Genomic DNA, 72,089 nt, shown 5'->3' with positions numbered 1-72,089 from the left:
AGGATACTTCAAGGTAATGGCCAAAACTCCTTCATTTTGTTTCAGAGGCCCGTCTGTTCTGGCCCCTACTTACCTGATTAACATTTCTTTTATCTCTCCCTTTTTTAGATTCTACCCTCCAGCCAAACTAAACTCTTGTTATTTGCTAAACAACAAACTGCTTCTTGCTTTCCAGCCTTTGAATATATGTTTCCTCCATCAAAAACCCTTTGTGGCTGACTCCCACTCAAGAAGCCAGTCCTAACTCCTGCTAGAGAAGGAGTTCTCCCTGTGGTCATCCACACCAGCCTGTGCATTGCCTGTTAGAGCACCTGTGTTCTAGATTGCCACTGTCTGCTCGTCTATCATTTCCACTAGACTGAAAGCCCTGGAGGGTAGGGATCATATCTTATTCATCTCTATAGACTCAGTGCATGGCACACACCTATTAAGTATAACTACTTAAACATTTTTTTCTTTATTGATTTTAGAGAGAGGAAGGGAGAGAGAGGGGGGGGAGAGAGAGAGAGAGAAAGGGAGAGGGAGAGAGAGAGAGAGGAAGGGAGAGGGAGAGAGAGATAGAAACATCAATGAGGGAGAGCATTGATTGGCTGCCTCCTGCATGCCCCCCACTGGGGATTTGGCCCACAACCTGGTCATGTACCCTGACCAGGAATCGAACCAGCGACCTCTTGGTGCATGGGTTGACATTCAACCACTCAGTCACACCAGCCAGGCAGTATAGCTATTTTTTGAATAATTTGTTGGGTTAGATAGGAAAGCTGTCATTATTTCTATCTTATAGTTAAGTAAATTAAAGCTCAAAAAGGGTAAAAGATCTTGCCGCTGGAGACATACCTAGAAAGCAAGGAATAGATACAGAACACAAATAACTGTGGGTATCATAATAAGAAGAAGAAGAAAAAAAAACTTATTCTTTAAGTACCGTGTGTGAGGGCTATGCACATGTTGGCCCATTTAATCCTCAGACCAACTGTTTAATATAGATTCTCTTACTATCCCTTTTTATCAGTGAGGGATTTGCATTTCAGAGAGGTTCATTACCTTAGTCAATGTCACACAGCTTGATGGAGATCTTTGATTCTTGTGCTTGTCTTCCATTTATTCTTTTTCTTCCTCTTAGGGATCTTGGTTAAACATTTAGGTTCTCTTCCACTGTGCTACATCAAACAGCAACCAATTATAGAGAGAAAAAGATAGCAAATCAATTGGTTGTTTTGCCTGCAAGTTGTCAAATATTGGTTTGAATGATGGATTTCCCTGAATTGATACATCAAGTTCATATTAATCTTATCTAGAGTACTATTGATTCTGTAGACTTAATTATATCCTTTTTATCACTGTATTCTAGAACCCAAGTAACTTAGCTGAATTTTATTTTGCAGACACAGAATATAAGGGCCCTAGAATGTATGGGGAATAGTCCCAAACTTTCATGCCGGCACCAAGCAAGTAATGGTGTGTTTTTTCCCCTACATTCCCTAGTACAAATCACTATCAGATGCAAGACATTGATCTGGGTGGTCCTGGTCTGACCTAGGTTGGCAGTTTATTTAGTTGTGATGGATTTCTGTCCTGATGAGTTGTGTACAGAATCAGAATTGACAGACCCCCCCTCCCCCTCTGGCCTCCCCTGGCACTTGGCCACATCACTCCCAGAGCCCTAATCAAACAGTGGGTGTAGCCTCTGCTCTTTCCTCAAAAGACTAGGGCTCCTTACGGACAGGGAACGCATAAAATTCATCACCGTGTCCCAAGCGTGAGACCATTTTTTTGAGCTCAGTGTATGTGTGTGGAATAAGTGAGTTGATCTGGCATTGGCAGGACAAGTCAGCGTGGGAAGCCCCTTCCACGGCATTTCCCATTTCTACTCCCATAGTGTGGAACAGGCAGGGTTTGCAAGTGTTCTTTCTCCAGCCTGAAGCACCATACCTCGTTCGGATGGTAGCATTTCTTGTTATGGTATCCTTAGATGGTATTATAAGACTGTAGCTACTATGAACTCAGAATCCTGCCTTTAAAGGATGGAGTGGCATTTCTTGAGGATGTCCCAACTGCTTTATGAAATCACCAGCAGGTGAGCATGACAGCTTCTTATTGCTCATATTACCAGGTGCCTTGTATTCTGTATAAGCTGGTTTTTTAAAACAGCGTTGTTGACATATAATTAACATACAATAAACTGCACTTATATAAAGTTACAATTTGGTAAGTTTTTAATTATGTATAAAGCTGTGAAACTAGCAGCACAATCAAAACAGTCTACAGATCTCTCACCCTGAAAGCTTCCTTATGACCTTTCTAATCTCTACCTTTCAACTTTCCCTGCCCCCATTCCCCATCACCAGGCAACCATAGATGACTTCCTGTCACAAAATTATTATGCATTATTTTTTTTCACTTTAGATAAATGGAATCACAAAAGATGTATTTCTCTTTGCCTGGCTTCTATCACTCAACATATTTATTTTGAGATTTGTCTCTGTAATTGTGTGGACCAATAATCCACTTTGATTGTCGAGTACTAACTATGCTGTTGTACGGATATACCACCATTTGTGTATTCATTCATTTTTTGATGGACATTTGGTTTGTTCCCAGTTTTTGACTATTATAAATAAAGTTGCTGTAAACATATAGATATATGTTTGCATTGCTTTTGAGAAAATACCTAGAAATGAAATGGCTGAATCCTATGGTAGGCATAAGGGGTTGAAATTTGTTCCCCGCAAAAGATACGTTGGTGTTTTGACTCTCAGTACCTCAGAATGTGAGCTCATTGGAGATAACCAAGGTAGAATGAGGTCAGTAGGGAGACCCTCTTCCAATATAACTGGTGTCCTTAGAACAAGGAGGACATCTGGACACAGAGACATGCACACAGGATGGCCGCCATGTGGAGATGGCGGCAGACACGGACGGGGTGATGCTTCTCTAAGCGGGAATGCCAAAGATGGCCAGCACCCACCAGAAGCTGGGGGAGGGGCCCGGCAAAGAGGCTCCCTCCCACTCCCCAGGGAGCTGACCTGCCTTCACCTGGACCTCAGACTTCTAGCTCAGAGTGTGAGCCAGTACACTTCGTTGCTTAAGATCCTGAGGTTGTGGAACTTCGTTATGGCAGCCCTAGCAAACTAACAGTGTAAGAATGCATTTACCTTTTGAACAAGCTGCCCAACTGTTTTCCAAAGGGATTACACCATTTCATACTCCCAGCGGCCCAGGCTCACCATCACTTGGTATGGTGAGTGTTTCTCAGTTTAGCCATTCTAAATAGAATTGAAGTATTTCAGTGTGGTTTTAACTTGTTTTCTTAAGGACCAATGATAATGAGACTCTTTCCATATGTTTTTTTTCCATTCATGTTTTCTTTGATGAAGTAGCTGTTCAAATCTTCCACTAATTTTAATTGTAATTTCTTATTATTGCCTTTAATAGTTCTTTTTATTTTCTACATGTAAGTCCTTTATCAGATATCTGATTTCAAAATTTTCTCCCAGTCTGTGTCTTACATTTTTATGACAGTTCATGTTGAGAAACAGAGGTTTTTAATTTTGGTTACATTCAATTCTCAATTTATTTTTTAATAGATCTCAATCTTAGTGCCGTTAACTAAAAAATTATTGCCTAACGGAAGGTCACAAACACTTTCATCAGTATTTTCTTCAAGAAGTTTTCTAGAATCTGAGGTTTTAAATTATATTTAAGTATATAATTAATTTTGAATTAATTCTTATATATGGTGTGATGTATGAACTGAGTTTCTTTTACTTTTTTTTCTTTATCTATTGATATTTAATTGTTCCAATGCCATTTGTTGAACAGATGGTCTTTTCTCCATTGAATTGGTTTTGAAGCTTTGTCAAAAAACAATTGATCACCCTGGCCAGTGTTTCTCAATGGTTAGAACATCAGCCTGCACATCGAGGGATTGTGGGTTCAATTCCCAGTCCAGGGCATGTACCTGGGTTGCAGGCTAGATCCCCAGCCCTGGTTGGGGCACATGCGGGAGGCAACCAACTGATGTGTTTCTCTCACATTGATGTTTCTCTTTCTCCCTCTCTGTCCCTCCCTTCCATTTTCTCTAAAAATCAATGGAAAAAGATATTCTCAGCCTGGCTGGTGCGGCTCAGTGGTTGAGCATCAACCCATGCACCAAGAGGTTGCCAGTTCAATTCCTGGTCAGGGCACATGCCCAGGTTGTGGGCCAAATCCCCAGTGGGGGTCATGCAGGAGGTGGCCAGTTGATGTTTCTCTCATCAATGTTTCTCTCGTTCTCTCTCTCTCCCTCTCTCTTTCTGTCTCTCAAATCAATAAAGAAAAAAAATTTTTTTAATCTCAAATGAGGATTAACAATAATAAAATCAATAGATCATTTGTCTATCTATACCAGTACCTCACTATCCTGATTATCATAGCTCAGTGGCTCTTAATTGGGGGCAATTTTATTTCCCCGGGTAATTTGACAATATCTGAAAATACTTTTGTTTGTCAGAACCAAGAGAGGGGTACTAATCATATAATTAGTGTAAGTCTTCCAACTTTGTTCTTATTTTTCAAAGTTGTTTTGGCTGCTCTGGGTCCTTTGCATCTCAAGATAAATTTTAGAATTAGCTTGTCAGTATCCCCCCAAATCCTGTGAGATTTTGTTTGACACTATTAAATCTTTATATCTAGATGAGAAGAATTAATATCGTAATAAGTTTGAGTGTTCCCATCCACAAATACTGTATGTCTCTCCATTTACTTCTCCATTTATTTAGGTCTCTTAGCAAGGTTTTATAGTTTTTCAATGTACAGGTTGTTATATATTTTATTAAATTTATCTCTAAGTAGTTTATTTTTGTTGCTATTGTAAATGGTATTGTTTTAAATGAGTGAAGTTTAAAAGAAGAAACATCTATGTTTTTCATGAGCATAGATTCTAGTTAGCACATAATCTATTCTACTGGGTTTTGTAATCTCAGGCTACAGTACTGGGATTCATGGGATTCAAGTGAGAGACCCAAGTTCCTTTCCATTAAGGGAAAGCTGATACCTCACTGAATCAAAGGAAGAGCTGATGACCAGGGGCTGGAGCTCGGGACCTGATCCCATTTAGGTTCACTTTCCCTTTGCATCTCAAATTCTCTCCAAGGCATCCGCTTCATTTCCCCATGGCCTTCCATGCTGAGGGACACGGCGGTGTGCATTTGCAGGGCCACATCCTCACAGCTTCATGAACAGAGCAAAAAAGAGATTCTTCTCAGTCGGCCCCTTTAGATGATGCCTGGAAAACGCCCTGATATTTGCTGGGGTCACAAATCTAGCCCTGGACCAAATACCATGGCCGCACAGTGGTCGGCTTGCTCAGGATTATGCTCCACGTGTGTGGTGAGAGTTTCAGGGCCTCTTGCTAGAGCAAGGTGGTACGAGGGAGACTGAACCACAGGTTCTGGGCCAAGACAGCCACTGTTGTAACGGAAAACAATCTCCCCAGGTGTAAGTATGCTGAAGAATTAAAACGGAAAGCCAACGATGTGCCCTCGTTCTCTCTTAGAAGCGGTGTGCTTCACTAACAGGTGTTCATGTCGACATTGTCAGTGTTGCCATGTGTGTGGTTTCTGCTTTCACGGGGCAGGGGCCTGTTTGGAAAGCATGTCTGCATTTCTCTTTCCCTTCCTCCATCCAAACCATCCCCATTTTGTTTTACCCCCTTGCCATCCAAACTCAGAACAATTAAAAATGAGGTTAGGAGGATCACAGCCAAAAAGGATAAAGATGAGTTATTGTGAGGAGGCAGCCATTAGAATAGGCAGAAGTGGCCCTGGCCAGTTTGGCTCAGCGGTTAGAGCGTCGGCCTGCGGTCCGGAGAGACCCGGGTTCGGTTCCCGCTAAGGGCACGTACCTCGGTTGCAGTTTGTCCCCGGCCCTGGTTGGTCGTGCGGGTGGCAGCCACTCGATGTGTCCCTTCACGTCGATGTTTCTCTCTCTCTCTCCCTTCCTCTCTCTCCCTCCTGCTCTATCTGTACAAAAAATGGAAAAAATATCCTCGGGTGAGGATTAAAAAAAAAAAAAAGAATAGGCAGAAGTGTCCAGGGAGCCATCTTTTGGTTTATCACAATCCCCAGTCCTGAAAAGTATGTTTTATTTCTCTAAGCCTTAGGTTCTCTGCTGCCATTTGGGAATAATGTATATTTTTTGGCAATTTTTCTCTGGAGGCGTCTGCCTTTATTAGGTTTCAAGTTGAAACGAGGACTAAATTCTGGCGATGACATTAGATGTCACCTCCCCTTTTCTTCCCCCCGTCCCTCCTCCCTCCTCCCCCAGTGGCAGCAAAGTAACTTCAGGTTAGAAGGGTCTCTCGGGATGGATCAAAGAGGAGTTTTCTGACAAGCCCAGCTTTTGCAGCCTTGAGTGAGCATGGGAGGGCTAGTGTGTGGGAGATTTGCTTGTTTTCCTTGTGGGAATAACTATTTCTACACTTACGTAAGGGATTCAGACTGCCATTTGGCGTGTCCTAAGCTATAGAATTGTTCCTAGACTGGTGATGATGATGCATTAAAAAAATCTCTTGGAGAGGAAAGAGCAAGTGTCTTATTCTGTAACCTTTTCCCATCATTTACTCTCTCAGACCCTCTCCTGGTCCTAATCATAGCAAAGGTGAAGGAGAGAAAGAAAGTTCCAGGACAGTCATCCCCACTGCCAAATGTTAAGCACCTGGCACGTGCCAGACCTATTCTGAGGATTTCACCTTGTTGCTTCACTTAAGCCTCCTAGTAAATATGCGATGTGGTATAGTCTTTATTTTCCAGATGAGGAAATCTAAGGTTTATTGTTCTTTTTTAAAGAATTTATTTATTTATTTATTTATTTATTTATTTATTTATTTATGTATTTATGTATTTATTTATGTATTTATGTATTTATGTATTTATTTATTTTGGGAGGAGAGAGAGACATTGATTTGTTGTTCCACTTATTTATGCATTAATTGATTGGTGCTTCTATGTGCCACGACAGGGGATCGAACCTACAACCTTGGGACAATACTCTAACCAACTGAGCAAGCTGGCCAGGGCCAGGAAACCTAAGGTTTACAGAGAGTAAATAACTTGTCATGGTTACACAGCTGGTTATTACCGGAGCTGCTATTTGAACCTAGGCCTGGTTCACCCCAAAGCCTTTCAGCCCCATGACATCCTGCCTCTCACTGAGTCTCTGTGAAGCAAGGGCTTTTAGGGGTCATGTGATGACAGACTGTGTGGTTTACCTTTAGTTGAATAAAATCCATTTTTCTGGTGAGACAATTAAAGCAAAACTGCCTAGGAAATACGTGAAAAAGTAAGGATTCCTGAGTTTCACCCCTGGAGATTTAGATTCTGAAAGTCCTAGGGTCGGTGGAGGAGTTGAGCACATAGCAATCTGGACATGTGTTTAGTCTTTGGTGCTCTTGATACAGACACGGGTGTTTCTTAGACGACACCTTGAGAAAAGCTGGTTAGTCTTTTCAAGTTATGATGTCATAGTTCTGGATTTATTCTCTGTAGGGCCCAATTTGCATTTGTTTTGCCCTAAAAGTGTGGTGTGTGTGTGTGTGTGTGTGTGTGTGTGTGTGTGTGTGTAAGGTGAAGGGATGGAAAGAGAAGGAAGACCGTGGGAATGTCTTGCTGGGGTGGACCGAGTAACCAGCCATCTATTTCTCCTTTAGCCGAAGGCCTGTATTCAACATGCAGCCTAGGTGTTCCTACCTCTTGCCTCAGAGGGTCTCAAAGGTGCTGCCAACACTGGTCATTTCTGGGCCATAGCGTGCAGCTCAGCTTTAACCAGCCCTCTCAGAGCATTGCTCTGAACACCAGGGAGATGAAATAATGGAGCCACACAAAGCCATTACCACTCTAGCTAAAAAGCAGCACAAAATGTCTTCCTAAGGGGCGCAGGAGTACTGCCCTGTGGCACAGTAGCCTCTTCGTCCCTCCTGCAGAAACCATGCAGCAGCTGCCTGGCCCCCTCCAACAATCTGCACAGACAATCGAAGCGATCATTTTGCAAACGCGGAACAAAGACAACCTTTTTGTGTTAGAGTCCTATCTAGAATGTAAGCTCCAGGAAGACAGGGATTTTGTTTGTTTATTATACTGACGTACTCTCTGTGCCTAGAATAGTGCCCAATACATGATAGATATTCAATAAACCCGGTGGATGTTGACTGACAGAATGAGTGGATGAAAACTCCCCAGTGGCTTTTGTCACACTAAAAATAAAATACAGATTTCTTAAGATGGCCTTCAAGGCCCTTCCTACCCTTTATCTTCAGCTTTCTCTGCCTTCCTTACTACAATCTAGCCTTCTTTCGGTCCTCGGAACCCATCAATAGCCTTCCTGCCTCTGGGCTTCTCTGCTGCTGTTCCTTCTGTGTGGAATACCCTGCTCTTCACTCTTACCTGAAAGGTACCGTCTCCTCATTCAGGTCTCAGCATCATTCTCTCTTCTTCAGGGAGGCCTTCCTTGCCTTCTTCCTTCCATCTAAACTAGGTTCCCCTTTCTTCCCTCAGAACATTTTTTTCTTCTCCCTTTTGGGCCCTGAACACAATTTATATTTATTTGCTTGTTCACTAGGGAAGTGTCCATCTTTCCTATTGCAAAATTGGCTCCATGAGGGCAGGGCCTTTTCTGTTGAACTCTCTTCTGTGTGCTCAGTACCTAGCAGAGGGCCAGGCGCAGAGAAGACCCTGAATAAATATGTATTGAGCAAACAGACTCATTTTAGTTGCAGAATAATTCAACTAAATAATTTAAGGTACAGGTAGGAATACTGGGTATCCTGCATTCATGAAAATGAAGCCAAACACTGGCTAACCCAGATTTGCTAAAAGGAGAAGGGCAAGCTGTCACTGCTAGGGGATGTCAGAAATGATGGAGTTGGTGCAGACATGACAGCTGACCTGTCCTGCTGGTAATTAGTAGCCTGAGGCTAAGCTAGTAGCAAGAGTGGGTGGGAAACAACACTTAACCACCCAATTAAAGGCAGTGTGAGCTCAAATTTAGAAGCTGTCTGTGGCCCTGCTATAGAAACCACACTGAGAAGGCAGTCGTTTGCACAGTTCTTGCTCTGCGGTCCATCCTTGCATGTCAGAGAGATAATTAAAAGCATGTGACTCTGCACATTTGGAAATGACGTTCATTGGCTCTCTTGTCCTGAGCAGAGAAGAACACAGAGTTAGGGTCTGGGCCACTGTGTAGGTGATTCCAGGTCAGAAAGTACTCAAACCCCGCCTGTTTGAAAGAGAAGAAGGCATTTAATTTAATTTTTTTTTACTGATCATCCTTTATTTAAAAATGTGTTACTTTGCTCATCATGGATGATTTGCATTACTTTAGATGTATTCAAATATCACACCAAAGGATCATTTATCTATTTTTTAATTTATTGGAATAACATTGGTTAATAACATTATATAAGTTTCTAGAGTATAATTCTGTAATATGTCATGGTATTCCATTGTATGCTCACCATCTAAAGTCTAGTCTCCTTCCATCACCATATATTTGAACCCCTTTACCCTCTTCATCCGACCCCACTCCCCTTCCCCTCTGATAACTGCCAATACTGTTGTCTGTGGAAGGCATTTTTATCGATGCCAACAGGTAAGAGGCATGGGGTATAGTAGAACCCACACTGAATTGGGAATTGGGGAATCTGTGTTCATGAACCCACTCATCCATGAAAAGATTTCACGACCTTGGGCAAGACCCTCAGTTCTTTGGGAATCTTTCTGACATTGAGAGAGGTAGTATTCTTTTGGTTGGAAAGGACAAAAAAAAGGGACTGTTTTTTAGACAAAAAGTGTTAATTGTCTCCTATAACTGAGAAGTACTGATGGCAGAATGGCTTCCAGCCGGGCTGGAGCCAGGAGCATAAACAATTCACCGGGACTCAGTTTCTCCGTCCTGTGTCTTTTTGCTTTCTTGGCCCAATTGCTCTTTTGGTTCTATTCTCATACCCGCTTCCCTAGTGACAACATGGCTGTGGCATCTCTCGCTTATATCTTTTCGAATAATTTCTTCTCCGTGAGTCCTGTATATATCCTGAAATTTACTCTAATCGAAACAATGGTCTCTGAGACTGGTCTCCATTCATGTCAGCAGGAAAGTCCTCTACTCATCCCTAGGGGATGCTGAGGTCACTTGGCTTTTGGCCCCTGGATCTTCATAGCCCTGAAAGCATGCCCCAGGAGGTCAGCCGCCCTGGCATACCTGAAACTCCCTAGCTAAGATCCAAGAAAAAGGGGACAAGCAGTTGAATAGGGTATATTCGAATGAGGTCCTTTGCATTTGTTTCCTCTCAGAATTTACTGAGTTCCAACAGAAGGTGTTCTTGCAGATTTTCTACTATGTCATACTGGATGAAATTCACATGGCATTGTGATGGAGTGGTTCAGAGAGAAAACCCTGGACTTGGGCAGACCCAGGTTCAAATGGTGGGTCCCCCACTTAGTAGCAGTAGAACCCTGGACAAATTATTATGTCTCCCAGCTCTGCGTTCCTTCCGATCCGGTAAAGGAAAATAAATAATACTATACGAATTTGAAAAAACGATGATAGAGTGAAGCTGCGAAAGTCGTGTGAAGTGTTGAGGGATGATTGTATATAAATAAAGAATCCTATTTCATTTATTGCGGTAGAGTCTGGAACTGATTAACTGCAATAAACAAGGGCCGACTGTACACTTAAATGTGTTATGCGGCTTAATAAGACATAATTTGGAAAAATGTTTTACATACAGAGCAAACACATAAAATAACAATGAAAAAACACAAATGTTTTTAAATTCATGTGTGTGTGTGTGTGTGTGTGTGTGTACATGTGTACCACCTAGAATTTTGCAAAACTTTCAGTCAGGGAGTTGCTATATGTCTGCATCTTTTTCTTGTATTCAAGAAAACCTATGACAGCAAAGTTGAAACCAGGAAAATGACCCTCAGTTCCAGCTGTCCGCTGCCATGAAAGCCAAACGCGTGAGACAGGTTCTGGTTGAGAAGGAAAGGGGTTCATTCAGGAGTCAACAATCTGAGAAGATGACTGGCTCATGCCTTCAAAACCATCTCAGCATTTCAGGTGTCCTGGCCAGGTTATATAGGGGAGCTGTGTGAAGAGGGGAGCTGTGTGAAGAGGGGAACTGAAGAATTTCTGGCAATGTGCAGTTTCTCAGCTCTGCTCTCAGGTGGTTTCAGTGTTATCTCCTGCTCTGGGGACAGGACATGCAGGCAGCAGTTCTGCTGGTTCTGATATGAATTGCTGATACTCGCCTATTTCTTGTACTTGGGTCATTTCTTGGTCAAGTGGGAACTGCAACTGCTGATGTCTATAAATACTCATAAGGAAACTTTTAATACATGAACTTTATATGAGTTTGTTAGTACAGCCTTTTCTAATTCCATTTTATGGTAAGTCAGAGTAGTATAAGGTTTTTATTCCTTGTTACAGAGTTACATGGATAACCTTAAATCTGTTGCCTTTAAGAAATTTTATCTCTTTGTATTAGTGACAGTTTTGTGGTGGTATATCCCTAAATGGATTATTTCATGACATCACTTTTATTTAATGTTTATTCCATAGTGTGATATCATCATTTGTACCAGATTATAAGCTGTGTTGAAGACCAGACCCATACTTTTTCATCTACCAGTGAGTATCCAGTGTCTTGCATTGATTAGTAAATTCATAATTAAACTCGGAGTAGATTAAAACTTCCCTAAAATCAAGTAATAAAATATTTCTTAGTTATCCTCAGAAACCCTAATTCAGTGAAAGAGTTATTGCCTATTGGGACAAAGTAAATACTCACTAAATCATTGTGTAAATTATATCTTTATTCTAGTGTTTCAGTCAATTCTCTATTCTATTAATGTTTTTAGAAGCTCAGATACAAATGTGGGATGGCTATGGCTCCTCTACTTGTCACATTAGTTTCAGAATAATACACTCAGAGCCCTAACCTGTATACCTTCTGTGAGTACCCCCCTAGCAGAGGAAAGGGAATGTGGACCCAAGGGGTTGTGGGTTTTCTTAGCCACTGCATGAACCACTCCATACTCCTTTCCATGTGTTACTCCAAATAATATGTTATATGATAATAGAGAAGAAAAGGATCTTAAATGTTTGATTGCAATATTGGTTTTATGTACATTGTATCTTTTCTCAAGATTTCTTGAAAGGTTTTTGTCTTGGTGTATAAGAGAGGCTCTTTCTTTGGTGAGTCTAATGTCTGATTAGATTATATCATTCATCATGTAGCAAGAAACAGTCCAGTTAATAGCATTTACTTCATTTTCTAAGCAAGTCATGGAGTAATTTAGGGGCAAGAGCTAAAGACATTTATAAATAGCTTGGGTGGTTATTCTGCTTTTTAAAAATAAAAGTATGGAAATCTTTATTTCTAGGGGACTTAGCTACAGGATATGTTTATTTCATCTCGTTCCCTCTCCCTTCCACATAGTGAGAAGTAATCTCTCTCCTTCTCTCTCGACTCATCATAAGTCTTGTATCACACTTTATATTATAAAAATGTATCACTTTTGTAGTTAGAAAAATCCCCATAAGTAAACATACATGTTTGCTGACACTTTCATGGGTGGGGGCATGTTGCTTCTGCCTGTCCGGCATTCCTCCCTGTAGAGAACTACTTTTCCCGTGACTCCTTGCCGTTCTGCTGAGGCTGCTGAATGTAGTCCCAGCCCCTGGCCCAGGTAGGGGTGGGTAGTGGGCAGGTAATGAGCTAACACTGGTCACTCAGGTTCTCTCTCCTGGGATTGGAAACTCTGAGCAGCCCTGATGCCACTGCTCTTCAATTCCTGGTTAACTGGCTTGTCCTTCAAGTCTGTGAGTTACCGCAGAGCCTCTGGTTACATTCCACCTTGTCCCTTAAATTAGGGTTAATTCCTGTTGGTGGTACACAAATAACTCTTAATTATTAAAATTGGTCCTGTGAAATCTATGCTGAAGTGTGACAGCTGGTGCTTCCCTACTTCTCCAGAATTATCTATTTTGAATCGAATACCTTTCAAAATGGCCATGTTTTTGGTGGCAAGAGAGAAACCATTTCTAATTGGAGTTGTTATTGAGGAACTTTGGTTCAATCATAATATTCAGCTGATTGCAGTCTAGACTGATCCTGGGAGGAGCAAGGACTTGTGGCCAATAAATGATTAGGGTGCCAGAGATGGCCAATCCCTTGGTCTCTGTATTATTGTTGTTGTTGTTGTTCATCTTCGCCCGAGGATATTTTTCCCATTGATTTTTAGAGAGACGGGGAAGGAGAAAGGGAGGGGAGAGAGAGAGGCAGACAGAGAGAGAGAGAGAGAGAGAGAGAGTTATGTAAGAGAGACACACTGATCGTGCCTCCCGCATGCGCTCCGACCAGAGCTGGGGACTGAACCTGCAATCCAGGTATATGCCCTTGACCAGGAATCAAACCTGTGACTCTTTGTTGCACAGGGGCTGACACTCGATCCCATGAACCATAGCAGCCAGGGCAGTGTGTATATTTTGAGGCCATGTCTGTGGTTACATCACTGCTGAGGCTATATCTGTGGAAACATTTTTTTTTAATTAAAAAGGAAATGAGCTTTTCCCTCCCCTGGGAGTATGAGAAGTCAGGCTATCTCAGAGACAGATGTATGGTTCATGTGATGTCCTTAGATACTGTGAATGACTCCAGGTAAGAAAGTTCAATTATGAGAATCACCCAGCAGTAGACACAATGTTTAAGGTGCCAGGAGAGAAAAAGTGTTTTCTAAACATATATTGTGTGTTGCTGGAAACCAGAAATGGAGCCGTTATCCTCTGGCATTCCGTGTGTGGTGCCCTGCGGTGCCAGCTGCCTCCCTAAACGGGCTCAGGGGCGCTCTGTGCTTGACTTTAAGCTGGCCTTTGAGTTCAGCAACTTTGAATGAATGAATGGTCAGGAACACCAGTTAAAGCAGATTTTTGGCTATGCTGGCATGCCAGCCTGCCATATTTTCATAGACACCCAAATTAAGAGTTTATTTATGTCCTCGATTTGCTATAAATGGAATTAACAACAGGCCCACTGGGGACCTGGAGACCCAGAGATGCCAACAGACGCAGTCACATCGTTCATAGTTTACGTGTATTGGAGTCACTGAGCGTGGGGACTGATCAAGAGGACACTGTAGGTTGGTTTTCCATCATCGTCATTGTTGCTCCTCTAATTGCTATTCACCAGCGTTGGGAAGATGTCAAACAGTGCCTCTGAGATGTGGTCCTCCTCCAAAGTGCAGTGGCCTCCTCTCTAAGGAACAGATTTGGAAACCCAGGCTCACTTCTGAGTAAAAATAAATCACATTTTAAAGGTCCTCTCAAGAAAAGGACATACTGTTCCTTTTGGAATGAATGGCTTTTAAGTCTTTCCCACTGGGTAAACCACATTCAAATAAGTGGCCTCCAGTGTCTTTAGTCACAAGGTACGTAAGCTGGGAATAGTTATAGGTAATGGGGGGTATTTATAACGAACACAAATGAATGTTTCACATCACTGTGTTATTGAGAACTGTCCTGGAACCTTTTTTTTTTTTTTTTTTTTAAATTATTGCTTTTGTTGCTGAAAAGTGGTCTGAAACTCCCCTTTGAAGCTTGTTGAGCAGTCAGAAGGCTCGACTCTGAGTGGCACCTGCTCTGATCACTGACCTCTTCCTTGCACGCGGGACCAGGCACCCTTCTCTGCCTCTGATGTTTTCCTCCTCACACATGGAGACTTAGTCGTTCCCGAGAGGCCTTTTAACTTGAGAATTCTGATTCTACTAATTGCTTTCCGAGTTGGTCTAAAGGCACAGAGAGAACGGGCTGAGATGGTGAGAGCAGCGATGCAGTCCATTTATACCAGCAGTTTGCAGACTCGAGTACGCTTGACCCCATTCGAGGTGCTTGGGAAAAAAGACCTCCTCCCTAGGGATCCCAATTTGGTCTGCTTATGGCCAAAATCTTCTCTTAAACAGACCCTCTGGGGGTCTGTGGTATGTGTGCTTGTGTTTCAAATGAGGGGAAGCAGGAGAAACCATGAGACCTTGATAAGGGTAAGCACAACCGGAAAAATCTCTCCTTTCCATAATGGTTTTTCTTTATTCTTTTTTTTTTATTAATTAATTTTTGTTACAGATGTTTCTCCTTTTCCCCCCACTATTCACCCCTCCCCTGCCCTCCCTGCCCTGTCCCCAGTTTGTTGTCCATGTCCACTGTTCATGCATACATGCATATAAGTTCTGTGGTTTATCTCTTCCCCACCACCCCCTCTTCTGGGGATTGTCAGTCTGTACCCCACTTCCACATCTCTGGGACTACCCCATTCCTCAGATTGTTATGTTCATTATATTCCACAAATAAGTGAGATCATATGAAACTTGTCTTTCTCTGTTTGGCTTGTTTCACTTAGGATGATACTTTCCAGGTCCCTCCGTGTCGTCTCAAAGGATAAGAGATCTTTCTTTCTTACAGCTGCATAGTACTCCATTGTGTATAAGTACCACTGTTTTTTTATCCATTCATCTACTGATGGACACTTGGGCTGTTTCCAGATCTTAGCTATTGTAAATAGTGCTACTACAAACATGGGGGTACATATAGTCTTTCTGATTGGTGTTTCAGGCTTCTTAGGGTATGTTACTAGAAGTGGGATCACTGGGTCAAATGGAAGTTCAATTTTTAATTTTTTTGAGGTAACACCATATTGTTTTCCCTAGTGGCTGCACCAGTCTGCATTCCCACCAGCAGTGTACTAGAGTCCCCTTTTCTCCACACCCTCGCCAACACTTGTTGTTTGATGATTTGTTGATGGAGGCTATTCTGACAGGTCTGAGGTGATACCTCATTGTTGTTTTAATTTTCATCTCTCTGATGATTAGTGATGATGAGCATTTCTTCATAGGTCTCTTAGCCATTTGTATGTCCTGTTTGGAGAGGTGTCTATTTAGTTCCTCTGCCCATTTTTTAATTGGGTTCTTTGTCTTCCTTTTGTGGAGTTGTATGAGCACTCTATATATATTGGAAATTAACCCCTTATCTGATATATATTGGCAATTATGCTCTCCCCTACAGTAGATAGCCTTTCTGTTTTGATGATTGTATCTTTCGCTTTGCAGAAGCTTTTGAGTTTGATGTAGACCCATGTGTTCATTTTCTCCTTTGTTTCTGTTGCCTTAGGTGATGTGTCAGTGAAAATTCTGCTGTGTATGATGTCTGAAATTTTGTTGCCTACAGTTTCTTCTAGGATTTTTATGGATTTATGAGTCACATTTAAGTCTTTTATCCATTTTGATTTTATTCTTGTGTAGGGTGTAAGATGATGGTCCAGTTTCATTTTTCTGAATGTAGCTGTCCAATTTTCCCAGCACCATTTATTAAAGAGGCTGTCCTTACTCCATTGTATGCTCTTGCCACCTTTGTCAAATATTAAGTGAGTGTATTGCCTTGGGTCCATTTCTGGGTTCTCTGTTCTGTTCCACTGGTCTATATGCCTGTTCTTGTGCCAGTACAGGGCTGTTTTCATTACAGTGGCTTTGTAGTATAACCTGAAATTTGGTAATGTGATCCACCTTTGTGAAGTATATCATTGGTATTTTGATGGGGATTGTGTTGAATCTATAGATTGCTTTGGGTAATATGGACATTTTAATGATGTTAATTCTCCCAATCCATGAACAGGGTATGTGCTTCCACTTTTTTATATCTTCCTCTATTTCTTTTTTCAATGTCCTGTAGTTTTCTGCGAATAGGTCCTTTATTTCTTTGGTTTATTCCTAGGTATCTTAATTTTTTTTGGCGCAATGGTAAATGGGATTGTTTTCTTAGTTTCTTTTTCTGTGAGTTCATCATTAGTGTATAGGAATTCATTGATTTCTTGATGTTAATTTTGTATCCTGCTACTTTGTCAAATTCATTTATTAAGTCTAGTAAACTTTTGATGGAGTCTTTGGGGTTTTCTACATATAGTATCATGTCATCTGCAAATAATGACAGTTTCACTTCCTCTTTTCCAATTTGGATCCCTTTTATTTTTTCTTCCTGTCTGATTGCTGTGGCTAAGACTTCCAGTACTATGTTAAATAAGAGTGGCGGAAGTGGGCATCCTTGTCTTGTTCCTGTTCTTCAGGGAAATGCTTTTCATTTTTGCCCATTGAGTATGATGTGTGCTGTAGGTCTTTCATATATGGCCTTTATGTCTAGATATGATCCCTCTATTCCCACATTGCTGAGTGTTTTTATCAGAAATGGATGCTGGATTTTGTTGAAGGCTTTTTCGGCATCTATTGATATGATCATGTGGTTTTTATTCTTCATTTTAATTATGTGGTGTATCATGTTTATTGATTTGCGCATAATGTACTAGCCTTGTATTCCTGGGATGAATCCCACTTGGTCATGGTGAATAGTTTTTTTGGTGTATTGCTGGATCCGATTTGCTAGTATTTTGTTAAGGATTTTGGCACTATGTTCATCAGGGATATTGGCTGTAGTTTTCTTTCTTTGTTGTGTCTTTTTCTTGTTTTGGAATTAGAATTATGCTGGCTTCATAAAACGAGTTTGGAAGTCTTCCTTCTTCTTGAATTTTTTGAAATAGTTTGAGGAGAATGGGTATTAGTTCTTCTTTGAATGTTCGGTAAAACTTCCCCGTGAAGCCATCCAGGCCTGGGCTTTTGTTTGCTGGGAGAGTCTTGATTACATCTTCAATTTCCTTAGCTGTTATTGGTCTGTTCAAGTTTTCTATCTCTTCCCGATCCAGTTTTGGGAGACTATGTGTTTCTATAAATCTGTCCATTTTGTTTAGATTGTCGAATTTGTTGCCATATAATTGTTCATAGTAGTTGTTAACGATCTTTTGTATTTCTGTGGTGTCAGTTGTTACCTCTCCTCTTTCATTTCTGATTTTGTGTATTTGGGTTCTCTCTCTTTGTTTCTTGGTGAGTCTAGCTAAGGGTCCATCAATCTTGTTTATCTTTTTGAAAAACCAGCTCTTTGTTTTATTGATCCTTTGAATTGTTTTTTTGGTCTCTATGTCATTTATTTCTGCTCTGATCTACTATTTCCTTCCTTCTATTTGCTCTGGGGTTTTTTGTTTGTTTGTTTGCTCTCTAGTTCTTTAAGTTGTGAGGTTAGATAATCTATTAGAGATTTTTCTTCTTTTTTGAGGTAGGCCTGTAGTGCTATGAACTGCCCTCTCAGAACTGCTTTCGCTGCATCCCATAGATTTTGTGTTGTTGTGTGTTCATTTTCATTGGTTTGCAGAAAGTTTTTGATTTCTTTTTGATCTCCTCGGTGACCCATTCATTGTTTAATAACATGCTATTTAGCTTACATGTGTTCAAATGTCTTTGCATGTTCTTCTTTCAATTGATTTCTAGTTTCATGCCATTGTGATCTGAAAAGATATTTCATATGATTTCAGTTTTCTTGAACTTGTAGAGACTTTGTTTGTGCCCTAACATGTGGTCTATCTTTGAGACTGTCCCATGTGCACTTGAGAAGAATGTGAATTCTGTAGTTTTGGGGTGTAATTCTCTGTAGATATCTATTAAATCCATTTGGTCTAGTGCCTCATTTAGAGTCTCTGTTTCCTTGCTAATTTGTTTTCTAGAGGATCTATCCAGTGATGTCAGCGGGGTGTTGAAGTTCCCTGCTATGATTGTATTGCTATCGATTTTTCCTTTGAAGTCCTCCAGAAGATTTTTAATATATTTTGGTGCTACTATATTGGGTGCATATATGTTTACCAAGGTTATATCTTCCTGTTGGATAGAATCTTCCAGTATTATGTAGTGGCCTTCTTTGTCTCTCGTTATGGCCTTTGTTTTGAAATCTATTTTATTAGCTATGAGTATTGCTACCCCCCCCCTTTTTTTTTTCCATTTGCTTGGAAGATTTTTTTTTCCATCCCTTCACTTTCAATCTATGTGAATCTTTTGTTTTGAGGTGGGTCTCTTGTAAACAACATATAGATGAGTCATGCTTTCTTATCCAATCAGCTACTCTGTGTCTTTTTATGCGAGCATTCAATCCATTTACATTTAAGGTGATTATTGATATGTACTTATTTATTGCCATTTTTGTTTAGTATGGTTCTATTTTTCTTTCCATTTCTCCTGCTAATTACAGCAGTGCTTTTAATATTTCTTGCAGTGCTGGTTTGGTGCTAACGTATTCCCTTAGCCTTTTTTTTTTTTGTCTAAGAAGCTCTTTACTTGACCTTCTATTTTGAATGATAGCCTTGCTGGTAGAGAATTCTTGGATTCAGATCCTTTTTCTTCATGACCTTGATTACTTCATGCCATTCCCTTCTGGCCTGTAGTGTTTCTTGTGAGAAGTCAGCTGAGAGCCTAATGGGGTTTCCTTTGTAGGTAACCTGTTGCTTATCTCTTGTTTATATTAGGATTCTCTCTTTGTCTTTAATTTTTGGCAGTTTGATTACTATGTGTCTTGGTGTGGGCCTGTTTGGGTTCTTCTTACTTGGGGCTCTCTGTGCTTCTTGAACTTGAATGCCTTCTTCCTTCACCAAATTAGGGAAGCTTTCTGTCACTATTTCTTTGAATATATTCTCTAACCATTGCTCATTTTCTTCTTCTTTGGGGACTTCTATGACGTGAATATTATTATGTTTCTAGTTGTGCCACAGTTCTCTTAAGCTGTCTTCCTGTTTTTTAATCATTTTTTCCTTTCAATTTTCTGATTGGTTGATTTTTTCTACCCTGTCTTCTAATTCACTGATCTGGTCCTCAGCTTCCTCTACACTGCTTTTTAGACCTTCCAATGTGTTTTTCATTTCTGATATGTCATTCTTCATTTCTTCTTGGTGGTTTTTAATTTCCAACTGGTTGATTTTCAACATTTCTATGTCGTTACTCATGGTGCTATTGTCCTTATACATGCTGTTGAGCTTCCTCACGATCATGGCTCTGAATTTTAGTTCTGTTAACTTGCTTAACTGCACCTCATTTATCTCATCTTCGGTAGAGGTCTCTTGTTCTTTCATTTGGCTTTTGTTTCTGTTTTTCACCATTTTGGCTATCACAGTGAGCTTTGATGTCTGCCAAATTTCCCCTGTGGTTGTTGGTGTTCTGCTGTTTGTGGCTCCCTCTCCTGGGTTTGGATGAGGTAGGGAGGAGCCACTTTAAACACCACTGTCAAGTCTTAGCTTTCCTGGTTAGTGTTGCTAGCCCAGGGAATGGTAGTTATCCTCTAGGTTTTTTTTGCCTGGAGGCTATTAGTAGAGGTCACCTGAAGAACCTTGGTTTCTGAGTTGCCTGAAAAACTCCCTCAGGTGCTCAGTGTAAGAGGATTTCTCTAGGGTGGGGCAGCTGCTGGTTGTTAATGGGCCTCAATTAGCATTTCAATGGCCACCAGGTGGGGTTGAATCTTCGAGGGAGGGGCCCCCACCTCTCCTCAGGGCCCTGGGAAGGAGTAAGATGACCACAATCCTGTGTGGCTGCACTCAGCAGAAGCTCTGAGTACCCTCCAAAACCCGAGTGTCCCCACACAGTTCCAGTCCAGTCTGCCTTCCCTGTGCTGGAGCCCAAGGTGAGTGGTTGCTGCCAATTTAGCCTCTGTCTAGACTGCATTGTGGAGCCACCTGGGACTTTTAACCCAAGGGCACTGCTTCCAGCCAAGGGCGGCCGAGGCTGTGGCACCAGCCAAGGGCATAGCACCCAGCCGAGATTGCAGGACTCAGCTGAGGGTATAGCACTCAGCTTAAGCCACAGGACCCAGCAGTGGTCGCTGGACGCAGCTGAGGTGGCAGCAGCTTCCAGCCAAGTCCGCTGGTCCCAGCCCAGGCCGCTGCGGACCTTGGGCTCCTTGCAAGCCTACCAGGACTGAGTCAGTGTCCCTGGTTATGTGGTCCTCCAAGGTGTCTTTCAGTTGCCCTTTCCTGACGATTTGTCTTTATTTTCGTTGTAAATGCAGTTTGGTCCTGGGAGATGGTCTGTGTAGCTTCCATTCACTCCGCCGCCATTTTTTCTTGCCTCGGTTTTTTCCTTATTCTTGAGTAAACTCAATGCCTGGTCTCAGGAAAAGACACGGTACTACACTAACCAGATGTTTCTAGATCCGCGTGGCTCGGCAGAGGCAGAGCAGTGGCTGGCTCACTGAAGGACAGAAGGGCCAGATGACTTGGAAGAGTCCTAGCCTCTGAGGAGGACTGGGTCAGAGTCAGCAGAAGCAATGTTCGTCCGCAGCACTGCTGTTTACCGGCCTGGTTTTGGACCAGTCGGAGAGGCCCTGAAACAGCCTTCGCACTTGCTGATGGGGTCAGCTCCATGACGCCCCCAGCTGTCCCATCAGGAGCAAACAGCTTACTTGTCAGCTTCTGGAAATGCTCCCTCTTTGGGGATGGCCTCAGCTGAGGGAAACTTCCGGCTTTGTCCAAAGCCTGCCTCCTTCTGGGGCAGCCTGCAACAATGAGCGGTCTCCGTGGTGTAAAGGCCCAGCCTCCTCCCCCATCAGTGACTGTTCTGAGGAGCCAGCCTGGTCCAGGGCTCTCTGTGGGACAGACCCAGGCGCTGCTGCGACTAGTAACAATTTACCTTCTCCCTCTGCCAACCAGTTCTTTCTCCTCCCTCCCGCAGGTGCAGATCATGACTGTGCTCATCTCTGTCCCAGGAAACCCAGCCTGGGACAGCAGTGGTAATAGCACTAGTCATGACAGCAGCCGTTACCATTGTTTTGAATGCTTAGTGTAGGTCAAGCAAAGTGTCAAGTCAGACATTTCCCTGCTTCTTCTTCAAAACTCTCCTCCTGTAAGGTAGGCATTTGCATCTCGTTTTATAAATGAAGAATAGCTCCGTGAACTTAGAAGCCAATGTGGAGACATGCTATGAGTGTTACAAAACCATATTACTTCTTTTATAAATTTCAGCTGTGGAGACCTTCTGAAAGCTCTCCAGATGAAAGCCTTCTAACTGGTTCTCAGGGTCAGAGGGGGACAGCTCTCCTCTCTTGTCCTCTGTTACCTGCCCTATTCATCCAACTCAGAGGGAACCCAAGAGACCTCTTCTGCCCTATTGCCCATCTATGGCTCCTTAAAAATGCTCTGTAGATTGTGACATCACTGTCTGTTCTTTTACAAATGTGCATTGCATGGAGTTTTGACAGTACTTTTTCAAAACCGGGAAAATACCTTTGCATTAGAAGGAAACCATCACCAACTCTGTCTCTGTGTCCTGGGACAAAAGTATGTGAAACCACTATAGTCTAGTCTCTTCCTCATATCTTCTGTTTCTACAAGATACCGTGCTCTTGTGCAGATCGTTAACATGATGTTCTTAATTCACTGACTGAACACATTGGGTTTGTATTAACTAAGCCAGATATATTTCCATTCTTTTTGTTGTTGTTGTTTTTATCCTCACCTGAGGACAGTTTTGCATTTATCTTCATATAGAGTGGTAGGGACAGAGAGAAAGAGAAACATCCATGTGAGAGAGACACATTGAGTGTTTGTCACCCACAGGACCCCAACCAGGGCTGGGGACAAACTGCAACTGAGGTACGTGCCCTGAGCAGAAACCGAACCTGGGACTCTCTGGTCTGCGGGGCTGACGTACTAACTGTTGAGCCAAACCTGCCAGAGCTATTTCCTCCATTCTTAAGAGGTACTGGTAAGAGTGTTTATTTTTATTTTTTAAATTTTTTTATTATTAAAGAACAAAGGTCACCTTCTAAATGTGCCCCAAAGGCTCATCATGATCTGAGTCCTATTGTTTTTCAATCTGCATCTCTTTGCATACACCAGTCCCATATTTCTTGTCCTACTCAGACTGATCTACTTGGGTTTCCCAATGTACTGTGCTACTCCTTCCCCTGGGCCTTTGCACATGCTGTTCCCTTAGTCTATAAAACTCTTCTCGGTCATCATGTCTTGTTCAGTGCCTTCCCATCCTTCAGTTTGTTTTTGTTCAGAGACCACGTCCTTCGGGAAGCCGTTTCTACCTTCCTAAACCTGAGTCAGTTGTGCTTCTCTCTATACTCTTAGTCCTCCTTGGGTTTACTTCTCTCATTCTCTTCATCACTGCTTATTGAGTTGCCTGTTCAAATATTCACCCTTCTCTTCCACCTTGGTGTATGCGCTCCATGAATTATAGGGACTTTAGCTGGCGACTGTTATAATCACTGGAGCATTTCCATGATCGTACCTGTCTGGTACACAGAAAAAAATCTCTAAATCTATGTAGAATGAACAAATGAATGAATTAGACCATAGCTCCATCCCAATCACACACACACACACACACACACACACACACACACACACACACACACACTTCAAGTTAGGAGAAGCAGCACCTTGAGCACGAAATGCAATACCACCCTGTCCTCCTTCACGGGAAGAATCTTGGAGCTACTTCCAGGAAATCTCTGAGCATATAAGAAATGATGTATATCATTTGTGAGACTGGAATTATCCGAGGAGGGCTAAAGGTTTGGTTCATAGAGCTCAAGCAGTAATACATCTATATTCTTTTGAGGCTTAAGGATGTTTGTTAAGCTACTTGCTGATAGATAAGGCAAGATTGGATTTAGGGGGTCTCTACTGGAAGAGCTCCTTATTGTTAGCTCCTGGGGAGTGGGTTTATTTGCCCCAGGAACATGTAACACTGTGTTACTCTCCCAGGTTCTAGAAAGATGAAAGCTATAGACAGGTTTCGATCCACTAATCTACCCCGATGGTTTACTGTTGATTGAGTTTGGGTTGTCATGGAAACTTGACCGCCGTTTCACAGAGATAATTTTTTTTTTAAGTTCTGGAGGATATTATGCCTCTGCACAGTCAGTGTCAGAACAGTGGTCACCCTGGCCTCCTTGCATCTTCTACCTTTCTTTGTGTGTGAGGGAAAAGAGACAACCCAGGGTCTGACTATAGAAACCCAGAGAAAAAGAGTCTGAAATGAATAAGGGTTCACTGTAGACAATAATGGCACTTTGGACTCTTCACAATGGATTTTGTTTCTCAGACAGGGCTATTATTTACTTTAGGAATAATAGAAAGAAATAAGTTATTTTTACTTGTGAGTTCTGTAGAATACTACTGTGTTCCAGGATTGATGTGTGGGAATTAGAATTTAAAATATATTGTATTTAAAAGGCACCAGCTTGATCTTAAGTGAAAACAGCTACCTTATCACAACGATGAAGACTCACTTGCCAGGCAATTCGCACCTGTAGCATGCCGGGGTTATTTAAGTGAAAGAAGAGACCAGTGAACTCAAGCCATTTTATTATTTAGTAAAATGATATTCACCAGGCAGGGAAACTGGGCAGTATTCAGTCACAAGCCTGACTCAGGGAGAGGTGCTTAAAGACTTTATGAGTCACACATTTATATTATTTTCACCAATCTCCTTCAAGACCGCTCCTCCCACCTCCATGATAACCCACATAATAAACTAAATGGGTGGAGAGGTTTCTGATGCTGTCTTCACCTGAAGTCTTGTCTGTGCTTGTTTTTGGATGTTACCAAATAGGCCAGCATCCCTGGAGCCCCATTTTTATCTTTTTCCCTTTAAGGCTCTTTCTCAGAGGACACTAGCAGTGTCTCTACTCTAAGAGAACTCTAGACTTGAGCTAGATGTTTGCAGAAGCTTTCTAATATATCTGGTCTGGAAGAACAAGGAAGTCATCATGTGAACCCTTTTAGTGTTGGGGAGAGATGGTCAGAGGTTTGGCACAGAATGTGATTATGGACAGATTAAAATATTTTCCACTCACCTGAGTTTACTCCGTGCTAGACTATTATGCAGCCTATGATTAATATTAGACCTCAGTTGTTTCAGGCTTTTGTGACCTTAATTAACCATTATTTCTCAACAGAATCATAAAAACTTAGAACTATAATGAAAGAACAACTGACTCAGTCCCTCTAAACGGGGTTGGGGAATGTTCGGCCCGAGGGCCGTCAAAATCAATACCAGCCAACATCACACGCCTCACCAAATTAGGCTGACCAAATAGATCAGGCTGATTTTTTTTTTTTTTTTTATCCTCACCCGAGGATATTTTTCCATTTTTTGTACAGATAGAGTGGGAGGGAGAGAGAGGAAGGGAGAGAGAGAGAGAGACATCGACGTGAAGGGACACATCGAGTGGCTGCCTCCCACACGACCAACCAGGGCCGGGGTCAAACTGCAACCGAAGTACGTGCCCTTAGCGGAAACCGAACCCGGGTCTCTCCAGACCACAGGCCGACGCTCTAACCGCTGAGCCAAACTGGCCAGGGCGATCAGGCTGATTTTTAAGCTGATAATTTTGTGGCCCTCAAATGTTATAAATATCCCAATGCAGTGTCTCTACTCTGCCAAGAGACATGGCCCTTGGCAGAAAAAAGGTTCCTCATCCCTGCAGTGGGTCTAACACATGGGATTTGAGGCCCAGAGAGTGTGAAAATAACTTTCCTGGACCCTTCTTCCACTCCATGTTTCCTTGGTTGTGTGAAGTGGAAAGGCATAATGTCTAATTTTGAGGTTTCTGTCTTCTCAGAATTATCTGGGATCCTAATTTCAGTGTAATTTTTTTTTGAATAGCAGCAACAAAAAAGTAAGCACAAATCAGGTACTCATTGTCTTGGTTAACGAGTGTCTTCTTTCCAAGTCAAGATGTTTATGTACATGGTGTTTATGCTTTCTTTTCCTGTATTCATCGGATAAAGTGACATCTACTTGTAGGAATATTCTGACACACAAGTTACTGAATGTTGGGCTGGACTCTCTGACAAACCACTCTGACCTGACCAGGCAGAATCTAACTTCCCCTTTATCTACAAATGTGGTAACAGCGAATAGGGAAGACATGTCTCCAAGAATCCTGAGATCTGATGAATGAAAATTGTGTTACGAATTGTGATTGGGTTCCTGAGCCAGGTCACAAAAGCTTATTTAATTTACAACTTTTTTTTTTTGCTGGTAGGGTCCTTCCTGGGCAATATAAAGAAAATGTTGCTCAAACTTGCTTTAAAGAAGGGGACTATTTATTGGCCAATGTACCTGAGGAGTTCAGGCTTAGATCCTAACTTCAGTAATAGCATGATCTAGGGGTTAACTTGACATACCAGAACCTAGTCTTTCTCTTTCTCCTGGCTCTGCTTCATGTTTGGACTCCATTCTTGCACATTTCCTCTCTCCTCCAAAGGAGGCAGGTTGACTGCAGCAGAGCCAGTCTTCGTTCTTGCAGATTCAAATGGAAGAGCAGTCTCTCTTTTGAAATGCTGTGAGTTGACTGGCTGGGCTGGATCATAGGCTTCATCCTTGGAGTTTGGAGGGAATATGCACTCAAAGCATATACCATGGGATAAATAAGGGGATAGAGTCTCAAAAGAAAATCAGAGTAAAATCACTAGATAAGAAGGAACGGCAGATAGACTACCAAAAACGTATCTACTGTACTTGGCCAAGGGAATTTTAGGTGTTTTCCCCAAGACTAAGTCTTTTTTTTTAATCCTCATCCGAGGACATTTTTCCATTTTTTGTACAGACAGAGTGGGAGGGAGAGAGAGAAAGAGAGAGAGAGGGAAACATCGATGTGAAAGGGACACATCGAGTGGCTGCCACCCGCACGACCAACCAGGGCCGGGGACAAACTGCAACCGAGGTACATGCCCTTAGCGGGAACCGAACCCGGGTCTCTCCGGACCGCAGGTGGACGCTCTAACCGCTGAGCCAAACCGGCCAGGGCAAGACTAAGTCTTAATGTAGCGCTCTATTGATGTATAACTAGCATGAAACTGGTGGGAAATGAAACACTGTGATGCTTCCCCAGATCTATGCCATCTCTTTCAATTGCAAATTTTTTGGTATCTTGAATTCATTTAGAAAAACAAAACAGCCCTGGCCGGTTTGGCTCAGCGGTTGGAGCATCGGCCTGCGGTCCTGAGAGACCCGGGTTCGGTTCCCGCTAAGGGCACGTACCTTGGTTGCAGTTTGTCCCCGGCCCTGGTCGGTTGTGCGGGTGGCAACCACTCGATGTGTCCCTTCACATCGATGTTTCTCTCTCTCTGTTCCTCTCTCTCCCTCCCATTCTACCTGAACAAAAAATGGAAAAATGTCCTCGGGTGAGGATTAAAAAAAAAAAAAACAAAAAGAAAAAAAAAACAGTTTGGTCATTAAAATCGTAGGAATTTTCTTCTCAAATGTGTGTTTATCACAGTAGCAGCATTATGACTAACTGAGAACTTGCTAGAAATGCAGAATTTCAGAGCTGACCCAGACCTACAGAGTCAGAACCTGCATTGTAATTCATATTCACACTGAAACTTTTTCATGACTCTTTTAAGATGTTTCCTTTATCCCTGATTTTAAGCAATTAGATTATGATGTATCTTGATGTAGTTATCTTTTTATTTATTTTTTAAATTTATTTAATTTAATTTATTTTTTTAATTGTATTTTTGTTACAGATGTTTCTTCTTTTTTACTTCATTGGTACCCTCCTCCCCATCCCTCTCACCCATCCTCGGCTTTGTTGTCCATGTCCATTGGTTATGCGTACATGCATATAAGCTGTGGGGTTTATCTCTTTCCACCCCCACCACCCCTTCTTCTGAGGGTTGTCAGTCTGTAACCTACTTCCATGTTTTTGGGTCTACCGTATTCCTCAGACTGTTATGTTCATTATATTCCATATATGAATGAGATAATGTGGTATTTGTCTTTTTCTGCTTGGCTTGTGTCACTTAGGATAATACTTTCCAGGTCCCTCCATGTCGTCTCAAAGGATAATAGATCTTTCTTTCTTAGAGTTGCATAATACTCCATTGTGTATATGTACCATTGCTTTTTGATCCATTCGTCTACTGATGGACACTTGGATTATTTCCAGATCTTAGCTATTGTAAATAGTGCTGCTATGAATATGGGGGTACATATATTCTTCCTGATTGGTGTTTCAGTCTTCTTAGGGTATATTCCTAGACGTGGAATCACTGGGTCAAATGGAAGTTCAATTTTTAATTTTTTGAGGTAACACCATATTGTTTTCCATAGTGGCTGCACCAGTCTGCATTACCACCAGCAGTGTACTAGAGTCTCCTTTTCTCCACACCCTTGCCAACACTTGTTGTTTGATGATTTGTTGATGGTGGTCATTCTGACAGGTGTGAGGAGATACCTCATTGTTGTTTCAATTTGCATCTCTCTGATGGTTAGTGATGTTGAGCATTTCTTCATATGTCTCTTGGCCATTTGTATGTCCTGTTTGGAGAGGTGTCTATTTAAGTCCTCTGCCCATTTTTTAATTGGTTTCTTTGTCTTCCTTTTGTTGAGTTGTACGAGTACTCTATATATTTTGGAAATTAACCCCTTATCTGATATATCATTGGCAATGATGTTCTCCTACACAGTGGGTTGCCTTTTCATTTTGATGATTGTTTCTTTTGCTGTGAAGAAACTTTTGAGTTTGATGTAGTCCCATGTGTTCATTTTCTCCTTTGTTTCTGTTGCCTTAGGTGATGTATCAGTGAAAATTCTGCTGTGTATGATGTCTGAAATTTTGATGCCTACAGTTTCTTTGAGAATTTATATGAATTCATGGGTCACATTTAAATCTTTTATCCATTTTAAGTTTATTTTTGTGTATGGTGTAAGTTGATGGTGTAGTTTCATTTTTTTGCATGTAGCTGTCCAATTTTCCCAACATCATTTATTAAAGAGACTGTCTTTACTCCATTGTATGCTCTTGCCACCTTTGTCAAATATTAATTGAGCATATTGCCTTGGGTCCATTTCTGGGTTCTCTGTTCTGTTCCACTGGACTATATGCCTCTTCTTGTGCCATTACCAGGCTGTTTTGATTACAGTCGCTTTGTAGTATAACCTGATATCTGGTATTGTGATCCCACCTACTTTGTCCTTCTTTTTCAAAATTGCTGTGGCTATTTGAGGACTTTTTTGGTTCCATATGAACTTTTGAAATATTTGTTCTAGTACTGTGATGTATGTCATTGGTATTTTGATGGGGATTGCATTGAATCTATAGATTGCTTTGGGTAGTATGGACATTTTAATGATGTTAATTCTTCCAATCCATGAACAAGGTATGTGCTTCTACTTTTTTATATCTTCCTCTATTTCTTTTTTTTAATGTCCTGTAGTTTTCTGCAAATAGGTCCTTTACTCCTTTGGTTAAGTTTATTCCTAGGAATCTTAATTTTTTTGCCACGATGGTAAATGGGATTGTTTTTTCAGTTTCTCTTTCTGTGAGTTCATCATTGGTGTATACAAATGCCGTCAATTTATTGACATTAATTTTGTATCCTGCTACTTTGCCAAATGCATTTATTAAGTCTAGTAGATTTTTGATGGAGTCTTTAGGGTTTTCTATGTATAATATCATGTCATCTGTAAATAATGACAGTTTCACTTCCTCCTTTCCAATTTGGATCCCTATTATTTTTTCTTCATGTGTGATTGCTGTGGCTAAGACTTCCAGTACTATGTTAAATAAGAGTGGCAAAAGTGGACATTCCTGTCTTGTTCCTGTTCTTAAGGGAAATGTTTTTAGTTTCTGCCCATTGAGTATGATGTTGGCTGTAGGTCTTTCATATATGGCCTTCATTAGGTCAAGATATGATCCCTCTATTCCCACATTGCTGAGCGTTTTTATCAGAAATGGATGCTGGATTTTGTCGAAGGCTTTTTCGGCGTCTATTGATATGATCATGTGGTTTTTATTCTTCATTTTGTTTATGTGGTGTATCACATTTATTGATTTGCAAATATTGTACCAGACTTGCATCCCTGGAATGAATTCCACTTGGTCATGGTGAATAGTTTTTTTGATGTTTTGCTGGATCCAATTTGCTAGTATTTTGTTCAGGATTTTGGCATCTATGTTCATCAGGGATTGGCCTGGAGTTTTCTTTCTTTGTAGTGTCTTTTTCTTGTTTTGGAATTAGAATTATGCTGGCCTCATTGAACGAGTTTGGAAGTGTTCCTTCTTCTTGAATTTTTTAAAATAGTTTGAGGAGAATTGGTGTTGGTTCTTCTTTGAATGTTTGGTAAAATTCCCCCATGAAGCCATCTGGGCCTGGGTGGCTTTTGTTTGTTGGGAGAGTCTTGATTACCTCTTCAATTTCCGTAGTTGTTATTGTTTTGTTCAAGTTTTCTATCTCTTCCCAGTCCAGTTTTGGGAGATTGTGTGTTTCTAGAAATCTGTCCATTTCTCTTAGATTGTTGAATTTGTTGCCATATAGTTGTTCATAGTAGCTGTTAACGATCTTTTGTATTTCTGTGGTGTCAGTTGTTACTTCTCTTTCATTTCTGATTTTGTGTATTTGGTTTCTCTCTCTTTGTTTCTTGGTGAGTCTTGCTATGTGTCCATCAATCTTGTTTATCTTTTCAAAGCTAAGCTCTTTGTTTCATTGATCCTTTAAATTGTATTTTTTTTTGGTCTCTATGTCATTTATTTCTGCTCTGATCTTTACTATTTACTTCCTTCTACTTGCTCTGGGGTTTTCTTTTTGTTTGCTTCCTAATTCTTTGGGTTGTGAGGTTAGAAAGTCAATTAGAGATTTTTCTTGTTTTTTGAGGTAGGCCTGTAGTGCTATGAACTGCCCTCTCAGAACTGCTTTCGCTGCATCCCATAGATTTTGTGTTGTTGTGTGTTCATTTTCATTGGTTTCCATGAAGTTTTTGATTTCTTCCTTGATTTCCTCGGTAACCCATTCATTGTTTAATAACATGCTATTTAGCTTATATGTGTTCAAATGTCTTTGCATGTTCTTGTTGCAATTGATTTCTAGTTTCATGCCAATGTGATCTGAGAAGATGCTTGATATGATTTCAATCTTCTTGAACTTGTAGAGACTTAGTTTGTGCCCTAACGTGTGGTCTATCTTTGAGAATATCCCATGTGCACTTGAGAAGAATGTAAATTCTGTAGTTTTGGGGTGTAATTCTCTGTAGATATCTATGAAATCTATTTGGTCTAGTGCTTCATTTAGAGTCTCTCTTTCCTTGCTAATTTTTTGTCTAGAGGATCTGTGCAGTGGTGTCAATGGGTTGTTGAAGTCCCCTACTATGATTGTATTGCTGTCGATTTCTCCTTGGAAGTCCTCCAGAAGATTTGTAATATATTTTGGTGCTCCTATATTGGGTGCATATATGTTTATCAAGGTTATATCTTCCTGTTGGATAGATTTTTTCAGTATTATGTAGTGGTCTCCTTTGTCTCTAGTTGTGGCCTTCATTTTAAAACCTATTTTATCAACTATGAGTATTGCTACCCCAGCTTTTTTTGCTTTCCATTTGCTGGGAAAATTTTTTCCCATCCCTTCACTTTCAACCTACGTGAGTCTTTTGTTGTGAGGTGGGTCTCTTGTAAACAACATATAGATGAGTCATGCTTTCTTATCCAATCAGCTACTCTGTGTCTTTTTATTGGAGCATTTAATCCATTTACATTTATGGTGATTATTGATATGTACTTATTTATTGCCATTTTTGTTTAGTTTGTTATATTTTTCTTCCTATTTCTTCTACTAATTACAGCAGTTCTTTTAACATTTCTTTCAGTGCTGGTTTGGTGCTAATGTGTTTCCTTAGCCTTTTTTTTTTTTTTTTTTTTTTTTTTGTCTGGGAAGCTCTTTATTTGACCTTCTATTTTGAATGATAGCCTTGCTGGGTAGAGCAGTCTTGGATTCAGATCCTTGTTTTTCATGACCTTGATTATTTCATGCCATTCCCTTGTGGCCTGTGGTGTTTCTTGTAAGAAGTCAGCTGAGAGCCTTATGGGGTTTCCTTTGTAGGTAACCTGTTGCTTATCTCTTGTTTCTTTTAGGATTCTTTGTCTTTAATTTTTGGCATTTTGATTTCTATATGTCTTGGTGTGGGCCTGTTTGGTTCTTCTTACTTGGGGCTCTCTGTGCTTCTTTTACCTGAATGCTTTCTTTCTTCACCAAATTAGGAAAGTTTTCTGTCACTATTTTTTAAAATATATTCTCTATCCCTTGCCAATTTTCTTCTTCTTCGGGGACTCCTATCATGCAAATATTATTACGTTTCTAGTTGTCCCACTGTTCTCTTAAGCTGTCTTCCTGTTTTTTAATTTTTTCCTTTTGGTTTTTTGATTGGTTGATTTTTTTCTACCCTGTCTTCTAATTCATTGACCCGGTCCTCAGCTTCCTCTACTCTGCTTTTTAGACCTTCCAATGTGTTCTTTATTTCTGATATGTCATTTTTTATTTCTTCTTGGTGGTTTTTAATTTCCAATTTGTTTATTTTCAGCATATCTATGTCCTTACTTATGCTGTTGAGCTTCCTCAAGATCATGGCTCTGAATTCTAGCTCTGTTAACTTGCCTAACTGCTCCACATGGATCTCATCTTCGGTAGAGGTCTATTGTTCTTTCATTTGGCTTCTGTTTCTGTGTTTCACCATTTTGGCTATCACAGTGGGCTTTGGAGAGTGTCATGTTTTCCCTGTGGGTGTTGGTGTTCTGCTGTTTGTGGCTCCCTCTCCTGGATTTAGATGAGCAATGGAGGACCCACATTAAACACCACTGTCAAGTCTTACTTTCCTGGTTAGAGTCGCTAGCTTTTTGCCTGGAGGCTAGCAGTCGAAGTTACTTGAAGAGTTTTGAATTGTCAGTTGATTGAAAAACTCCCTCTGGTTCTCAGTTTAAGGGGACTTTCCGAGGGTGGGGCAGATGCTTGTTGTTAGTGAGCCTCAATTTGCATTTCAATGGCTTTCAGGGTGGGGTTGTATCTCCAAGGGAGGGGCTGCTGCCTCTCCCCAGATCCCTGGGAAGGAACAAAATGGCCACTGTCCTGTGTGGCTGCAACTCAGCAAAAGCTCTGAGTGACCTCCAAATCCTGTGTCCTCACAGTTCCAGTCCAATCTGCCCTCCCTCTGTCGGAGCCCAAGGTGAGTGGTTGTGGCTTTTTTAGCTTCTTTCCTGGATCTGTGCTGTGGAGCCATTTGGGACTTTAACCCAAGGGCGCTGCTCACAGTTAAGGCCGCTGCTGTCTGTGGGCTCCCAGCACCCCTCTCGTGCCTTCGCAATCCCACCAGGATCGAGTCAGTGTCCCTCGTTATATGGTCCTTGCAAGCTGCTTTTGTGTTGCTTTTTCCCATTGATTTGTCTGCGTTATAGTTGTAATTCCAGTTTGGTTCTGGGAGACGGTCTGTGTAGCTTCCGTTCACTCCGCCGCCATTTTGGAATCTCTTTTTATTTCTTGAGGTTGGAGTTCATTGACCTTCCTAGATCAACACATTTGAAAAAATTTCAGCTATTATTTCCACTAATATTTTTTTTAATATTCCTCTTCCTCCTCTGTCAAGAACCTCAGTCATATCTGTATAAAGTTGTTCTACACCTGTCTCTAATTCTGCCAACGTAATTTTTTTTTTTCAATTTTGTTTCTGTTTCAGTTGGATACTTTTTATTTCCATGTTTTCAAATTCACTAATCTTTTTTTCAACAGTGTCCCTGAAATACTATTAGTCCTATCAAGTATATATTTTTTTTATCACAGTCATTGCATTTTTCACCTCTAGACGTTCAGTTTGGTTTAATTTAAATGTATTTTTCCACATCTGTCTTTAACATGCTTATGCTATCCTCTACTTTCTTCAACATATGGAATAGAGTTATAATAATTTTTTTATGCTGAGGACATTTTTGCATTTATCATCAGATAGAGTGGGAGGGAGAGATGAAGAAATAGAGAGAGAGAGAAATCAATATAAGAGAGATACACTGACTGGCTGCCAGCCACATGACCTCTACTCGGGCTGGGGACAAATTGCAACCGAGGTATGTGCCCTTAGCGGGAACTTAACCTGGGACTCTGGTCCATAGGCCAATGCTCTAATTGCTGAGCCAAACTGGCCAGGGCAATTTATAATAACTTTTAATGCCCTTGTCTGCTAATTCTATCATCTGTGTTATTTCTGAGTCTATTTCCATTGGTTGATTTTTTAAAATTCTCATTATAGGTGCTGTTTTCTGCATATTTGCCTACCTGGAATTTTCTATTAGATGTTAGGCATTATAGATTTTTCCTTGTTGGTAGAATTTTTGTATTCCTTTAAATATTTACATACTCTGTTCCGAGACATAATTTATTTAGAAATAGTTGGGTCCTTTCAAGGCTTGCTTTTAATAGGTTTTTCAAGGTAGTAGCCTTTAGTACAGGGCTAATTTTGTTCTACATCCTCAGAATCAATGCCTTTCTCAAAACTCATCTGATGTGTCACGTATTACAAGGTTTTCCCCTCTCTGGCTGGTGGGAACATAAACTATGACCAGCATGTGTGAACTCCAGAGATTATCCCATTTCCTTTCTCCAGGTTCTGGTACGTAGTTTTCTTGCATATTTGCACGAACTGACACTCGGCTGAAGACTTGAGAGAGACCCTCCGCTGCTCTCTAGAGCCTCTCTCTGCAGCCCTCTCCTTTCCAGAATTCTGCTCTGCAAAATCTAGCCATCTTGGCCTCTTAAACTCTCAGATAAGTTTTCTCGAATGGACTTTTTTTGCATTCCCCCTTCCAACACTGGGCCTCCAACCTCTTCCCAGGTATGATTGCCAGGGCACTCATAATGACTCACCTAGTTGATTTTCCTTTCTGTAGGGATCACTGTCCTGTGCTCCCTGTTGTCCAGTGACTGCATGCTGTTCTTTCATATATTTTTCCTATATTTACAGTGGTTTAAGGCATGAGGGTAAATCCAGCCCCTGTATTCTACCCAAATTAGCCAAACTGGAAGTCTCTGAGCATAGAAGCTTAAGAAACATTGTCTTAGAAGACCTCACCAGCCTAACTGCATTCACCATGTCCTTTCTAAACACTTTTAGAGGACAAATCATCTCCGAAGGTTCAATGAGCCCAAACACCACTTTATTTTACAAATTTCTTCTTTGATGCTTCCCTTTTTCTTAAAAGAGGTTTCTGAAACCTTTTACTCTAGATTTATGAGAGCATTAATAAGTTTCATATTCTCTTTGGAGAGCCTAAATACCTTAATATTATGTATTGCCAGGAATGTTTTCTATTAAAGAACAAGAGAAGATAAAATTGATACTCTAAAGTAAATAGCTGGGGCTACAGAAGAAACAAAGAACATTAAAAAAAAAAAAAGCCATTAGGCACATGTGTGACCATTTAAAGCTATCGTACTTTGAGATTAGGTCAGATAATGGGAAAAGGGCAGAACTTTGGGTCTTTTCTGCCCATCACCAGTATTAATAGAAGACTGATCCATTATTCATATAAATCCCCAGTAGATACTAATACCATATTTGTGGGGAAATGTGGCCTAAGTTTGAAATGACTGATAAACAAACTTTTGGCACACAGCTTATTCCTAGCTGGGAATCGCACTGGCCCCTAAGTGGTCACCTTGCTCATAGTCTTGGCTTACTACAGTCCTTTGTCCACACAATCAACCAGAGTCATCTTTTAAGAGGTAATTTCTGATCCTATTACTGCTCTGCTTAATTTTTCTAATGGATTTCCAAGGCACTTAGAGTGAAATCTAAGCTCCATGGCCCATTCTGGCTCCTGGCTTCCTTTCTAACTAGTATTGCTGGTCTCTTCTGCTCCAGGCACGCTGACTTGTTTTCTGTTTGTTTGTTTTTTTTAAAATAATTTTTCTTTACTGATTTTAGAGAGAAAAAAAAGAGGAAGAGAGATAGAAACATTGATGAGAGAAAACATCAATTAGCTGTTTCCTGCATGCCCCCCACTGGGGATTGGGTCCACAACCTGGGCCTGTGCCCTGACGAGTGACTGGGAATCAAACCAGTGACCTCTTGGTGCCTGGCTTCACGCTCAACCACTGAGCCACACCAGCCGTGCTGCTTCCTATTTCTTTATGGAGCCAGGTTCTTTCTTACCTCCTGGTCTTTGTTCTCTCTCCCCACATGCTCTTTATCAAATTCTTTTCAAGGCTGGATCCTCCTACCTACTTTAAGTCTTCAAAGAGCTCAAAGACTCTTGGGCCAATTTGGATGGAGCCCAGGGACTGGATTTACTCTCCTGCTTTAAAGGCTTGAAGAGCTCAGAGTCTCTTTAGAGAAGCCTTCCTGACCTCACTCTCTAGAGTAGCCTCCTCCCCTCTACTCTTCCCTTACTGTCTATCAAATCACTTTGTTAATTTCCTTAATTATTAAAAACACATTATGGTGGTGAACTTTCTTGGTGTGTCTGTTTCCTATGGGAATGTAAGCTTCATGAGGACAGATACTGTGTTCATCTTACTCACAGTCATACCCTTATGCCTAGAATACTGGTTGGCATACTGCAGTGCTCCCTGGATATTGTTGAATGTAAAAAGGAACCACAAGACTGCCTTTGGTGCAAACAGTATTTAAGCTAATTTAATTGATATTAAACAGTTTATTTTTTGGACCAATTTATGTCAGATCTGATTGCCTAAGACAAATCTAAATTACTGGTATATAAATTAATTAAATGTATATCTTTGGCACTCTTACTATTCAGCTTAGTTAATATGTAGGGAATTTTAATGTATTTTGGTATGTGTTTTTTTTATAGTTCATTAAACATGTTTGGGTATATGAGAGCTGAGAATCTGTGGTGAAAATATGACATTCTTCTTTCAAAAGTAGATTCTACTTAGGTCCCTGGTTCTAGAAACAAGTTGGAATGGAATATCTAAATTTTAGGAGACTTCCTATGCATGGAGGAACACATGAATATACTAGCATGTATTTTTCAAACATATGTACATAGGCATACATTACTGCATTTCCAACCATCAAAGATGTATGAGTAACTTTCATATAAAGTCACATGACATAATGTTACTTAAGGGAAAAAATATAACTCCTCTTTGATGCCATTCACAGAAATGAAGCATATAATCAGCTATTTGGGAAGATGGTATTTTCAAAATTTACACTATGAACTACTGTGGGGCTTGTCAGAGCATCGCAGCATGGTGGGGATTCCCAGAACTTAGACATCGATTTGGGGCCAAGTTTTATTTAGTTTTCAGAAGTATATTCCTTTTTTCCCGGCATGTGTTTTTCATGAGACAGTTAAGAGGAAGATTGAACTGAGTGGAATGGAAGGTTTAATAGCCCTGTTCCAGGGCCTTGCATGCTATTCGGGGGGTGTGTTGTTTTCAATTCAAATGATTCCCCATTTGCGGTTGCTTGTTAGAGCAAAGATTCAACAGGGTCTTTTGGTAACCATGGAAGCCACTGGCTCTAGAATGAGTTATTTTTAGGTTGCTTCACTGAATAAATTCTTCTCACTTCCTGAGAGGAAAATGATGTAACATTATCTTTATAAGATCGCAGTCATGGAAACAAAAGAGGGATGTTGAGAAAAGATCTTAAATTGCCTTATTGTATTGATAAAGCAAATTCTGGTCCAAATGAAACTTGGAAAATTACACTAATGAGTAGGTACTTAAAAAAAAAAAGTGGGAGTTATACAAGAGTTCTCATTGGGTCTTCAAGTTTTAGAATCTCAGTTCTATCATTTCTTTCTTTCTTTTTTTTTTTTGTGGTACGTGCCCCTAGTGGGAACCGAACCCGGGACTCTTTGGTCCGCAAGCCAACACTCAACCGCTGAGCCAAACTGGCGAGGGCTCAGTTCTATCATATCTTAATTTTTTTCCTACTAATCAGAGGCTCAAAGGGAAGCCTCAGATAAATCCTGCTCGTATTTGAATCAAAGAAACGAAGAAAGCAGTTGTACCTCTGACTTTTAGGTCAATAGGGACATAGTGGCTTTTCTCTTGGTTGTTTAATTCCGACTTGGATCTCTCTTTCGGCCTCAGCTTAGGAAGGAGAAAGAAAAAGTGACTGTGGTGAGCTAGCATTTCGAAACAATAAACTCTTGCCTCAGTATTATCTTTGAAAATCTGCATTGCTAGAAATTTCTAAAAACACTAATTATGAGTTCTCCCTTGACCAAAGGACAAATTGTATATTGCTCCTGGAAATATTATTAATGTTATTTATAGAACTTGTGAAGTGACCCAGGGGTGCATTCATGGGCATGAGAAAATGCTTGGAAAAAGCAGAAGGCCAGATTCCTTTCTAATTAGGTCAGCCAGCACTAGAAAGTGATTACATTCATATCATTTTCACTTTTACCTGAATAGTATTTTTAACAAGACAGAAAAAATAGAATGTTAGAGCTGTCAAGAACCTCGAGCATAGGCCCTCATTCCTCAAAATGAGGGGTTGCTACAGCAAATTAGTGCCTCCCACTCCTCCTGCCATTGGGTCTGTTGTTCTTTATGTCATTGATGAGCCTCCTATCATATCCGGGGGACTCAGTTAACATTAGCAGAATTCTGTGTACACATAAAATGAAATCCGGATCATGATCATGGTTGCCAAGGCCCTCGGTGGCTTGACTCCTGCCAATGACTCCTGTCTCATCTCCTTGCACCCTGTGCCTCACCCAGCATGCTTCCACAGACCAACCTTGCCTCACCCAGCATGCTTCCACAGACCAACCTTCGCTTCCTTTCCTGAAAATAGCAAGTTTGTTCTTTGCACTTTCTGGTTAGTCTGCCTGGAAGCCTTCTGCCTGATTTTAAGTTGCTGGTTCTCATCTACAGTAGGTGGAATTTTAAGAAGGCCTCCCAGACTCCCGCCCTCTAGTGTTCATTCAGAACATGGACACTGTATTTTATCCCCTCCCCTTGACTGTATGTGTGTGTGTGTGGGGTGGGGGGAGGGGTATCAGTGAATATGGTGCTGTCTCATGTCTATGATAATGTTACTAATGATTTGACATTGAGTTAGTCAAAAGAGAGACTCCCAGGAGGGCCTGACCTCATCAAGCAAGCCCTTTACAAGAAGGTGAAGTGTTAGAGAGATACTCTCCTATTGGCCTGTTGGAAGACAGATTGTAACAGAAGGGGACCATGTAGCAAGAACCTGAGGATGATATCTAGGAGCTGAGAGTTGTCCCCAGCCAACACCTAGCAAGAAAACAGGGGCCACAAGGAAGGAATGTGGCTGACAACCGGTGAGCCTGGCAGAGAACCCCAACCCTCAGATGAGATCACAGCCTCTGCTGATGCTTTGGTTTCAGCTTGCGAGACCCTGAACAGAGGCTCCGCCAACTCATACCTGGACTCCTGACTCACAGACACTCCGAGACAGTAAATTTGTGGCAATCTGTTGCGCAGCAATAGAAAATGAATGTATCACCTTTCCTTTCTCAGCTCGTGTTACTTCCTCAGAGAGGCCTTTCCCAAGCACACCGGTCTTTGTGCTGCCCTCCCCCATTACCCTGTTTGATGCTCTGGTCACACTTAACAGAATCGAAAGTCACCGTATTTGCTTACTGTCGCGGAGGCACTTGTGTTCCCCAGCACCTACTGTGTGTACACGCACAGCAGGCACTGAAGACATAGTTCCCCAGTGAAATCACTGGATCTAAATTAAGTTTTTATCAGCTACCCATGACTAAATGTCTAAATGATTCCCTGGACCACCAGGTGGCAGATAATTTAGAGAATAAAGTAAATCGAAGAGCCTTGGCCTGGTGACAGACGTCAATGCTCCCATGGCGGCGGCGCCATCCAGACTTTAATCTAAAACCATCTGCCTTTATTTTTCTTAACCTGGTCAGTTGGATAGCACATCTGCCATTGCTCATGTTGCTGTAGCCAAATTATATGATTACCTCTTAGAAAACAGGAGCTCAGAAGCAGAATGGATTGATACCATCATCACCGGTAGGACCAGCCACAGAGTTTTATCTCGACTGCTCACTTTTGTTGCTGTGGTCCCCCCGCACCCCCCGTGCGGTTTAACTTTGGGAGTGGAGATCTGGTTAATTTGTTCTCTAGCTCCTAGTCGATGATTTCCTTTCTTCATGGCTTTGGAGCAGGTGTTCTGATGCTTTGAGAGAATGAATTATTATCATAATGCATCTCTCATCATAACTTGGCCAACCTGACACTCCTCCTGCGTGCCCAGAGGACTGAGTTCCTGGCTGTTTGGGAGCCCGGTTTGCATGCAATTTTTTTTTTTTTTTTTTTATCCTCACCCGAGGACATTTTTCCATTTTTTTGTACAGATAGAGTGGGAGGGAGAGAGAGAGAGAGAAACATCGACGCGAAGGGACACATCGAGTGGTTGCCACCCGCACGACCGACCAGGGCCGGGGACAAACTGCAACTGAAGTACGTGCCCTTAGCGGGAACCGAACCCGGGTCTCTCCGGACCGCAGGCCGACGCTCCAACCGCTGAGCCAAACTGGCCAGGGCTGCATGCAATTGTTTTAACACCCATGTAGGCATTCACTAGAACGTACAGGGGAGAAAAAGAAAAACTGTTCCTCTACCTTCTGAGTTCTTGGCTGAGACCCCGTGTAGTAAAAGACAGATTAACAAAAGAAAACCAGCAGACATTTATTAACATGTGTATCTTATGTACACATGGGAGACACCAGAAAAACTGATGGATTCGCAAACATGGCTCAAGCCAACATCTTAAATATCATCTTCAGCTAAAGACAAAAAACAAAACAAAAAAAGATGCTGGGGGTTGGGAAGGCCTGTTATGGGAGGTTACCAGGGAAAGTGCGTGAAAGGGGTTAGGTTTCTTCTTCAGTCGGGGCCCTGTCCTTGGACAGAGTTTCTTCTCAGTTAGTTGTCCTTCTCGTCCCGATGCAGAGGGGAGCACGCATTCAAGTGGACGTTTCCTTTTTAAATGTACCCTTTCCTTACTGAAGGGCAACTTCTGCTGTTTTCAGAGCTGCTCCTGTGTACGCTGTTTCTCAAAAAAAAAAAGCAACTCAACATAATCTTTAAGTCAAAGAGGCACATTCTGCATTGGCACATTCCACTTCCCTTCAAATGTAAGCGGCACAAGCACAGAGACCTCGTGTGGGTTTGTAGTTGTTGCGCCTTCATCCCCTGGAATGGTGCCAGACATAGAACAGGTGCTCAATAAATAGCTTTGAAGAAATGAATAACTACGTGAGTAAAGTCTCTCACCAAGTCATGGTGGCTCTCTTCCATTTGGAGAACCTCGTCACTCAAGTCCCATTGGGCTGTCTCTCCTTGGAGGATGGTTGCTAAGATGGCCATTGATGTGTTGCCCTTTATTACACATCTACCCTGTGCCTGATACTGGGCGAGGTGCTGAGGACACAAAGGTCGATAGGACTCCTGCCCCAAATAAATTTAGTGTTGCAATTCTTATCTATGACCACCTGCGTCCAGGATTGGGACATAATATAATTCTAATAAAGAGGCAAAAGTTCATTGAAGTAGAGAGCCTTGGAATTCTGAAGATGGTCTTAGTGAGTGTCTGGGTTTGTGCTATTTATATCCGTTCCCATGGTTTTGTTAGTTAAGGGAATGCTAGCTGCTGAACCAATAAGCCTCAGTGGCTTAGCATAATAGAAATGTACTCCTTGCTCATTTCATTTCCGAAACGGGTGTTTCAGAGCAGTTGGTAATTTCACCCAAAGCTGAGGTTTTGAACCCAGGTCCTTTCTGTTTTGTAGATTTGCCACCTTCTCATGTTGCTGCTTCCGGGTAAAGAGGCCGATCTCCTGATCAGGCCTGGAAGTGCCCCAGGTCATTCTGCCCTCGATGTGCTGACCAGAGGTGAGCCATGGTCACGCCTACTGCAAGTGCGAGGTGATGTATAAATGTACACTTGAAGTACGTTTATGTTCACCAGAGCAGAAGTGATGATTTTTATGTATTAAGCTAAAATGCTATATATAACTATATATATGTGTGTATATATATATATATATTTTTTTTCTTTAAAAAGATTAGTCTCAAGAAATTTCTTACTTCAAGGATTAAGCTATTTTGAATGGATTTTTAAAGGGGGAAACATTATTATAATAATAAACCAAAATGAAGAAAATTGTCAGCCTTTCTTCCAGAAACAAATATTTTAAGATATTTTAAAAAATGTCCTGACTACAGTGAAGGAAGTGGAGTAAAGGTGTCCTCTAGGCAGAGAAGACGTGAGGTTTGGTGAGTAGCCAGCAAACCCGTCAACCCGATTCTCTGGTATTAAGTGAATTCCCTCAAGTCCTACACTCGCTCTGTTATCCACGCGGAGGGATAAAGAGCCAGGAGTCAGAATAATTGGGCTTTATTTGTTTTTCTTTTACTTATCAGCCTGTTGACTTTATTTAGGCATTTGTACTCTCTGGGCCTCTGCAGATTTATGCAAAATGGGGACAGGACACAGACATCATATATTTGCCATGTATTTGTTTGGAAGATTGAATAACGTAATGGCTGTGCAATTAGGTTGTGAAGTGCAAATTGCAATGCAAATGTGAGGTGATACCCCCCCCCCCCCATGAGGATTATGGAGTATTAGGAGAAGAAGAAAGGAAAGTGGGGATGTCCAGTTTGGCATCAGCTTGATCTTGAACCACTGTCTGTCATCTCCTCTAGTCGTCCTGAAATCCCTGCTGCCCTCTGGTAAGTCACACCAGGCCAACGTCATTCACCCTTGACAAAGATGCGTTGAGGACCTAATAATAAAGAGCCATCGCTCCCTTTTTTGAGCCCTGACTCAATGCTAGCCCATGCACGCATTTTACCCACACGATGTCTCATGCGACCCTCCCTCACAACTCCAGGAGGCAGATTCTCTTATCACCTCCTATTTTTCACCGGTGGGAAAACAGCCCACAGAGGTGAAACCAGTTGTTTGAAGCCACATAGCTCAACACTGGCCGCCTGACTCCAGAGACCATGCTTGTGACTGCTGTGGTCTGGACTCTGTGGGTGGCTGTGATGTACAAGGCACCGGGGGCTTCTGGGGTGAACAAGACAGCATGATTCCTGACTCTCAGGAGCTTTCCCCTCCTCTGCAGCCTTCAGACCCTGCACACATCATTCCTGGTGCCTGCAACGCTCTTCCCACAGTTCCCCTTTCTACTTTCTCAGCCTGGTCCATGTCTCCTCGCCCTAAAGGCTGAGCTCAGCCGTTCCTGACTGCCTGGGGAGTGCCTAGGTGGTGTCTCGCGCGTGCTCATGAGCAGAGGCAGTATTGCCTCGTGGGGCAAGTCCTGGGTGTCGACCCAGACCTGGCGCAAATTCTGGCTCCATCACAGCAAAATGCTGTAATTGGGGGTAGGTCACTTCACTTCCCTGGGCCTGTTTCTGTATGTATAACATGGGGTTGTGCTAAGGATGAGTTGAGACGAGACTTGCCCAACAGTTGGGCGCTCGCAGGTGCTTTGCTAGCTTAGTTGGCGCTCATTCACCACCGGGATGAAGACTGATCGGTGGCCCTGTAACACGCTCCTTCCTTCCTCCTGCCGGCTGTGAATGACAGGGATGCTGACGTGGAACGTGCCTTCCATTTCTACGGCTTACAGTTCGAGCTGACATGTCAACCAACATCTCCGAAGCCAGAAGGCTGGTAACTTGAACTAAACCCAGAGAAGGCCCGTGATTTGACCGAAGCCCCCCGTTTGGATGATGATGTACCTCTTAGTGAGCACACCCAGATCCTACCCTTCCCCCAGAAACACAGGGTTGATTTACAGTTTTAATCAGGTCAGCCTTTGCTGATGTGCAGGGAGGAATAATTGGTTGGGGATTGTTGCGGAGAACTGCACTCCCCTCAGCCAGGAGGGGGGTGCCCCCCCAGCATTTCAATTCCCTTGCTGAGGTAGCTTTGCTTCCTTTCCTTTGTGCTCAGAAGTTGAACTTGACGGATCTCACAGGGATGCATAGTTGCCTCTTTCGTTGCACCTCTTCTCCCGGGCTCAGGTATGTTTGCAGTATCCAGGGGAGAAGGAGGACATGTCTAGGTAACCAATTAGCCAGAACAGAGCATTGAGTGACGTCTCAAACATACACACATTTCAGTGGATTAAAGATCAGTGTCCAGTAAATTGGGTCCGAGCAAGACTCTCTCCCAGGGCTTGGAGTGCCGCAGAGCTTAGTCTTGGAGCTCCTCGGGTCTTTCAAAGGAAGCAGCAGGTGTCCAGAATGTCAGTCTTTGTTCCACTCCAACGGCATGTGGGCTCTTGGGTCCAGAAAAATCTCTGCCATGTCCACTGGAAGCTTCGGTTCCTTCTTTTCTTCCCTGTTGTGCTTAGGAGCCCTCCTGTCTGTAAGCCACACGGATATGTAACCTGACTTCAGTCGGAGTCCGGAAATTTAGAAGAAGAAAAAAGGAAACTTGGTTGTTATTACCTAACATTTAAAAATAAATGGCATAGGGAATGTGGCAACTCTAAAACGCAGCTGCCTCTTCTTTGGCATTTCTCCTGTTGAAAGGTGGGGTCTGGGGCACCTCGCCTTAAACCTGGGCCGGTCTGTGATAGATTCAGCCTATAAGAAGTGGTGCGAGATGACTTCTGGGGCTAGACCATGAAAGACTGTGCCGTTTCTGCCTTGCTCATCTGGAACACTCGCGTGTGGAGTCCCAGACTCCCGTGGAAGAACTTGGGCTACTCTCCAACCACCTTATTGCGAGGACCCTGGGCCCCATGGGGACGCTTCCTGATGCTCCAGTCAACAGTGTGAGCTGACACGAGTTTCTGAGTCATCCCAGCACAGGTACCGGATATGTGAGTGTGGAAGCTTCCAGATGATTCCAGCCCCCAGCTGTTTGAGCCATCTCCAAACACTTGCGTTACCCCCAACCATTCCTGTCTTCCCAATAGAGGCTCAAAGACTGAGGGGCAAGCTAGTCCTATTGCTTCCTGTCCAGATTCCTCACTGCATAAACCAGGAGCATAATAAAATCGTTGTTGCTCTACATCGCCACGTCCTGGGCTCATTTGTTACGCGGCAATGTGTAGCTGAAACAGTGGGTTTCACGGAGCCATCCCCCAGTGCCAAGTAAGAGGACGAGGCCAACTGCAAACTCAGTTGCTGGAAGATGACCAGAATCATGGGATCCGTCTCTAAACTGCAGAATCAGAAGGGATCCTAGATGTCATCTAGAAAACCCGCAGCTTCGCCGTGGCCACCAGTCTGGATTTTCTGTTCAGCATCTTGAAGCAGAGATAGCTTACCCCTTTGTTTACCTATTTCCGTGGCGAGGAACTCAGAGCTTCATGAAGCATCCCGTCTTGCAGCAGCACGGTGGGGTACCCTGAGGAAAGGTGTGCCTCCTGCTGCGTAAGAGATGGCAGGTGGCAGAACCAACACAGCTGCTTAAGAGGACAGGACTCTCAGGAAAGGCTCCGGTACACAACCTGGAGCCCAGGAAAACACGGCGAGCACTCTGCCACCTGGTGTCTGGGCTGCTCAGCTGCAGTTTGTCCCCCGCTCCCTCCTCTTCATGCTTCTGGTTTTCCCCCTTCTTCACGCTTTTGTGCCGTGTAGAAGGCTTCATTGCCAACAGTCAGGATGTGATATGGGATCCCGGTGGCGAAGGTTCGGGCGGAATCAAAGCTGAGCAGAGTGGCATTCTTAGAAACGCAACGACGGTGTGTGGGCTCAGAGGAGGCCTAAGGCCGGATGGAAGTCGGCGTCCCCACAAGCTGCCGGTGAAGAAACCGGGCAAAGCTGCTGCAGAAAGCGCTGGTTTGTTCCCCCGCAGACAGCAGGGCGGAGAGTTCTCCGGTGCCAGTTGTTAAATTGTTGAACGGATAAGTCAAACCCCATTTGAAGACTGGCCTTCAAATCTGGGAACCCTGCTTTCAGAGGGACCTAGACATTTTTCAGAGGTCAACAAAGATGTCTTTGTGGCCAAGGTGGAGAGAAGCCTAGGATATTGGATATAATGGAAGGGTCTGGGCATGTTTTGCAAAAAGAGGAAAATACTGTGGAATAATGTGATAAAAGCCTCAAATACTTTAAGGGTTCCAAGCAGACACAGGGATGAGCTCCACCAAGTGTATTTTTAACAGCTCAGTCCAGTTCCCCGCCACTGTTTGCCTTGACCCTCAGGCCTTCCGCTGGCTCCTCGGGCTCCCTTCTGCCTCCTTCAGTCAGGGCTCTACAAACGCGGATACAAGCTTGTCAAACTGCCAGTCAGACCACCGCGCTGCCTTGTTCTGTACCAAACTTCTCATTGGACTGAGAATAAAATTCATGTCTGGCCGGTGTGGCTCAATGGTTGAGCATCGACCCATGCACCAAGAGGTCACCGGTTCAAATCCCAGTCAGGGCGCATGCCCAGGTTGTGGGCCTGATCCCCAGTGGGGGGCATGCAGAAGGCGGCCAATCGATGTTCTCTCTCATCGATATTTCTATCTCTTTCTCCCTCTCACTTTCTCTCTCTCTCAAATCAATAAAGGGGAAAAAATTTACCTTGCTTACCATGTTCAACAGTGGTCCCCTCCTCTATCAGACTTGGGGACTCCATTTTATAAACACATATTTTTAATCACCCCTTTCCTCTCTCATATTGAAGTTTACAGATAATATAGCCTGCCTGATCACTAATGAAAGAAAATAGAAATAATGCCCCAATTTTATACAGTGACGAAATAAAAGTGATTTTTAAATAATGCAATCTGCATTCTGATGGGTACATGCACAGGTATAATTACACTAAATGACATAATGATATAAATGCCTTTGTGTACAGGTGAAGTCACCAGGAATATGTGAGTGAGAAATGCAGATTGAGACATGTTTCTGTTTTGACTAGTGGCTCATTTACTTCAAACACAGCATTGCTGTTGGTGACTTTATATCCTGAAATGTTCTCGGTAAAGTTCAGGGCAAATTACCATCTTCCCTCAGTTCGTAAGGTATTTGTGTTTCTGGAAAATCCAGGAGTTATTAGATCTTTATTTTAAAAATTGTGTTGCCAGGTAAAATGCATTTATGTTCTAGACTAAGATAATTAATCACAAGCAATATTTTTTGTTTTTGTTGTTTTCATCCTCACCGGAGAACATGTGTATTGATTTGAGAGAGTTGGGGAAACATCAGTATGAGAGAAACATCAATGTGAAAAGAACATTGGTCGGTTGCCTCCTGAACGCGCTCCAAGTGGGGTTGGAACCTGCAACCCAGGTGTGTGCCCTGACCAGGAATCGAACCTGCAGCCTTTCTGGTGTACCTGTACAGGATGATGCTCCAACCAGCCGAGCCACCCAGCCAGGACAGGAATGTTTTATCTACACGAGTGTCCAATGGGATGTGGGAAAGTCATGCAGGGTGAATGACAACTCTTTGATGTGGGGACCACATCAGGTGCTTGTCATTCAGGTCTCAGCTGAATGTCGCCTCCCTGTCTGCTGTTTCCTGACCCTACTGCACCTTCTTATAGCATATTTGCTTACTGCGAAGGGAAAAGAAATGTTTTATTTATTTACACCCTTGTGGTCTCTTCCCTTTTCCCATGAAAATATAAGCCCCAGGGGGACAGGTCGTCTTCTCTGCTGCCAGCTATATTCCCAGTGCCTGGAAAAATGCCAGGCTCCAATAGGTGCCTAATAAACATATTTATTGAATAAGCTTGTAACTCCACCTGTGATCCCTTCAAGACACGCGCCAAGCTCTTCAACATGGCGCTTGAGGTCTCAACATCTTGTCCAGTTTATTTCTCCATCTGTTCCCCCTTTCACTCCCCGCTTTTTACTGTCGTTTTTCAAATATGCCACCACATTTAGTGTTTTGTTCCTGGGCACACTGTGTCTCCTCCACCTGAGATTCGGCTGTGATGGGGCTCCCTCATTTTCCGCTCCCTCTTGACCCCTGAGGGCCAGCACCCGTCCTCTGGCTGTGACCCTGCGGTGTGCGTATACGCGGAGACTGCTCCTGTCGGGACACGCTTCCTCTCTCACGACCACTTCTGAATCATCTTTAGGTGCCCAGTGGTCAGCATGATGGCTGAGGGGGAATCAGTTACAGAATTTGGTTGTATTATATCAGGGTTGGGGTGTCATTTCAGCCAGTCAGGAATGTGTGGAATCTCGATGCTGTCGTCTGTGTCGTTGAATATTTTCCCCACTATCATCACGTCAACTAGAAACTTGATAAGGAGGCCCAAGTGGTAGAGATGTCACTGGGGCACACAGAAGTAGGTCAGTCCCTTAGAATTGTAATGACAATATGATCTTAAGGTTGTTTTGTTGTTATTGATAATGATAATTCTTTTTTTTTTTTTTTGGCTATCTATAATACTTCCAACAATAAAGATAAATTAAACAAATAAAAATAAAAAAATAAAGACATCAGTAAGATATTTCTTGCCCAGTTGGTGTGGCTCAGTGATTGAGTGTCGACCCATGCACCAAGAGGTTGCCGGTTCAATTCCTGGTCAGGGCACATGCCCAGGTTGTGGGCCTAGTCCCCAGTGGGGGGCATGTAGGAGGTGGCCAGTTGATGTTCTCTCTCATCGATGTTTCTATCTCTCTGTCCCTCTCACTTCCTCTCTCTCTAAAATCAATAAAGAAAGAAAAAGATATTTCTTGAGTGTGATATGCTAGGCACTTTCTAAGTATTTTCTCATTGAAGCCTTCAGCAACTCAAGTGGTGAGAATTACTGATATTAACCTCATTTTTCAAACTTAGAGTGAGCTTCCCAAGGTCTCAGCTGGAAAGTAAAAGAATATGATTAACCTTGATGTATCTGACCCCAGAGCCCAAGCTTTTAACCACTAGGCTGGGTCTTTTCTATGTCATTTCTATACATCTGTATTTCTTAGATTCAACCATCCTTGAATCTAGCCAAAGTGGAGTTACTGGAGTTGTTTTAAAGTTAATTCTATTTTCTCAGGATAAAGAAGATTTCAGTCCTTCCTTCCCCCAAACAAGACCACTTTTTGGTGGTGGTTGTTAAATTGTTACTTTTTCTCCTCCTTTCTCTCTGTCAGGGAAGCTCAGTATATTATGGGTCACTGTGGATGCAACCAAGGTAATGACAATTGATGTCTGTCCCCTGCCCCGTGTCAGCAGCCACCCCCTTTGCAGCGGGCCAGCCCTTCTCCATCACGTCCCCCCCATCAGCTGAGGTTTTGCCTTGCCCAGTGAACTTTTAATCACTCCGAATAGCTAATCACCATAATTCCTCACTGTCCAAAGCTGCAGGTCCATCATGCAAATGGCCCCCGTGTCCCTGTTAATCACAGTAATCGCTCACCACCGTTGGCTGTGAAAAGTAGTGACTACTCTGCTCATCACTCAGGTCGCTCGCCATCTGAGGCAGGCTGGGAGGGGGTCATGAATCACCCAACAACACAGGCGGCGGGGCGAACCGTGGGATGTCTCCCAGAACCGCAAGTTTCGGATCTCTGCGTGTACGATTATTTTCCTGCAGTGGCACATCGGCCGGGACTGGCAGCCCAGGGCTCCTATCCTCACCCCACGGTCCCCACGGATGCTCGTCCTCCACGCAGGCTCCCTCACAGCTTCTCCTCCTCGTGTCCACTGCCCCATCTCCACACACAGGTTCCACTTGGTTGGCCTTCTCCACGGGGCTGGCTCTCATCCCAAGGTTAACTACAGGGACCTGTCTTATACTGGAGTTGCTTTGCTCGCAATAAACCAAACTCCAATCCATTGGCTCAGTTTGATAGGGATCTGTCTTAAGGCTTTGAACTCAGGACCTACAGATCTGACCATTCATCAGGAGGGGCACGAGCTGGACGTGGGAGGACATTGGGTACCAAGACTGTTTTTCTGTTAATCTCTAGTTCCTCACAGACGGCTCCCTACACCTGTGCTCCGCTCTTTTGTTCTAGTAATTTGCTTTGTCAGTGGCCCCTCTCTGCTTGACCATGGCACACAGACCCTCCGTGGCTTTCCCAGTGGGGCAGCCTCAGTCCAGGGTCCTGAGCAGTCCAGGGTTTGCAGGGACATTTCCGAGTCCACATTGTCATCTCACTGCATCCCAGGTTCTCTTCCACGAGCCCCCCACCCCAGCTCCTCTCCCACATCTGCCCACCAAGGTGTCAGCCAAACAAAGGGCCCGCATTCATCAAACTCCATTCTCCCAGAAGACAGCTGTTTTCACTTGCCAAAACAAACATTTCTGTTATTAGTATAACATTCCAAAAATCTTAAAAAAATTGCCTGTGTCACAGGCTCATTCTTTCAAGCCAGAATGGCTGGCCTAAATATTTTGAAAGCCATTGCTCTTTTTCAAGATTCCTTTCTTCTTCCCTTCTCCCTCTCTCCCAGGAGAGAGAGAGAGAGAATATGAACGAGTGAATGAGAGAATCCAGCTCAAACCAAGAGCCAGTGAAGTTCCTTGAGGTCCCTCAAAGCCCTGAGATGTTGGGGTGAAATTTTTCTTCTGCTTAGCACCTGTTTCCCACCGTACCCCCCTTCTGAGGAATTCTCCCCCAGCTTTCTTTTGGGGAATCGTCTCTACCGTGCTAATAGATTCTTTGTGGTCAATCAAGTTGCTCTGCTCTTCCCTAGCCAGAGGGGCTGCAAGGGACCCAGATGAGGCCAACGCGATTCTCTCTTGGGGACTTTCAATACTGAGCTCAGTGACACCAGCAGGAAAAGACGATTGGAACTGGTTCTTTGCGGTGTTGTCACCCCGACTGTCGATCGGATCCTGCTGATGGGTCCCTGTTCACTTTTTTCTTCCAAGGTTGGCTTCTTAGTAGTTTCTTTAATTCTGGGAGGGCTCCTGTATCCTCCTAGTAAAGCTGCTTTGGGTAAGGTAGGCAGAGCCAATTCTGTTGTTTGTAAATAAAACAAAATGCACAAAGACCCTACTGATACGGAGGTACGTCACAGGAATTCCTGGTTCCAAAGATGTCCTGTGGCCTCATCCTCTGGACACAGATGTTCTGTACATTCCTGCTGGGGTGCTGAGAGTGTAATGGGAGGGTGCAACAGCTCCGTGCCTTATTTATCCAGATGGATTTAACAAAGTGGGTCGCAGTGAAGTTGGAGCCCTACACGCGTGTGCTCGTACACATTTTGGGTTCTGGAGATACAGCTCTCCAGGTAAAGTTTAATTTATAACAACTCAAAAATCAATCCATCTTTGAATATACTGGAACCTGAACCTCATTGCTTGGATCCTTCCCTCCATTCCTCCCTCATCCCCCCTTCTTGTTTTTTTAAAATTTATTTATTTATTTTCCTATTGATTTTAGACAGAAGGGAAGGGAGAGGGAGAGAGAGATGGAAACATCGATGAGAGAGAACATTGATTGGCCACCTCCTGCATGCCCCCCACTGGGGATTTGGCCCACAACCTGGTCATATGCCCTGACCAGGAATCGAACTGTCGACCTTTTGGTGCATGAGCCTACGCTCGACCATTGAGCCACACCGGATGGGCCCACCCTTCTTGTTTTGTTTCATTTACAAAGATTTTGAGTTATCTGTGGGGATGCAGAAATACATAAGGTGCAGGAGAGTATAGGGTAGGAAGAGGGTTCTGAGTAGTTGCGCAGCTGAAGGACACAAACAGGGAGGTCACCCATCATCATACCTTGGGTGATTTCCTGTGGTCGTACAAGTAAGCCCTGTTTTCTCTCTCCTCCTTCTTCCCCTCCCTTTCCTCGTTGCTCTCCTCTCTTCTATTACTGGTGCGTATACCTTGTACAACTGTATTCTAGCCTGTCGATCTCTGTCTCTAATCCTAAGCAGCATCTCTTTCTCTCTTGTGGTTAGCGGGAGCGAGGTGGAGGGGATCAGTGGGGGGGAAAGGAGAGGACATCTGTAATATCTTCAACAATGAAGATAACTTTTTCTTTAAAAAAGTAAGGACTTTAAAACCAAACAGGAGAGAGACACATTTGACCTCCGTCACTTTCTAGCCACGTGACCAAGGACAAATTTCTTTTCGAGTCCAGTCTTCTCCCCTTCAAGATGGAAGGGATGGAAGTATTCGTGTGGCTTACAAGGAGAGCACCTGCCGCAGTGACTGGCCCACGGGGGTGTGCAAGGACGGGTAGCTACTTCTATTATTGTTATTTCCTTCCAAAGGAGAAGAAAATTCCTCACCACGCACTCTCAGCACCTGCTTGGCACACGTCTCTCTGCCTTCTTCCTTCAACTGTCTAATCCCTGCGTTCAGTCCTACCCCTCCCTTGCCCCATGGTAACACCGTTCAGAGGGACCCTACTGTGGAAACTTACTTCTTGGAGTGTTTTAGGAGCAAGGGAGAGATGTTAGCCTTTAGGAGAATCCTGCTGGGTTTCCCTTATACTAGTGAAATATTGTTTGATTGTCTTAGTGATTCTTTTTTTTTATCCTCACCTGAGGACATTTTTCCATTTTTTGATCAGATAGAGTGCGAGGGAGGGGGAGAGAGAGAGAGAGAGAGAGAGAGAGAGAGAGAGAAACATCGACGTGAAAGGGACACATTGAGTGGCTGCTACCCGCACAACTCAACCAGGGCTGGGGACAAACTGAACCCAAGGTACGTGCCCTTAGCGCGAACTGAACCCGGGTCTCTCTGGACCGCAGGCCGACGCTCTAACCACTGAGCCAAACTGGCCAGGGTGATTGTCTTAGTGATCCTTTCTTGGAGTCTTTTCCCTCAGTCTTTTGAGAATTCAGGTACATTTCCAGATAAAAGCTATTAAAGAAAACTATGAGCCCTGGCCAGTTTGACTCAGTGGTTAGAGTGTTGGCCTGCGGTCCAGAGACCCGGGTTCGGTTCCCGCTAAGAGCATGTACCTCGGTTGCAGTTTGTCCCCGGCTCTGGTTGGGTCCTGTGGGTGGCAGCCACTCGATGTGTCCCTTTCACGTTGATATTTCTCTCTCTCTCTCCCTCCTACTCTATCCGAACAAAATATGGAAAAGTGTCCTTGGGTGAGGATAAAAGAAAACTATGAGATAGTAGATATTGCAACCTAGGGTTAAACTTCATTCGGCATCTTGGACCAAGTTGTGAAATATAACAAGGTTTTTAAAACTGAGTCTGTTGTGGATAAGAATACCTCTATGTATTTATTACAATAAAAGTTATAATGAGTTCAGGTTCCATAATCAGATGTTTAACAATGCTTCATAGAAATTATTTTTCTCCTGCCAAAGGAGATATTAACATTCTTTTTGGAGTCTTTCAGAGACAGGCGCGTTTAAAGGGTGTCACTCTCTTCCCTTAAATGTCTCACTGTTACTGTATTTGATAAGTTGGTGTTGGGAAAACTTTTATTCTTTTAAGCCCAGGAATATGAGAGAAACGCTATCTGTCTGGGAAGACAGTCTCAAGTTGGCTGTTCTCCTAGATTCCTGATTCTGCTTTAAGATGTGTGCTTTAGTTTACGGCCAGCACGCATGCATATTTCTTACAGATGCGCTCAACTTGGGAGCTTATCACTAGTTGGACTTGGAAGTACAGCAGCTCTAATGGGCAAACCTTGCTTTGCTGAACCGTTAATGCTCAAGGTTTAAATGTAAAAGCCCAACTGCGCTTAATCTACTCCCTATCGCTGTTTCCATCTGGAGCCTGGAACGTGCTCAGAGTCAGGAGCTAAGCGGAGGCAGGGATAGAGTGGCTTTAAGAGGCTTGGAGAGATTTTCTCTCTCAACATTTTCTCCTCCCGCTGTGGGATTTGACGCTGGAACGCAGCATCCCAATCCCTGTTTAATTCAGGGACTTTGAAGGAATACACATGGTCTGTCTTAGTTGTTTCCTTCTTACCATATATGGCCGGAAATTCTGTCTGATGGCACCCAGGCATGGTGCCTGACCGGCCTCCTCACATAACGCTGCATGGCCCTTTCTCTGCACGTTTGCGTTCAGAGCCTCTGACACGTGGATCCTCCGACACGTGGATCCTCCGTGAGCTGGCTTTCAGTCGGATCTGTGGATGGGAGAGGGGTTAGGGGGATAACTTCGCTTTGAAGACGAGAGTTAGAGCAAAATTGAGGAGACCGAACGCTGTTGTTAGGAGGCAGAAATAAAACAGAAGAAAAATGATACCGAGAAGTAAGTGGGGAAAAGAAATATAGGAAGGGGATGGGAAGGAAGGTAAAATTGCTTCACTTTTATGGTGAACTGCAGGTCACATTAAAAACAACAAAACAAAAAACACCTTCTTTTTAAAAACAGACTCAACATAAAACTAGTGAAACTATTCTGAGATAAACACAGGGAACTGTGGAAGGGAGCGTTCCCTCCCCCCTCGGTAAGCTCTGTTACTGTGATGCGTGTTCTTTCAACTCATCTGTAGGGTGATCTTGGCAAAGTCATCCATCTCCTCCAAGCCTTAGTTCCCACATTTGTAAAGCGGCGATAACAACAGCTACTTATCACACAGCCCTGTTGCGAGGATTAAAAGGTGTTTGTCATTTGCATGTACGTGCAAGGCACAAAATAAGAGCCCAGAGAATACTGGGTATTTTCCTAGGCAGACACACACATATGCATCTTTTAATAAATAAAAATTGGTGTCCCATTATGCATGCTATGATCGAAATGACCATTTTTAACCCTAATGACAGGCTGGGGACATTGAAAACTTCCTTCTATATATTATTTCAATGTGTATATGCGATCACACAGAGTTGATGATGATGTTTTAGGCTCTCTTCTCTCCCTTCATGCTTTTTCCATCCATGGGACCTGCTTGAGGAGGTCCACATAGAGACTTAGCATGTGTGTGTATATTTTCCTTCTTGCTTATATTCATCATAGACACAATCACATATGCATATTCATATACAGTGTTTGTCATGGATCTACAAAAATCAGATTCTATTGTACACATATAATATGTTTGTATGAGATTTACAGATTATAAATCCCTTTTCCTGAGCCTTTTTCTACTAGTAGAGGCTGGAAAGCTTGGAATTTGAATGCCCAGCAGACGTCCTTGCTGCTGGGATGCGGGGGCAAGCGTTCCAGTGCCTGTCAGCTGTCCCCAAGGAGAGTCTTTGGGAAGGTTTCTAGGGGAGTTTTAGTTCCTGATAAATAGGATAAATTTGGTTTCACTAGGTTTTACTCTCCTTACATCCTTCTTGGGAACGGAAGTGATACCTGAAATGACAATGCCATCTTTGGATCATGATGGGACAAGTGTGAGGACAAAGCTGGACTGTTGGTGGTGGTGTGACGGAAAGATCAGAGGCAGGTGCCTGACAGCATTCTGAGTGGCTGAATTAGGGCCAGCAGTTGCTGACCCCTGGGGACTTCTGAACTAAGCCACGCTCTGCTTCAGCCGGGATCATCCGCTGTTCCCTCCCTGACAAGTACAGTCTTCACTGATACACATACTCCTTCCGGGTTTTGTGTCTGTTACTCAAATCTTGTCGAAGTTCTTATGAGTATCGTGGTGGCGCACTGTTTCGCAGTGTGAACTATTGTAACTCATGCAGCCTTTCTCCAGTTGATGGGTATTAAATCATATCTGGTATTTTTTGTTGTGGGTGCATTTGTTTTTTCTTGGCCACTTTAAACAATATTGTGGCAGACATCCTTAAAGATGAGTATATCTTTATATACTGAGACTTTTATTTTTGTGGAGTAGGTTCCCAAGAGTAGAATTGCTGGGTATATATATTTTTAATTTTAGTAATTATTGCTAGAATGTACTCCAACGAAGCCGGTAACAGTTAACTTTTTACCAGCAATGTGGCAGCGTCACCCTGTCCTGCCCGCATCCCTACTGCCAGTAGTTGCTATGGGTCCTTTGCCAGTCTGATGTGTATACGGTCATGACTTACTGTTGGATTAGTTCATGTTTTTCTGATTACCAGTAACTTTTGAGCACTTTTTTTGTGTTCTATTGGCAATTCGGATTTGTCCTTCTGTGGATTTCTATTTATAACCTCATTTATTTTTCTCTGAGGAGTTTTTTTCTTGTCAATTTAAAAGATCTATATATTTTTAAAAATATGATAGGTACTAAATTTCCATCCTCAGCATTCGGAATTTGTTATATTTTGCCATAAATATATGAACTTTTATATGCTGAATATGATTTATAACACACCTCATTTTTCTAGTCTTTGATAGCAGAGTCTCCTTTACCATGAAATTGTACATGAAGTCACCCAATTTTTCTTGCAGCATTTCAATTTTTCTTTCTCCCCCTACCCCCATTCTATCTTTATTTTATATTCGTATTATGTAAGTTAGGAGTTCAATTTTGTTTTCATCCCAAAGGATGGCCAATTTTGCCAATGACTTTGAAAACAAATATATCCTTCTTACTCTGAAATGAAATAGCAATTTGTCATACACTCCATTCCCCTATATATTATTTCTGAGTCAGCTGTGATCATTTATATTGGCTAGAAAATTATCCATTCCCTCTAGGTTTTCCAATGTATTGCCTTATATTTGCCTGTCATATGTTTTCTATTATAATTTTAAAAAATTTCTCCTGTGTCTCTGGTTGCATTTCCTTTGAATTCTTAATCATTTATGCATTTGTGTATGTGTGTTTATTCTTTTCCTAAGATTAGCTCTTTAAAAATTTTTACAAAGTTTTTGTTTTTATATTCATTAAGTCCTTTTATCCATATAAATTTCAACTTTCTAGTTTATTTTCTTGTTCTTTTCCTGTTTTTTCCAAGATAAATTCTCTGTTCTTTTATTTTTTATCTTTTTATTTAATGAGAAAGATATTAAAGATATATATTTTCTTCTCAGTAGAGTTTTTTTTTTTTCTAAATATTTTTTATTTATTGATTTGAGAGAGAGAGAGGAAGGGAGAGGGAGAGAGGGAGAGAAATATCAATGAGTGAGAACACTGATTGGCCGCCTCCTGCCTGTCTCACACTGGGGATCGGGTCCACAACCTGGGCATGTGCCCTGACCAGGAATCGAACCAGTGACCTGTTGGTGTATGCGTCAATGCTCAACCACTGAGCCACACCGGCCAGGCATCAGTAGAGTTTTTAATTTACACTCTAGATTTTAATGTCCAATTTCTTTTTTTAGTTTGTAATTTTCTTTAGATCTAAAAGTTAACCAGGACTTTTTCATAATATTACTTATCAAAGTATATAGCCTATGAAATATATGGGTTTTAAAAAATTACATAGTTATTTTTGAATTAAAAAATATTTACAGAATACAAGTCTGGTTTTTGGAAACATTATATAGCATGTAAAAATGTATTCTCATTCCCCATCAAAAGATTATAAGATTTTCTTAAACCATGTTTTAAAACCTTATTTAGGCATAAGCTACATACAGTAAACTGACTATATTTAAAATGTACAGTTTGATGAGTTTTGATAGATATATGTACCACCTCCACCCCCACAGCCCAGAGAGTGACCATTTCCATCCCTATCTATTCTTTCCTCTGCTCACATTGACAGGTAACCGTTGATCTGCTTTCTGTCACTAGAATTATATGTAAATGAAATGGCAGTCTGAACTATTTTTTTTTTAAAGATCTATATTCTTTCATGCAGAATAATAAGCTACAGATTTATTCATGTTGTTACTCATACCCGTTGTTGGTTACTTTTTATTGTTGAAGAATGTTCCATTGTATAGAAATACCACATTGTATTTACCTTCTCATCTGGTGAAAGATATTTCAGTTGTCTCCAATTGTTAGCAACTGTATATATATATATATATATATATATATATATATATATATATGTTGTCCATGAACATTTATGCACAATGTTTTGTGGGAACATATTTTCCTTTCTCTTAGGTAAATATCTAGGAGTAGAATGGCTGGGTTGACATCTCTAGATTAGAATTTAATATCTATCCTAATACTTCATCCTGTTTCTGTGATGGACAAGGATGGACCATAAGTAAACAATAGCATCTAAACTCTCCTCTTGGTTTCCTATTACTATTGCTAAGTGTTACTTATTTTCAGAGATTACTTTGTGGACAGCAGCAACCCTTCTGGAGGGCCAGTGGATTCTTTCAGAGAAGCATGGTATGGAATCACCGGCCTCAAGGAAGTCCTATGGTAGAGGTTTGTTTTTTGGACTGTGAGGTATAGGAAATGTTTTTTTCTCCACTCTCTTAGGTTTGTAGCTGGAGCTTAGGTTTCTGCCAATTAAGTTGACCCAAAACAAAAAGATTAGCAGGAGAAAAGGAATATGCACTTTTATTGATGTTAATATTTAAAATTTTATGTGAATGGAGGCTTCCCAGAAAAGAAGTAAAACCCCAAAGAACTGGCTGGACTAGTGGGCTTATTTACCATGGAAACAAAGGGTGATAAATGATGGAGAGGTGACTAGACAAAGGAAGAGGAGGTGCGGGTGTTCAGGAATGATAAATGATGGCGCTGGTGACTAGGGACTCTATGATGAAACTAATGTCAGGCAAGAATTATTTCGCAAGGTTTGTTTATGCAGAGCCATCTCATGCCATCTCTGTCTTGGGTAACAGGGACTGTTGTCCTCTTACTAGTAGGGGAGAAGGGGGACACTTTCCCATGGGAAATGCATGCCTGTGGGGAGGGGAGGGCGGAGCGTACTCCCTGTGTGCCTTTTCTCAATGACCTTTGGCTCCAAATAACCCTTATGCCAAAGTGGCCTGTTTTGAAGGTTGCATACCCTGATTGATCTCCTTTTGAGGGGACATGGAATTCGGCACGGACATGTGGAAAAGGCCTTTCCTATTCAGTCCATTGACGCTTGCGTCTGATCCTTGGGTGCTGCCCACGACCAACCGCCTCTTCACTCCATCCCTTTGGGGTCTGCTATAGTCTTGCCTCTTCCCTGTGCTCGCTGTTACTTCCCTCCCTGTCTTCCTCTTCCTCTTCCCAGTATGTGGTCAGTGCTGCCGACTCTGACATCTTTTCACCTCCTGGCTGGTGGTCTCCTAAGCCCGGAAATGGTTGTTATCACTGATCTTTCTATTGTTTTGTTTGTTTGTTTTGTTTCCATTTTTTTTTTTTTTTGTCAGGCAGTTCTGCCTGGGAACCCGACTACATGTTACAATAGTAATGATGTGCTGTAAGAACCTAACATAACATTTTATTACCCTATAACAAATCTTATTATCAGTTGACAATGAGGTACAGTACATTAAATATTCATCATCCTTGGTTTACTTTAAATCTGTAACGGGGCCACAGCATAGAGGCTGCTTCCGACTAATTACTGTTCTGAACAGATAGCTCAGTTTTCAATATTTAATATGGGCCTCGTAAAACCCTGATTGAAAACAATGCAGGGTATCAATCAGACGCCCTGCTGCCACGCGCCGGGAAGAAACAAGTCCCGCTCCTTTGTAGACACTGCTGCTAACTTCCTGCCGCTGTGGCCACGTCCCTCTCCCACTACCCCGCTAGCACCTCTCCAACTGCTCAGGGTCAAGCTTCCGGCGGTTGCCAGTCCACACAGGAAAAGGCAGCAGAAAATGAAATTAAGGAGAAGATGCCGTTTTAGGAGCAAGTGTAATATCAAGGAGCCGGCAATGATGAAACGTGCGCAAAGCCCCTGTGGAAAGAGCGCACCGTCGGGACTGGATTCTGAGCAGCGAGCTCAAGGCGCTTCAGCTAATTAAGACGGTCGGACACGCGGGACCACCCAGAGACAGCTGTAATGGGAGAGCTTTTACAGTCTGCCAAAATGCTGGCACGCAGCGTGTGGCCAGCCTGGAGGACAGATGCGAGCTGAAAGGCCACATTTGGCCAGTGAAGTCCAGCCAGCAGCAAAGACCTGGGTGGCAGCCAGGCACTGACGCCTACAGATGCTAAGTCAGATGGCGCCCGCACCGAGAGGACCCAGAAAGGCCAGAGGTGGCCAACGCCAGACTCCGGATCTCCCCAGGCGAGAAGGAAGGAGGGGGCAGCTCAGAACTCCGCCGTGGACTTGCTTCTGTGAAGAGCTTTTGAAGCATTATCCTGAGGCCAAGCCTTTAGGACTTATATTCAGTCCCAACTGTACTGATGCTGGGCATCAAATGGTCGATTGAGGGCCAGAGAAGGAAGCCAGGTCTGGTCTCGTGGGCCCAGAGGGGGGTTCTTAGGATGAGCGTCTGGCGCCGGTCAGGTTGTACCACCTTCCAGTGCTCTGAGGAGTCAGGTTGCTTTTGGAGAAAAAACATATTTCTCAGTCTTCTGGACTGGGGAATTCATTAAAGCTACAAAATCCAGGAGGTTTTTTTTGGGGAAAAAAAAAGTTCAGAGCTAACCCAAATGAAAGTAAAACGAAGGACAGCGAGAAAATCATCGACAGCACCGTTGAATTCAGGACTCTGGGACTTGTGAAACCACCTTGTCATATTGAATTTGTCATATTGAATTATATCCGGAGCAAGCCTGCTATAAACCAGACACAAAAACAAGCTAGCAAGTAAGCACACAAACAAGCTGTCTTTTCTCCACTCGTGAAAATTTTCCACTGGCACTTGGACCAGCAGAAACAGGTCAGCTTTCTCTAACACGTGGGCAGTCTGTTCTGGAAGGCTGCGGTGGAAATGGAGATCCTGGGGCTGTTCAGGCTGAAGAGGGCTGCTTAGTTTTCTGGGGTGTAAAATAAGGGACTCCCACTCTAGGGCTGAACAACAGAATGTACCCATTTCCTCCTGACACTATGGGTAGGGTCCCTCATTCTGCAGAGGTGGGGACTGAGCAACACAGAGGGAAGGGCACTTGGCCAAGTTCACTCTATAAATGAGTGGGAGAGCAGAACATTCTCCATCTAATGTCGGACGGCGCACACACGGCTTCCAGACTCAGCACCTTCAGAAACTGTCCTAAGTCTTGCCTTCAAAGGAAACTAGATTTCACTCATTAAGATGATCAAGAAGGGGGAAGCCAGGCACTAGAAACAGACTGCACCTAAAATGAAAACCTCTGTCTTGATGACCTGCTTTGAATTTTTGGACACATCTTGAAAGAGTTCTAAAAATGTTGGTTGTTTTAGTCAATTCAAAATGTATTGAGTACTTTGACTTGAATATTAAAGCAAAGCAAAAAAAAAAAAAAAAAAATGAATTCTAACCCCTGCAGTGTTCTAAGCTTACATTCTTGTTTCAACTACGTTTTGCAAGGAGTCACTGAACAGGGCATTCTTAGGGCATTTCTAATATGCTTTAATTAAAACTCATAAGAGTTTGTATTATGTAGTACAAGAAAACCAATAATTTCCAGGCGTTCCTTTGCCAAAAGCCTCGTGTTGGTTCCCTGAGTGCCACTTGCCCCCCACCTGAAATGACACCTACATTTTCCTACCATCGAACTTGCCTTTAGCCCAAGTTCCCTTAAAGCAAAAGCTTCTGAGAGAATTTATTTGAGATGTGTTCCCAGATATCAGGAGTGATGATTGGGGTGACTGGGTGCTATGGACTGAATGTTTGTGTGTCCCCTGGAATTTATATGTTGAAGCCCAATCCCTATTGTGGGGTGTTCAGAGGTGGGAGCTGTGGGAGGTGATTGGATCATGAGGGTGGGGCCTTCATGAATGGGATTAGTGCCCTTCTAGGAAGAGACAGAGAGCTTTGGTTCTCTCTCCCTCCCTCTCCTGCTCCCTTTCTCTCCTTCCCCGCCTGCCTCTGCCCCTCCCTCTCCCCCTTCCGTGTGAGGACAAAGGGAGAAGGCAGCTGTCTGTCAGCCAGGAAGCGGGTCCTCTCCGGACACCAGATCTGCTGGCGTCCTGATCTTCCCAGCCTCCGATTGAAAATAAACGTTTGTTGTGTAAGATGTCCAACCCGTGGTGTTTCTGTTATAGCAGCCTCTGGGGAAGGAGAAATACGAGGATGATGTCATTGAATTGACCACCATTGTGGGAGACTGTTGTTGACATTGTGGGGCATTTTGAGGAGCTGTATGAAGTTGTCTTAGAAGTGTACCCTTGGAGGGGATAAAGAGGGGGCACGTTTACCCATCAGCTCCTCCCCCCTTCAGTCGAGGGTTATCCTGAGGAGAGTTAACTCCCCTGCACACCTCGCTTGTGCAGGTGTGGATGCCAAGCCCGGACCGGGACCTGCACAGAGCTGGTTGCAGCCTGCGTCGCCACCAAGGGTGCTCACAGTGTGGCACATGAGGTGTCCGCTGTAACTTCCTTTAGCGTTTACATCAGCCCCGCCCCCATGCTTCGTTCCACTGTTTGCCTTTATATCACAGACCATTCACTTGGGCACCTGCTCCTCTACTCTGAGCTACCTTTTCCTGGGTTTGTATTCTGTTCCAGAGTGGAGAAGGGTACCGAGGGCTATGTGCCTGAGGTCCTGGGCTTTCCCTATGCCTCAGTTTCTCCTTCTGTACAGTGATGGGGTTGCATCAGCCCGGGGCTACAGACTCAGATGTCAGCAGGGACCAGATAGGTGAGTCATGACTAAAGCAGGCCAGGTTTGTTTGGAAATGGTGTCTGTCTGAAACTGTATTCTTTCCACAAAGATACGCTTTGGGGTGTTAAATACATAGACATTGCCCTCACATCTGCATATGAATGTGTTCTCTCTAAAAACAAGCCCTCCTGGTTTATCCTGTCTTCTACTTTTGTTAGGAATATGTTTACAGTAACTATTACAGCGCAGCGTCTATAGTCTATGGTAAGTGAGGAGCATCACTTCAGCCCTGACTTGGGGAGATTTCAGAGGCGATGACCCTGGCAAACCCTCGGTCACAGCTGACACTCAGATGGCCGCCACTGGACCCAGGGTCATCAGAATCTTTAGATTCTGTATGAGCAGCCAGGAAATCTAGATTTTTATCTGCAATTTCCCAAATTTTAAATGTTATTATCTCTTTCAAATTAATCTTAAAGACCGTGTTTGTCAAAAAACAAAACAACCCCCCCCCCAAAAAAAAAAAAACCACCTTCTTTGGCCTTATTCTGATCTGCAGGCTACCGTTTTGCCAACTTGGAATCACAAAATTTCCCCAAGCCTTTCCAGAGCTGATACACTCTGGTGCATACTCACAACTGCTAACAACCTCCGTTCGGACCCCCCACCTCCCGATCGGCATGGTGACAACCTCGGGAATCCATGGGCAGAACCACAGCTCCATCGCTGTCTCGGCCCTGTTGTGCTGGGCCCTATCCCCTGCCTGTGACTGCCAGGTGACTTACTTGGCCTTACGTTCCAAGAAACTCTGAGATCCAAAAAGAACTGGCTGTGAAATGAGACACATCCTTCTTGCACCTAAGGGCTATCACTCCGAGCCAAGGGCAAAGGCCTCGGGAACTCTGGGAAGCCTGAGCGGGGTGCCATGCTCACTGGAGTGTGTCACTGCGATGACAGAATCGATTGCATTGTCTGGCGGGAGCAATGGGACGCGGGAGGGGACAGAGCTTCCGTCGGCCCCGAACGGTCCCTCTGCTGCTACCGTCTGGGCCACCTGTGTGCCTGGCAGTATCTGATGGCCATTCTACCTTGTGCCGTGGAAGGGCTAGAACACGAGACTGGGAACACCCCCCTGTGGTTGTAGGTGTGACTGTAGGAGGGGTGCAAGTCACCTGCACATTTTTTTTTTTATCTTCACCTGAGGACATTTTTGCATTTATCTTCAGATAGAGCAGGAGGGAGAGATGGAGGAAGAGAGAGAGAAACATTGACGTGAGAGAGACACATCGAGTGGTTGCCACCCACACAACCCCAACCAGGGCCGGAAACAAATTGCAACCGAGGTACGTGTCCTAAGTGGGAACCAAACCCAGGACTCTCCGGTCCACAGGCCCACGCTCTAACCACTGAGCCAAACAGGCCAGGGCACCTGGATCTTTTTAATATATATTTTACCTACCAGGTATGTGTTACCTGGTACAAATGTCCTTTCCGATAAACCGTGACAAAAGGGAAAATGCTGTTTCCTCTTTTTTACTTTTAAAGAGAAGCATCATAATGACTGTCAAGCCGGGCCAGCTGTTGCCCTTTGCCAGGGCTGCTGCAGAGGGGTCGTGGCGGTGCTCCATCCTCATGGTTAATGCAGTTAACACTTGTGGAAATCAACCATATTCCTGGCACCAAGCTAAGTACTTAACATGTATCACTTCACGTTACCTTCAGAATAACCCTAGAGATAAACACCATTATTGGTCTGATTTTATAGGCCAGAAAACTGGAGCTTTGAGAGGGGGTGACCTGCCTAAAATCATATAGTCACTCCATGGTAGAGTTATAACTGTACTACCCACCTCTCCCCTCCCGCAAATAAAAGAAGTGTTAGAGTCCTGGCCGATGTGGTTTAGTGGTCAGAGCATCAGCCTGTGCACCAAAGTGTTGAGGGTGTGATTCCTGACCAAGGTCACGTACCTGGGTTGCAGGTTCAATCCCTGGCCCTGGTGGGGGTGCATGTGGGAGGCAGCCAGTCGATGTGTCTCTCTCACATCAATGTTTCTCTTGCTCTCTCTCTTTCCCTCCTTCCCTCCCTTCCACTCTCTCTAAAGAGCAATGGAAAAATTATCCTCAGGTGAGGATTAACAAGACAACAAAACTCTTAGGTAGAGAAGTTTTTTTTTTTTTTATCCTCACCTGAGGACATTTTTCTATATTTTGTTCCGATAGAGTGGGAGGGAGAAAGAGAGAAACGTTGATGTGAAAGGGACACATCAAGTGGTCGCCACCCACAAGACCCAACCAGGGCCAGGGACAAACTGCAACCAAGGTACGTGCCCTTAGCGGGAACCGAACCCGGGTCTCTCCAGACCGCAGGCCGACGCTCTAACTGCGGAGCCAAACCGGCCAGGCGGTAGAGAAGTTTTCAACTCTGGGCACACAACATACTGAACAGATAGGAGCACCAGCAATGCGCTTACTGATGGCATTTATTGCTTTGTGACAGAGCCCTGCAAATACCTGGCTGCTCACATTTTCCCTGGACATCCTTTCTGGGAGGCCGTGAGTCGGACCTTTCCCGCCGCCGTGGAGGGCGGGATAGTGACCGTACTAGCTACCTGGGGAGCTGCCATCCAGGGCTGGCTCCGCGCACTGTCTCATCCTGGGTCTCTGCAGTGCTTTGTTCTAGTAATTACAGGAGTCTGTTCCTCTAAAATTATTTTGCAGCTTTTCAAAGGTAATGCTGTAAAAAGAAGAAGAATCTAAAAATAATACCAGTTCGCAGAAGACAATTTGCCAGCAAAACGGGAGGCCTTCATAACGGTGAATGTACAGACCTATCCACCTGGCCGTTCGTCCCTTTATTTATACCGCGAATAGTTGGTCTGCTCTTTGCTGCGTGTATATCACTGTGCTCATCCCACGCCTCAGCTTTCTTGCTTTTGTTGGTCGCCTTCCATCCTTCCTTGCTTCTTGGTTCCCGCAGCCTGAATCCAGGCTGGCCACATACCTTCAGTGGGCTCTACGGATGACCAGATAAGACAGACCTATCAACCCATCCAGGGAGCCTGTCCTCAGTCCAACCTGGGCTCAGCTCTGACGTATCCTACGGAGCCGGGGTCCCTCACAGGCAGTGCAGATCAGAGGCTATGTGTTCAAGCTCTAGTCCCACCAGCTTGGGTCTGAACTCCACTCTGTTACTACCTGTGTGGTCTTGGACCTCGCCTGTAGCTTCTCTTGAGTCTCAATGATCTCATCTCAAAAAGAGGAATACAAATCTGATAGGATTCTCGAAAGGCTTAAATGAAATTATGCATATAAAGTCTTTACTGTAGTACCTGGCGCATGTTATGTGTGCAAGAAAAGAGGTTGTTCTGTTTTTTGTTTAAAAAATATTTTTTCTTTATTGATTTTAGAGAAGAGGAAGGGAGAGGGGGAGAGAGAGAGAAACATCAATGAGAGAGAACATCGATTGGCTGCCTCCTGTATGCCCCTCACTGGGGATCAGGCCCACAACCTGGGCATGTGTCCTGACCAGGAATCGAACCAGTGACCTCTTGGTGCTTGGGCTGATGCTCAGCCACTGAGCCACACCGACCGGGCAGGGTTGTTCTGGTTTTTGCTTTCTTTTCTGTGTAGTTCCTATGAACGTGCTCAGGTTGAAATTTTGAATCAAATATCACCTTGACCGTGTGCAGTTTCCTATGCCCGTTCTTCCTTCAGGGCATTTGCACACACCTTCCATTGTTACGTCTTCTCAAGGACCCTTTTATAAAGACAGAGCAGATATCAATCCTCATTTCATGCATGGAGAGTCACCCAAGCAGAGATGACCAGCCTCTCCACAGCACAGCCTGGTACTGTCCCCCTGCCAAAGCTGCCTTCCCAGATGGACAGCAGCGATGAAGAGGGAGCGACAACCACTGGGGACTTCCTTACAAGGCTAGCTTGTGGCCCGAGGTGCCATGTATTGGCCAGTCATTTTGGAGGCACATGTTCCTTCTCCAAACTCAAAATACAGTAAGGAAGATCTTGATTGGTGGATAAAAGGAATAACTGTAGAGGAGATGACATTATCTTTTTCTGAATTTAGTTTTTAAATTTCAGTAAATTTCTTGGGGTGACATTGGTTAATAAAGTTGCATTATCTTTTATACCATACGTCACAGGCCACTCATGACGCCTCTTCAACCACACACTTCTTTGCTCAACAAACCACCATGGGTCATCACAGCATCCAGCTCACACCCAATTTGCCTAAGTGAGATTCAAGAATCTCGTCCGTAATTCCACCACATCCACCTGACCGAAGATCATCAGCCTGAAGTGCTAACCTGGAGAAGACCACCCTGTTTGTGGTCTTTCTAACGTCCAGGACGCCCTTCCTTCCTCTCTCGCCTTCTCATCATTCCGACTTTGTGCATCCTTCGTATTAAACTGAGTTCGAGGTGCATAGAAATACTTAGGCGAGTGCTGCTTCGCCACACTGTTTTAATAAACCGTATCTTTGTTTTTCCTTAAGATCTGCCTCCCTTTTCTCTGACAGACGCAGCCCACGGGAATCCCTCAAGCAGGGAAATGGTTTCAGGTGCATCCTGTAGGTGCAAAGCCTCCGTGGTGGTTGCTCCTTGCTTTGCTGTTGCCAGGATTCTGGTCCTTGGCAGTCCTGCTAAACCATACAGCCTCTCAGCCGCTCTCTCCACCTCTGAGCTCCACCCCTTCGGAGTTACTTCCTTTCAGCCACACAAGGCCGTTTCTCCCCTGTCTGGAAAATCGTCTATGGCGCCCCCATCACCTGCTAGAAAAAAGCCCAAATGCCTTAGTCCATCCCTGGGCGCCTGCCAATGCCTGGCTCGAACCCGCCTTTCCAGTTTCCTTCCTAAACGCACGGTTGGCACCTTCCGCTAGAACCTTCCTGGCACGCGCGAGGGCCTCTAAACAGCCCCGTGTATTTGTTCCCATCTCTTTTACTTGGATTTGTGTTATTCTCTTATTTGACGGTCACCCCACCCCTTTGCCCCTCCTCCGGGGCAGAGCCACCCTTGAGGACTCACAGGGCACTTGGTTTTCTCCGAGAGCCTTTCTGATGCCACAGTCAGGATGAGCACCTCCGTCGTGCAAGCTCTGGTTGCCTTCGCACCTCATTGCAGCCGCCACCGCCCTGGAGACTCCGGTAGGATCTGGGCCATGCGGCAGTCTTGTTGCTGTGCATTTGCAGCGCCTCGTCCACAGTTCCCGGCTAATCTTCCACCGGGGAGAGAGGGGGGCTACCGAGAGCAGGAAAGCTCTCCCGTCACTGCCATTCAGACTGTGAACAGTTAACAGATCTGAGGTGCGTGTGGCTACCGAGCAGATCAGCCAGCAACAGGCTGCACGGGCCCTTTTATGTCTCCTTAGAGATACTCATTTATTAACTGTGCCCTTCAAAAGAGAGTCAACTTCAGAGAGTTCTCGGCGAGTGTTTACAAGGCACACAGTGGAGCCCAGAGGAGTTCCTTAAACCCTCTGCTTCTTTTCTCTCTCCCAGGTCCCCTGGCTGCCTGCTGCATCCCCACCGCTCCCCCCCCTGGGGTAGCCCGGGGCTGGCAGGAGACATCAAAGGCCGAAGGAATCCAGGATGCCAAATGAGCTACCTTTTCAGCTCTTTGTCCTGGCAGCCCCCCCGAGGACATGTTTTCTGTTATCGGCGGTGAGAAAACCCATTGTAGACTGCACATTAGCACAGGCTGGCCTCAGCGAAGGATGGTCTTGAAGAAACCGGGCAGAAAATGAGTAAGAAAAGCCACGGAAATGAAAAATATAACTTCTAATCCGCGCGCTGCATGGGGCCCAGCAGGAAGACATGCAGCTGTTGGGGAAATCTTTCACAGAGGCTGACACTTAGTGCCGAGGATGGTGGGGACACAGCATCAGGAGCATGGGGAGGGTGGTGCTATGTTTAGACTCTGCTATGGTGGATGCTTTGGTGGTGCGTTCGCAGAGCCTGAGAAAATGAGCCCTGTTGGTTTTGCCTTGGCTACTGCTCATTCCTCTGGTCAGTATGCACAAGGCCCAAATCCATACTGGCGGGTTTGCGGCAGCCATCATGTACAGTGCGACCCGGTGTCCTCGCCCCTGGAAGAATTGCATGGACCAAGGGTGGCACCTGACTCCACTGGTTGAAGTTGGTCTCTCCAGGTGGCTGACCCTGAAATGTCAAGACCACCATGGTCACCAACTTCTCTGTGGCATCAGGACCACAGGGGGATATTCTGCGGCAACAGAAAGATGGAGAGCCACTCCAAGAGGAGAGACGGGCCACCTGCAGTGTCCTGGCGGGCTCCCTCCTCCTCCCCAGGTTTCCTGGGATGATCCACCATAGCGATGCCACTTCTGCCACAGTGGCTCCTTCCTTTACACTCAGACAAGAATTCTGTTTCAAAGACAGGGCAATATAATTGCAAAAACAATGAACTCATGTCCTCTCAACATTAAAGAAATCACAGCGCTCAGTAGAAAGTTATGCAGCGGTTTAAAAGGATGTTTACAAAAGGTTTCTAATAATCTGAAAAAATGCTTTGCAATAATGTTAAGTGACAAAAAAGCCAGATGAAAAATTGAGTATATAGAGTATGAGCTTAACCACATTAAAACTTCCATAAGATGATGTATACAAATGCATGGGAAAATGCTCCCAAATATTAACAGCGGCCGTCTCTTTGTTATTTTACAGGTTTTCGTATTTTCAAACATTTTTTTTCCTAATAAGTATGTTTCTTGTCATAATAGAAGAGTGTAATTTTATTTGAAAACAAGTTTTTATATTACCTAGCTTTATGTAGTATCAGCTAAACTTGGAATTTAAAATAAAATCAGCCTGGCTGGTGTGGCTCAGTGGTTGAGTATTGACCCATGTACCAAGAGGTTGCCAGTTTGATTCCTGGTCAGGGCACATGCCCAGGTTGTGGCCCTGATACCCAGTGGGAGGTATGCAGAAGGCGGCCAATTGATGTTCTCTCTCATCGATGTTTCTATCTCCCTCTCCCTTTCTCTCTCTTTCTAATATCAATAAAGAAAAAAAATTTTTTAAATGAAATCAACTGAAAAATCACAGAATGCTAATGTCGTAACAAACCTTAGAAATTCTTGAGTCCAGGATGGTAAAATACTTCTTTGGGATCACAGATATCTTGAGAATCTGATGGAAATTTTTACTCTCCTTTCAGAAAAAGAAATGTATATAAAAATAAATCTCTTAGGATGCTTTGGTTGCAAGTTATAGAAAACCCTGAGACTCAGGCTTGAACCATAAAGGAAATTTATTGATTCAAGTAACCAAAACGTCTAGCTGCAGGGGAGGCTTGATTTAGGATCTCAACAATGTGGCAGACGCCCAGGTCTCCATTCCTACTCTTCCATTCCCCAGGTTCAACTTCATCCTGAGGATGACTGACCTTGGGGTCCCAGGACGGTTGTAATAAGCTCCTGGGGTTTCATACTTATTCAGTTCATTTACCCCCAGCAGAAAAGAGAGAAACTTTGCCTCTGGAGACCGAGCAAATAGCCTGTGATTCTTTTTTCTTTTTTTTTTTGTCCTCACTCGAGGACATTTTTCCATTTTTTGTTCAGATAGAGTGGTGAGGGAGAGAGAGAGAGAAACATCTATGTGAAAGGGACACATCGAGTGGTTGCCACCCTCACAACCCAACCAGGGCCGGGGACAAATTGCAACCGAGGTACGTGCCCTTAGCGGGAACCGAACCTGGGTCTCTCTGGACCGCAGGCCGATGCCCTACCGCTGAGCCAAACCAGCCAGGGCTAGCCTGTGATTCTTAAACTGACTGGTCAGGCTGAGGTTACATGCTCATTGCTGAGTCAGTCACTCCTGCCAGGATGGTTGAATGTGCTAATGGCAGACAGCAGGCATTCCACCCAGCTTCTCCATATCATATTTATCCCACAATAGAAATCGAACTTAATGTCATGGTGTTCCTAGTTCATGCTGCCCTGGGATCCCAGACTCCAGTTTCTCTCATTCTAAGGACAATGGAAAGGCACAGAGATTTGTAATCTTTCTAAATCACTCCCAGTGACACCCAGGTGGATGGATGAATGGCGTACTCAAAGTTTAGTGAAATGGTGTTGGTGAATGTGAAAAATGAGCACTGCTGAAGGTTAAGGGCAGTGAAACCTGAGTGAGAGAGCTCACCTCTGATGTTCCAGCTCCTAAACCCATTTATCTGGATGATGCTCCGACTTGTCATCAAGACTACCCTCGTCTGCCAATGAGTTCACATGAGCACCTTCTGGAGAGATGGGCTTGCTCCTTTTTCAAATAGATAGTAATAATAACAATACGCATTGTAATGATGATGAGGATGATACATGTATTAGTGTAGACTGTTTTGGCCGTGGGCATAGAAACCCTGCTTAAACTAGTTTAAGAAGAAAAGAAGATGTATTGGCTCAGCAAATCCAGTCACAGCTGGAGCCCGGGTCCTGCTTCTTCAGCTCTCAGACGGCGCTCCCCACGGCGTAGGCATGATGATCCCTGGCAGGTCAAGACCAGTGATTTCAGCTCGTGTGACTCTGTGGACAGTGGAACCGATCACAGAGCGAGAGGAGCAGGTTTGGGCAGATGATCATAGGTTTGGATTTGGACACGTTGACTTAGTGATGTTTCTGAGCCCTCTAGAGAAGTTCCAAGCCAAGATGTGAAGGATGAGTTGACCCAGTGCAGGGTGGTCAGGGGACGAGGAAAGGGCCTCAGACGGGGTAGACTTTATGCCATCGGAGGAGCTGAACGAAGGCCCGTGTGGCTGGAGGGTGGTGAGCAGGGGGAGAGTAGCATTGGGATGAGCAGATGGCAATTAGGATGTCACATCCCACAGCTCACAGCCCTTGTAGGAAAAGAGCCTCTTCCCTGGGAACTTGGGTATAGAGCATGACCCCAATTAGACCCCCTTAGGATACATCACTATGCCTGATGGCCTGAGGGCGGCAGGGGAATGGGGCCCTTTAATCGGCTATCTCTAGGATTTACAAATGTTTCAGTGTGGGAAGGTGGTGAGGGACCGATCAATACCTGTGTAGGAAAGACTAGTTTCATTATTTTTAAAGAATGTGGAGCAACACGAGGCAGGCGAAACACACACACAAAGTAAGTAAACCTCAAAGATGTTTCCTGCGTCGATCATAATGATGGCGAAGAACCATGTACTGCTGTGTTTTGGTTGCTACTGATGTGTCAGAAACTAGGATGAACACTTTTCCTCTGCTACCTAATTTGGAATTCACAATAGCCTCCTGAGTTCGTTGCTATTATAATTATTACTAGTATTATTTCCATTCTGTAGAAGAGGACACTGAGGTCCAAAGAGGTTAATTAACGGACCGAAATTGCACAGCCAGTGAGCAGCAGCAGCAGCACTAACACCGGGTCTAGTCTGTCTGGCTGGAGGGGCAAGCTTTTAACTACTATGTGCAGTGCACGGCAACTTTTTAAAGAGGATTCCAGAATCCCGTTTAGCTTACTTTTCAGCACGCTCTCCATTGCAAAAAGCAAGGCAAGAGCGTGGAGGGAGTGAAAACGCATCGCTCAGACCTCTGACTGTCCCAGCGGCCTTGCTCTGAAGCTTAGCACTGCGTTCGTACTCAAGTCACACTTCCCATAGGCTGTTCCCAGCCAGGGACTGAGCATGGCAAAGACACTAAGGCAGGCCCGTTCCTGGGAGACGTGGGACTTCTCTGATGGGCAGCTTTGGTTCAGGACTCCCCATCTGCTTTGCCAACTTTTCTTAGAATTGAAATGCAATGTAAGATTCTTCCACTTAACCAAATACCCCTTCCTTCCTCCTTCCTCCCTCCCTCCCTCCCCTGGTTCATAAGGGACCGACCTGCACGGCACTCTGATTAATTTTAGGAAAATTAGTCTCTTACAGGTCTAATCTATTGTATTAGTTTCCTGAACAAAGTACAGTAAGTTCTCACTTAATGTCATGGATAGTTTCTGCGATTTTAAGCAAAATGACGTAAAACAAAGCCAACTTTACTATAGGCTAATTGATACAAACAAGAGTTAAGTTCCTACAGGAT

Source organism: Molossus molossus, unplaced genomic scaffold, assembly GCF_014108415.1.
Source record: "Molossus molossus isolate mMolMol1 unplaced genomic scaffold, mMolMol1.p scaffold_m16_p_4, whole genome shotgun sequence".
NCBI classification, from domain to species: domain Eukaryota; kingdom Metazoa; phylum Chordata; class Mammalia; order Chiroptera; family Molossidae; genus Molossus; species Molossus molossus.
The sequence above is the reverse complement of the archived record's forward strand: the minus strand, read 5'-3'. Positions refer to the sequence as shown.